Below are 72,089 nucleotides of genomic sequence, written 5' to 3'. Positions count from 1 at the left end.
CACCGGTAGTTGTGTGGTTAGGTATAATGTGTGATCGACAGGGGTCGAAAATACTTTCCATACGTACCATGGTCTTAATTCCACCACTCAAGCGTATAAGCTTCCTGCCTCTCCTCAGTTTCGCGATGTTCTGTAACGTTTCCGAAGCCAAGTATTTGACTTTGTAATTGTTTTTGAACAATAAAATGGCAATCAAAGGTTTCACCGCGTCTAATGTACACAACGAGCATTGAATTCCGTAATGTTGGGACATTTCATGTACAATGATCAAAGCATTTTCCTAAAATATTGTCGTTGCATTGAGATAAAAAGAATATATAGTGAAACGTATACCTAGGTATACTATAGATATAATAATTCAATGGTTTTCTGTATACCATACATTCATCGTTGTTACATTCAAGTATGTTAATCAACACTTTGAAACCATTTAAAGCAATAAACATGTTTTGATAAGGTCCCTCCAATATTTTTTCAGCTTTAAGTTTGGTCAACGCGGCCAAGGTTTTTGTCGGGTCAGTATTCTAAAGTTTCAAAGAATTTCAAAAATATAAGTAAATAAAAAATAAACAAATATTTCGATGTTACCAGTTAAAAGTTAAAACCAGAAATCAGCCCAAACAAGTTTTAACTAGACAAAACTAGTTATCACAAACCTATTTCGTTAAACCTGATTTTTACTACCTATCAGTCCCGTAACCAGACCAATTCTTCAGGTTATCAAATTTTAGGGGGGGAGGCCAATAAAATGCATACTTAAAATAATATAATAATACTTAACGATAACATACTACCTAGATACATACATTTAAAATTTGGGGGGGGGGGGCAACGATTAGGTCCAGAGCAATGTCTCCCCCTTGCTTCCCCGTGGTTACAAGTCTACTACCTAGTTAACCTCAATTTTAAATGTAGACCACACTAGCTTAAGAAGCTTAAGAAAAGAATCATTATATTATTATAATGACATTGCAAAAGACTAAAGATGCGTACGATTCTGTTCTGAAGAGCCGAGGACTAAAAATAGTATGAATATAATAAAATCTCGTCACTGCTTGTACATCTACTACCAACTGGCTACTTATATATAGTTATGTCCAGTTCAATGATATAAAAAAAACTTCTGAAAACCAATTTTCTTTACTATCTAGGTTTCACTTTTGACCAATATAATATTTTAGACACAAGAAGTTCTAATTAAAAAAAGAAAGCTAAAACTAGTTTTACAGTTAAGGGTTCTGTTTGATTCTATAGTTTTAACTAGGTACCTTGTAATAATCAGCTTTGACGAAAGAAGTTTGTGAATGCTAAAACTAGTATTGATAGATTTCTGTATTTCTTAACATCGCATTGTACAGCATGGATTATTGGATTACACTATACACTACCAACTACCGATTACTTATATAATATAATTTAACATAATCTACGTTATATACCTAATAATAAGATAAGTACGTGTGAAACTGTTTAACCTATAGTAGCCTGTAGGTACATTGCAACGCACTCTCGGAATCTTAGAACCTAAAAGAAATAATATGTTTATTTCACAATAAATCCCTAGTACGTAAGCAACCAAAGGTTTTAAGAAAAACAACAGCATTTTATTGTACATTATAATCCAATCACCATTATATTAATTATTAAAGATTTTATTAACAAGTTGTTTAAGTATTATAGAAATATCATAATGGCTTTTACAATTCTGGGATGACCCGCCCAAAGTGCCTCTCACATTTTGATGAATGGCATATTATCTATTCACGAAGACGTAAAAAACATTAATTTAGGAAAAACAACTAGAAGGACATTGGATATATTATAGGACTTCTGCTCCAGGAAACGAGGAACCTCATTTATAAGAAGTTCGTTGTGCATAACTGTAAAATGTAGTTAGTATAGCCCCTGAGTCCTGAGGACCTTACACCACATGACTTGTACTTTCACATTTTTAACTTTTGTTATATTTCAATACACATCTATTTTATTTAAACTGCTCGAAATTGCTTAATCAATTAAATCACTCTACAATAATCTTCATTCCTGGCAGAGCCGTATATAACGCAATATTCACAAGTCAAAATTATTATATAAATATTATATTTATAACACAATTTTCTCCAAAATATATTGGCTTTCTTACTTCTTAGTTCTTACAATATATTTGTACATAGATAATCAATAATCATTAAACTTAACGATGAAATAAGATAACAACGAATTGTGGTAAGATCACAACAAATTTAATTTCGTCCAGTTATATGGTTAAGCGCATAAGAGAGGGGACCTTTCTGTTTTTGATCGGTTTATAATATATCAATATATATTATGTACTGATAAGAATACAATATATAATATTAATATTAAAATATATTTTTCTCACTATTATTATTATTATCATCATACCATTATATTAACCACGAATGAAAATCAGAGAATTTTCACACCAGTTTTGACGATTTTGTGTATTACGAAGTTATAAGCAAACCTATCAATCTATTCATGAGTAATTATTACAGGCACAAGTTTACAACATCTACATGCAATATTCAATCACATCGGTTGTATACCAGTTAATAATAATAGTTAATAGTTTGTTTTTAATAGTTCCACACAGTGTTTATATAGGTAGATAATGCTAGTAATAACAAGTTACCTATAGAACGTGTGTATAATTTATAAATTAGATATTTGCAAAGCTTAACACAAATGTATGTAAAACAAATAAAAATAATATACAACCATTTAGGCAATATATATTAAATAGGTATTATATTATATAGTAGGTTTATGATATTATGTTGTATTAGTTTATATTTTATAATTAGTGCATATATAAAATATATAATAATGTATAATAAAATAATATATAGGTAATATTTATTATCTATCTACTAACGGTTTTTGAACGTGGCTGTATAATAACAATATCTTAAAAATACTTCTTATCTAATACTTTGCTGTTACAATCCGGTCACACAAACTTGATACAAAATGAAATAAGTAAGTATTAATTCTGTAAAATATATTTGTACATATACCTACCGAATATTCCGTTATCTAGATTACTTATCTCCTAATTTAAATTTGTTCACCTTAATTTCTGCTAATAGCCTTCTTAAACCTTCGAAATCAGATTTTTCTAGTCCTGTGTTCAATGCTGGATTATACCATCGTTGTTCTTCGATTTCAGTTTGAGTTAAACTATCAGTAGAACTGTTGTCCAAATCTTCTGGTGGTGTTACATCGATAACAAGTGGTGCAACAACAGTCTTGAAATCAAGTTATTATTTTTTTACCTTACAACTATTTTTAATCAAATACATAATATTTTAATATATTTTAGTAGCTCTCATACATTTATAACAATATATTATTATATTCAATAGATATTCATAATAATTGCATACACTATAGTCTATAATTTATATTACTCAGTGGATCTTTCACCCAATTATTACTCCCAAATAATAATCCTATCCTTGTTTTTACCAGCCTGCAGGTACCACCCAAATAACATTAAGTACTTAACGTATTACTCTCATTACCATAAATTTAGTTTTGTCTTCTTCATCAAGTGTAAACACTGATTCGTTTTCATCGCCTTTTGTATCACCTTGTTCTTGCCGTTTAGTTCCAATTTCTAGATTTTCAGGAGCAGAGACTCCCAGTAAAACAAAAACATCTTTTGACGCTAACTCAACTTGCTCATCTGCCATAATGATTTATTTTTCTCAATATTATTGCACCAATCTTAGATACATAATAAGTATTAAAAAAAATAATAGTATTTATTAAAGTTATATGAAATAAACAACATACGCGTTACCTACCTAACTGAAATAATAAATAATTTGCACAGAATTTTCAGACATTTAAAATGCTTTGTATAATATATATATACAAGGTCTCCCGAATTTCGTATGACGAAAATGGTTGAGAGAACTACCCAATATAAACTCTGAAAGAATATAAATGTTTACACAATTGTAAAACCCAAAATATCTTTATTTGTAAATAAATTATTAATTATATTTATTTGGTACCAATTTTTTAGTATTGGCTAGTCTTAATATCAACAATCGTAACTATGTATCTAGTATTTACCACTGGTAGCCGGTAGGTAAATATCACGGGATATTTTTCTATCCGATTATTTTTTACCGCTGGATATGATTTACCGGCATAATGACGTATCACAATCTTAAAACACCTTATATCCCCGAGATTTTTTTTACTTTAATATGTTAATGGACTGGGTAACACTTTGATTATCACCATAGAAACGAATAAAATGTAAAAATTACCTAATTCGCACTAGGTATACAATTAATAGAAGATTCCTTAAAAAAGTGACTTTTAGACCAATAAGCTAGACAAAACTGGAGGAATTTCGATCGACGGATTTTAATTTTGAAAACGGACTATGATTTACAAATATTTACATTAGTTACGTCAAGCCAAGTTTAGATTTTAGATTAAATAAAAAATAATAATACAAAATGATAAATAAACAATATTTTTAAATTGTCATTCAATACAATAATATGACTATTATAAAATTATATTTATTGGTTGCCGGGCAACGAAGTACACGGGATGATTTGGTACAGACATAGGTTAGATATTATCTTTATATTTATCATATTTTATCTTATCTATCTTTCCGTGGGTTTCAAAGCTATTATAATAATACTTATTGGTTGCCATTGTTTTAAAATTGTTGGTATAGCAACCGTTATAAATCGTGACGGATTTTTGTTTAATAGCTCGTGTGTCGCAGCCTTGAAAATTTACTCCCATCGCGCGTATAGAAGTTTCACTTCAAAAATCTAAGAAATATAATATTATAAACAATATTATATTTTTATAGACTTTCAAATTTGGACGAAATTATATATTTAAATTTTAAACAATTAATAACTACTCAGTGTTGGGGAAGTAACTTATTTTTGGTAATTAAATTACATTACTAATTCCTTTTAAAATTGTAACTAGATTATTTTTAAGATACTTTTTTTTATTAGGTTAAGTTACATTACTTTTGAGTTACCCGATTACAATAGAAGTTACTTTTTTCTTCAAAATTAGGTATCACTGGAGCTTAATAATCATGTTGTCAATACAACAATACATAAACTAAATAGGTATCTAATGTCAATCAACAAAATTAAATTATTAACAAATACTCATTATGCTACGCTATTATTAATATTATTTATTTATTTTTATTGAACTTAAACCCGGCAACTATGGCCATTAGCTCTTGTAGGGGGTTATTAAGTGTGGTTAGTAAAGTTGGTATGGTAAGGTGTTGTTACGGTAGGTATGCAAACATGTGCATGTGTAGGAAGGTTTTTACTACTACGGATCTGGGTGGTCACTCATCCGGGAACTAGTAGCAGCGGACGTAACTTACTCTCAGTCGTATTGCGCGACTGGTAGCAGCCAAGCCACACTTTTATTATTATTATTGTCCACGAAAATACAACGCAGAGTAAATAATAAGAATTCCATTCTAAAAGTAACACTTTATAATCAAATAGTCAATAGCTATAACAAAAATATTACAGTTCAGACAACTTTACCTATAAATTATAATATTTATAAGTTATATGCTATATTTTAATATTTACACACAATATTATCAATACGTTCTAAAAATGTATTTAACCAAAATATGTAACGAGTAATTTGGTAATAATAACTACACAAAAGTAACTTAAATTACATATAAATTACTTACAATAAAATGTAATTAAAATACCATCAAATTACTTGAAAAGTAATTTCGTTCATTAACTTGTAACTTAAATTAAATTACTCCCCAACACTAGATATACTGCAGTAGAGATCGGTTAGAACGAGTTTATAGACCAAACCAAATTGTTCTTGTTCTAACCAGTAGCTCGTTGTATATGGTTTAAAGAGCGTTCGTTGTAACCAGTCAATTATCACAGTAACCAGTGCCGGAGGGATTGCCAAACCTTACCGATCCAATCAGAACACAATTCAGTATTAACTGCTGATGGCCCCCCTGAGATTTCGTTAAAACCTATGTCGGAACATAAAATTAAACATAAAATGTATACAGGTAATCAATAAAAAATACATCGATCAGATTGGCTCAAATATGTATATAATTATTTTGTGAATAATTTTGTTAGCCAATTTATCATTTTGAATGTATAACCTGAGGAGAGTTTGATTCTGTAGTTAATCCAAATCGCCTAATACTAAATCATTTCTTGTACCTAGTATATAATATAGTTTATTGCTTTACTAGTAAATTGTATACACAATAAATCCAAATATAGCCAATAGCATTATAAAATATGGTCATGGTCGTGACACAGTCATGACCAAAATATCAAATACTAATAAGTAATAATACCTAAAATTAATACATACCTAAACAGTATGTCCCAAAAATCCCATTTCATCCTTAGGATCTCCGTGAAAAATCAATATATTTAAATGCAGTTTTTTTACAGTAAAATGAATGGATATTCTGATTGAATTGCATAAGATTCGATTTTTTTCCCAAAAATTCCAAAATTATTAAACATTTTTTTATGCAATTATGTTTGTTAAATTTCCAAGATAGCCGTTTTGTTGATCATTATTTTTAAAATAGTTTAATAGAAAAAAATATTTAAATTTAATGAAAATCGACCAATTTATAAGCTATAACTATAGAGCTAATATTATTATTTTGAATTTCTGAAAATAATAGTTACCTATGTGACCTATGTCCGTATGCATAGTCATGTTTATGTGCCACCTAAGACAAAGTTTAACACAGGGCCGGATTGGTTTGTCGAGCTACCAAGGAAGTCCAAAAAAAAATAAATATTTTGATACATGAAATCGAAAATCATTCAATATATTTTATTTATAAATGTCCAAGTGTCTTCCAATATTTGTAACACAGAGTTACATTTTCTAATGACTCAGGTAAAATATTTTGAATATTTTCTTCAATGCTAAGAACGGAGATCAGACTAAAACACGATGGATAACTATAAAATTTAGAAATTTAGAAAATTAAGAAAAAAAGTATTTGCAACATTATTGTAACACAATAAAAACGCAATTTTACCTGTTTCTAAAAATCAAGACATTAATATGTTGATAACATCGAACGATAGTTTCTTACGATCGGGATACCTACTAGATTCCATAGCTGTAAGCCACTTGCCTATTACTTCCGTTGTTTTGGTAGTAACATTTAACCATGTCGATGTCCTAATGTACTGAGAACGTATGAACTATGAGTCATTTTAAATGTTTAACAAAAAAGTTATAGCTAAAGACGACAGTTCGACTTTACGAACGACACTAATAGCTATAAAGAAAGACCACAAGTGAATAATTTTAATTATATAATTTACAAAATGGAGATATGTGTAAATATATTAATAATATAAATTACATTAATAACTGTAATATAAAATCATGGGCCAGGGCGCACAGCCATTTGTGCCATTTTGTAATTTTAGGTTCACTTTATAATGTAACTTATAAAGTTTACTTTATAAAGTTATTGTTATTTCTATTAAAATCAAAACTTTAATTTGTTGTGTATTAGTTTTATCAGATTGAAATAGATATTTTATTATTTAAATGAAAAAACAATTATTTTTTTTGGAATTATTATGAATTTTGACATACAAAATATCAGCTATAAAAAATTGAAATCTTATAACTTTCTTAAAGCTTTCACTAATAATTTTATATTAATAATTGATTGCCAAAAAAAAAAAATTAGCGTTCCAGTTTTTAATAATCATTAAAGCATGCAAATCGTATTTTGCTAACGCCGTATGCATAGGCAACATAAATATTTTTTTAGAAATTCAAAATAATAGTTATCTCTAACTGGGTCGATTTTTATTAAATTTTACGAATTTTTGAAAAAAAAATCGTAACTTTTGCTATTCAATCAGAATTTTTAAACTAATTATTGCAAAAAGAACCGAATTTAAATATATTGATTTCCCATGTAGATACTAAGGGTGAATTGAGATTTTTAGGACATACTGTATTATTTACCAACCATCTTCCCAAGTAGTATAATTATAATTTAGTAACGAATATCGTAGGTGTTATTATTACTTTTAGCTATTTTCCTTATTTTTTTGTAGAAAATCCACATGCTCCGCTTTCCGAACCTCGGCTGTGGATTGGCGACCTTACAACTAAGTTTTCGTCAACGTACGCTCCACGCCGAATCTGGGTAAGCAACCGTGTGAGACGTTATACAGTTAAAATAATACAAATGACAATTACATGAAATTTAATGATTAGAAACAGTCAAGGTTCATTCAAGGTATGTGAAAGTTAATTTAACTCAACTGCTTTATTACCTTATAGTCAGTTGGTTCAAATTTTGAATTAGGATTTTATAAGTGGGGTTCTGAGAAATAAATTCTCAGACAATTTCTCAAAGTGTGTGTGTCGGTTAGTTCCTAGAATTATTCGGTATAATATCTAAATCAACGTCCCTACTAGCTTTGTTATTTGAGAATAATATTGAGGTTCTGAGATTAATTTTACAAAATAGGTGTATTGTCAATCTGCCTATGTCCTCAATTTCGATTTTGGAGGTTATGTACAAGTGATGTTACCTGTTTACTGTTGGGTATAATAAATAGTTTTAATTTTCTTTGAATTATATGGTTATTTCAGAGATTCGGAGAATATCATTTAAAGATTCTGTATTTACTTCCAACGGAAAAATCACTTCCAAACAGCACGCCTACTATAATTTCAAGAAATTTTTTAGCATGAGATACTAGTAAGAATTTTACTGTCTAAATCAGTGTTCAATATTGATTCTGTGTTTCATAAGCGTACTATGCTATTTCAAATAGTAATGCTTGTCCTGATATGTTCAGAATGTCAATTTGTTAAGATTCAAAATAGTAGTTATTGTTTGTGTTTGTAGGTACTGAAGATTTTGTTCTAATGTTTGTTGTGGAAGTTGTATTTGTTGTGTATTGTGATTCGCTTCTGCTTGTAAGATTCTGATCTTTTCTGGGATATTGCTTTTGTTATGTACTTTGCTTTTGTTAAGTTCTAATATTTGAATGAAAATTAATTCAACATTGATTTTTGAGTACACACCATACAGACGTTGGCCTTCCGTCTGAATGTGGGTCGCAAAAGGTGGACTCTATTTTCATCATTACCAATTGCTAACATCAGATTTCTGTGATTATCTTCAATCTCGTTTAAATATGGCAACGTCGCTCTGGTAAATTGTTGTATAAACACTTTTAACAGTGAGAAAATCTCTTCGATTTCCACATTACCAAAATTGTTCTTCATCTTTTTTCAAATGGTCTTGGTGGCTTAATAATGAGCAATGCTGATATCATATTTTGAGATAAGTAATTGCACGTCTAAAGAGATCACTAATTCCCAACTAAAATATGACAACCTGGCTCCTCCTCTTGATCCTCAATAGATCCCTTGTTGGTTCTTGAATTACGTTAGATTGAATATAGATGCAAAGACTTTGTGATAATTTGCAGAGTGTAATCTATTGGTTGAAGGTTCTGTGGTCCCTATTGAAATCAAGCTAAATAAGAAACATATTTAAGTCCTTTCATGAAATTGTTTTATATGATTTCGATATACTTGTACAGGTTTGTTTTTCTTAGGTATCATGACGTTAGGAGAGTCTGATTGAATGTCTATTATAGAGTAGAAGCCTAACCATTTTGGAGCTAGTTTTCCTTTACTGGCTTTTTAACGTATAAGGAATCCATCCCCTTCAAAAAGTTTTAGAGATGCTATTGTTTTATCATACTGCTCTTTAGATTTGTATTTGCCATTCAATAGTTCTGCCCTCACCAATTTAGGGGTTTCCTGCATTTGGTTTTTCATCTCAAAATTATAGTCTTCATTGTTGTACTACTGTTTTAGATCTCGAGTGAATGAATGAGGGACTGCTATCTTCTTGTCGTAAACTAACTGATATGGTGTGTACTGTAGAATTATGTTCGCAAATGAAACATAAGTGTCCCATTTTCGAGGTTATGGAGTGTTTGAGGTTTGTCTGATCTTAAGGAGTTGGCGTACTTCCTTAATATGTGGCTTCGGAATTCAGTACCACAGTCTGTACCAGAGTTTGAGGTAGTCCAAATAGGCACACAAATCTGGTTACGAAATGGTATGCAACAGTGTTTGCTTCGTGATTTAACATTAGTACTGCCCACGGAAATTTGGACAGGTAATTTTGAATAGATCTGAACATATTTCCTTTATGAGATGTAGGAAATGATCCTCCAATATCCAAGGAGATTTTCTCAAAGATTCTGGTGAAGTTGTAATATATACCCATTGGTTCATTGGTCGATTTGGTATTTTATTACGTTGGAATGTAGCACAGGAAAGAATACACATCTTGATCATAATATGTATCATTAATTTTCAGTTTGGCTACTGTGAGATTCTTTGATGTGTGCCATTTACTCCTTGATGTCCTCCCAATGAAGTCTCATAAAATGTTTGAATGATCCGTAACTGGTCATCTTCTGATAATTCCTCTTGTGTTATGATTGTTATGAGCTATTGTTATTTTTCTGAGTCTCAAAATCCATAGTACGGCATGGTACAGAAGGTTTTCCACTTAAGTTCGTCCCGACCACCCGCTAAACGTGGTCAGTTATGATGTTGAACTGATGACCAAAATGTACGGAAAACTTTGACTTCCCATACTATGCTGGCTAATTCTTTTTCGGTTGTATTTTAGTTTACCTGTGCTTTATTTAGTATTCTGGATGCATAGACAATTAGCAGGTCCTTCCCTTTGGGCCCTTGAGAAAGAACGCAACCAATTTTTCATAGTGGCTTGCATCAAATGTAAGGTTGAAGGGTCTGGTGAAGTATGCATACTAAAGGATCGCATAGTTTATTATTAAGGGTGATATCGATTGCAAACGGGTGTATCAATAAATTCAAATGATATTCATGCGCGGGCGTGTATAATTCGTACGCGGGTACGATCCACGTGAATTTGTAGTGCGTGGCGAGTCGTTCCGTGCACACCGTCATTTTCACAGCCGCGGCCGTAACATATTTACGCCTCACGTCACCATTCGATATTTGGGTACGGAATATTAATAGGGGAGTGCCATCGGTGGCATATTATCGCGAGTGCGAACGGGCAGACAAGCGTTTTGCAAGGTTATGATCGTATGGATAGTCGAGCGATCGGTGGCAACCAGTAACGCGGTATCATAATATTGTGTGGTCGTTAACTATTACATCTTAACGCAATGATGATAGTTTAATTAAGTTTAGATCGCTGCCTGAGTCAGTTAAGAATTTTGTGTCTGTCGGAATGATTTGAGGATTTTGACACTGTAAGTGATCCTTCTCTATGGTTGGGGAGTTGTATTATTTAAAATATTCCATCGAATAAAACACGACTGTTTTGAGACTTTCTGCTGGGCAGCCACTGTTGGCTCCCGACTGTGAAGAGTTTTTCAATATTTGAGTTGATAAATTGTTAGTCATCAGATCGTTTTGAATTTACGCCTCTTAATCTTTTGCATGGCCTAGTTTTTAACAGTATCTGCAAGTAATTGTGCTCATAGATGTCCCAGACACATTGCTTAATGATATTCCGAATGATGACTTGGTTGTATTGGTTTGAGACAGTCTCGGGCCCAATGTCCCATTTTACTACAGTGAAAACATGGCATGCTAGATTTGTTTGTACTCTTTTTACCATTTCCTTCATAGAATCGTTTTGACTCTGCTAGTGAACTTAATACTCTCTGTTCTTCTTGTGCAGCTTGAAGTGCCTTTTCCAACGTCAAAGGGTTACGAGCTTTTATAAAATCTTACAATTTTAGATGACCTTAAATGAAAACCTGTATAGTCTGTGCGTTAAAGCTGTTTTCTTATGATATCGCCACCTCAGCTGCTTTTCCAGTAGTTTCTTGCTCCAAGATAAGGGTTTGCAAGGACTTAATACGTGTAGAATACGCCAAGATGTCCAACTCTGATTTCTGTTTGCTTGAATATAGTTCCAAATAGAAGTGGGTGGTTGTACGTTGAGATTCCAATGAAGTTTTTCAAGTTTCTAATTCTCTCCATGACTGAATCGAACAAAATTGTACTGCGGCCCGGGCTTTCCTTGTAAGCGGAATAATAATGCCTTGGGTTAGCCGCTACTTGGCTTTCTCGTTGGCGCACATAATTGCAAATTCGCATTGTTCTTAAAACAACTCAATGTCCTCTTGATTTGCCCCACTGAATGTCACGGCTTATCACTTTAAGGCTGCTTCCAGCCAGATTGTGTCTACTATTTTCCCTGATGTAATAAAAGTTCTTGTGGATAGTTCTACGATGAGGTCTTTGTCAATGGATTTTATATAGTTGGGAGTTTCTCATTTTAAGATTTCTTGGTTTTAGTATGGTTCCGTTATTGTTTATTGCAATGGACTGTTCTAAAATATTTGTATTTTTATGGTTCGTATGAACAAGCACTATATATACGGCATTCAATTTTTGGTTAACATTTTGTAACAATGTCTCGTTGCAGTCAATGACCTGAAGAGTCTGATTAATAAACAGGTTATCAATCAAAATTTCTACAACGAGTCATTCGGGATCGGGAATCTGTGAATTTGCAATTTAACTGGAAGACTAACACGTGGAGTAGGGACAGCGTTCTCAAGAGTTTTCCGACTATCTTCCAAATCAGGAGTGAGGGTCCTAATACTAAATGGAAATTCCCATCACTGTTAGGCCCAGTTGGTAAAGTCCAAACCTAGCCCGCATGTTGAGTTTGGGAAAAACCCGTAGTGGTTCAACTTGGTTGTTTTCGCTTGAGTCATTTTGGAAAAACCCCGAGGATGATATTTGGGTTTTTCCCAGCCCGTATGTCTGTGGCTCGGTCCAGTCTGCTTATTATAAACTAAATCATCTGGTGTGGTTGGTTTTCCCGTTTCGCTGGTATAGTCCATGTTGTTTCGCGAGATGTTGGTTTTCTTTCACTCCTAGTCAGTGTTGGGAATCATCTAGATAAATGTAATGGTTATCTGTGGTAATTTATCAAGATATATTATAATTTAATAATAAGAATATTTTTAAATACTGAAATAGCCAATAATTTACGAGAACCTAGTAGTGATTCCAAATTCCAATATTATTATAGTTAAAAAAAAAGATATGTTTACTGAAATATTGTCAGTTTTATTTTGTTATTTTATTTTTATTCAAGTTGTATTAAAAATTTAAATTGTATATTATTTTAGTTGAGAAATGACATTGAGGATTTAATAATTAATAAATATTATCTAATTAGTAATTACTAATAAACTACATTATTTATAATACAATTTTAAAAAAAATTATCTATTTTTTTATATAGATAAATGTATGTATATTTTTATCTTTATCTAGATAAAAAAAAATGATGTTCCATTTTATCTTATCCATATGATTTTTTGGTTATCTTTTCCCAACACTGGTCCTTGTTCTGCTGAAACTCTGTTCACCGTTGTACGTCACTCGGGTGGATCGTGGTAGAGTTACTTTTATCTTGACAGGGAGTCACGTCCGTTTTTTTCGTTGTGAGACCCTTTTGGGATATATACTTTGTGTGTGTACCACCACCGGCGCGTGCGAACCTTAGGGTTTCTTCCAGCGTTGCCGTACTTTACCACTTAAGGGTCCGTCTACTACTTTCACTCGTGTCTCAGTCTTTTTATTGTCCTTCGAATCCATGGTGTTGATTTCCTTCGCTTCATGACTTGATTTAAATTCCCTACTCCGACTGGGTTTTTGGTCGTGTGACGTAATTGTCATTTTTATCAGTTTCAACGACTCCAACGTCAGCAACACTTGGTGTTTGTCTACTACCCTATTTACTATAGCATTGGAGTGACATTGACACCTGTGGAGACACCTTTATGGACCTCCGTTCACTAGCGTGGTGAAGTTACCTCTAGATTCTTTCGGGCGTTGTGTTAGGCATGCGTCTCGTTACTTTGACTTCGCGACGCATCCTTTTGGTATTGACTGTGAGTTGTAGTATTTTGGTCCTATCCGTTGTCAGCATTTGAGATTGTTGTTTGTTAATGGGCTTACCCGCATTGTTTCACCGTTGATTTCTGTCATCCACTATTCGGGAGGGGTTTTCGTTGGTGTGCCGATTGTTGTTGGTCTATTCCCCGGTTCTTAGGTTTTGCCCGTGTGTTTCCTCGACTGTGTTTTCCCGACATCGTTATCAGGAATTTGTTGCAGTTGTCGACCGACCCGTTCCCGCCGATGCAAAACCTGTTTGTCACGATGAGCAACATGGGTGTTCCCAGCGTTCATAAAAAGTGACCTACGTGTTTCCCAATCAGCCCATGGGTCTTTCCCAGTTCCGTTTCTCCCATGGTTTTAGGACTACCTGAGATTACCGAAATGTGTTGTACCTTGTTTTGTCGGGGCTACCCAATGGTGGTTGTTGCCCTTTAGTGTCCGCCGGTGCATTTTTACCTGTTTAGTATTCAAAATCCACACAACGTTTGGGCACTCTATATCCCAAAAAGATACCAAGTTTGGGCATTAAAATGTAAAATGTATATACCTTTATGTATATCAAAATAATATGGGTAACAAGTTTTATAAAGTGTAAGTTACTATTTATTTTTGTAAAATAATCAAAATAATATAAGTACAACTAAAATAAATAATAATGTAGGTATAAAGTGTTATAAAATACGTAAGTTATTTATACTCTTGTTAAAAAAAAATAGTAATATTATATTAATCAAAATAATGAAGGTATCAAGTTTTATATAAAAAAAAAATAAATAATATATTGTGTAAATTATAATATTTATATTTTATTTTCTTGATAATGAATTCCCATAATTTTTAAGTATTCAATTAGTGTTATGTATCCTTTGTCACAAGCATTCCAATTATCAATCAAAAATTTCCTTTTAAGTTCAGCTTCTTTTCTAGTGTAATTGAATTGATTTTTTTTTTATACTATTTATTTTTAATGCAGTTTCTGACTGAATGTTAGTTAGAACGTCTACTACATGGTGTATTTTTGGATGCGGATGGTAACATTGTGCATTGAAATGTTGTTTATGGAAAGCTTCGGGTCCGCTGGTTGTCCTAGTATTATTTATGGGAGTTTCTGTCCAAATATTTGGTGGAAATTGAGACTCTTTGTTAATATAATTTTCTAAAATATAATCAGTAAACGTATGGTTATCTGTAGGAGCTATAGAAATGAGCTCATCAAAACCATCATCATCTTGTTTAGGTGGTAAAAATGCTAGACCAAAAAATATTTTAGCCATAACCCTATTTCCGTATTATTTTTATAGTGATTAAGTAAATAATTATTTGATTGGATTTTACGATACCAGCTTTGACCCAAATGAAATTGGCACGCAATAATGTGTACAGTTGGAAACGATTCTTTAATCAATATGTGCACTTTTTTCAAAATTCAAATGTATTTTGTTAATTTGTATTTCTTTGTTAATTATTTTTTTACAAAGTTCTTTAATTAATGTCCACATTTCCTTATATTTATTAGTTGATTTCGAATTTAAAAAACAATAAATCAAAGGCAGATAATAATTGTTTTGTAATTTGTGGATTGTATAAAGTTGATAAGAATATGACGGACAATATGTAAAAGTACCATAAGCAAAAATTTCACGTACTTCACACAACATAACTAAATTTGTATAAGAAGTGAATATTGGTATGCTTTCATTATTTTACATAAAACATAATTGTTCGCTTTTATTAACAATGATATCGTTTTTATTTGAAAACAGTTGATGCTTAGCCTCGTCTATTGATGTAGGAATAGTTAATATTAGTTTTCGCTTAGCTTCATACATAGATTTCCTAAATAAACGCACATCTGAATGACTTCTATTAACAGTAGTTTGATCTTTAAGTACTTTTCTGATTATTTTATTTGGTTTAGTAAACACATCATCAATGGCCTTTCGTTTAAGTGTAGACATTATTTTTTGTCGATTTAAAATATTTTCAGAAGTGGCCGGATGATTGTGATCATTTTTTTGTAAAATTATTAAATCAAGTTGCTCACCAATGATTGCTGTTACGTTACATTTTTATTTGTACATCTGAAGTTAAAAGTTCATTCCTTCAATTGTTTATTTTTACTTAGCTTATATCCCTGTATCAGAACACATCGTTTTCCTCGTTTTGTCACAAATATGAAATATATCATCTATGGAGTTCATGGTAAGAATATTTACTTTAGCACTACACACTCGACAAGCGACTACGGACTGATTGTCTGATATGGACTTATGGTGAAATAAATATGGATAGGTACCTATTGCATTTTGTTACACTATTAATACAACTTTGGAAATTACAGATAAATAGATCTTCGATATTTTCGATAACGTCTGTGATTACGCATTTTATCGCTTTCTACTAATATTTATTATCGTAGGAAGTCCCGAATGTGGTTATTATATTACCGTGCTCGTGTAATGCACTACGGTAGTGACCGCTCCGCTTTTATTTTTACTTAGCTTCGCGTTACTACCGTCGCGCTGGATTAAAGGTATATACAGATATACAGTATATACTTACCTATATATGTTACCTATATTATTTTGATATATATGTATATTTGTATATATATATATATTACCTATACATGTATGTACATATTTTATATACATTTTACATTTTAGTGCCCAAACATGGTATCTTTTTAGGGATAAATAGTGCCCAAACGTTGTGTGGATTTTGAATACTAAACAGGTAAAAATTGCGCAAACGTGCTGCACCGAAGGACACTAAAGAGCAAAAACCACCATTGGGTAGCCCCGACAAAACAAGGTACAACACATTTCCATATACTGCCTAAACGTTTCGCAATTTGGGATAAGATGCCAGTGGCGGTTTTGGGGGTGAGGCAAGTGAGGCGCCGCTTCACTTGTAATTTTCAGGAAAATAAAAAATATATGTTTCTTTATATTAGTATTTTGTACTATTTTGAATTTTAAAATTTTAATCGTATACTTTAATTTTTAATTTTAATTTATATAGGTACTCGTATAATGCTTTAGAATATAAGTTTAATAAACAACAATATTGAATATTATTTTTTTGTACAAAACTTGTACAGTTGTACCTACGAACGCGAGAACGGCTGCGCGTCGCTGTAACGTAACTTACGCGCCCGGTGCCGCCCCCGCTAAAGCGCTGAGATCGACAGAGGCGGTAGCCGCCGTCGCCTAAGTTTGTGCATGCGAGGTGCGTCTACGCACGCACATGTAAGCTCGTAAAGTCCATTATATCTTAGCCCATGCTTAGCACAGAACACAGAGTAAGTTACTCTATGGCACAGAGCCACAGAATAGTTTTTATCATAACTGGCTAATCTTCCCGCTCCATGTTGATAACTCAATACCATTTAAACATTTTTGTTCCTGTGGGCTGTGTTAGAGTAATAATGTATTTACCATTTAATATTTTTCCGCCTCATGTAAAATTAAATGTGAAAACCACCACTGTAAGATGCTCAAACGTGTTGTAGCCTGTCCTTATGTTGGTGGTCAAACTATCCTGCCCAACCCCTAGAGTACCATGCCCTCCCACGTGGTCCATAGATAATACTTGCTACTGCACGTGGGGTACACGTGGGATCAGCCCGTGGTAAGTATTATGGTTAATGTAATATTGACTTACCTGTTAAATAATTGTTAAAAACCCATGGATTATATAATGATGCCTAAGAATCCTGTTTTTTAAGATGTTCAATTATCAGTCCAGCTGGTGTCTCCGGCACCAATAAATATTATATTTGATTGCAAAATGTACAAACAAAATACTTGTAGAAATAAAAGCAATACATTTATTAATACGAACAAAAATATAATATTAGTTCATATTTATTGATAACTGTATTTTAAATAATTGAATCCAAAATTGATTTTGTATTATTTATTAGTTTATTAGCAAAAAAAAAATGTTTAAATTATAAGCCACAATGTTAAACTCATTACAAATATTATGTATCCATACTTTATTTGAAAATTGTTTTGAAGACCTATAAAATAACTATTTTATGTCATAATGGAATTCTTTTGTCTGGTTATATTTTCTAAAAAAAAAAAAAAGTTGAATTAAAATAAATAATATTTAGTATAATAATTTCAAATAATAATACTTTTGGTTATTGGCATAACTGGTATTGGATAATTTGTAGCTTGCACCGGATTCATTGCTTGTCCATCCAATTTTTCTAATTCAAGATTTTCTAATTCCTGTTGTAATTCTTCCTATAATATAAATAATAGTTCAATTTATTTATTAAATAGTCATCTATAACTACATTTTTAAATACTTTAAATGCAGTTTGTATTGTACTAATAATAACCGAATAGAGATAAAGTTGGATGTATTAAATTACAATATTACATAAGTAAAATACAATTTAATATTAACATGGTAATCAGATAAATTATATTTAGTGCTTATTTATTTATTTATATGAAACAGGACAAGCCCAATACAAATTTAGATATGAATCTTAAAGTTAAGTAAGTAAGACAGTATAAATTATAACAACAATATAATGAAAAACTTTACAAAAATAGGAACTGGTTTAGTCCTCCAATAGAAACGACGGATCTTCGATCGCTAATCCCACAATTTGTGATATAAGACTGTTTCGAAAATAATTCACAGAACAAAAGCGGATAAGAAAGGAGAAGACACTTAAAGAATTAAAAACTGGGATTCTAAAATTAAGCATGTTTAATAGAACAGGTAAGTCGATTTGACCAACAATGAGATTTGACAAAAATGATAGGTTTGTTTGAACTTGCCTGTCAGCCAGCGTGGTCAGGCCCAGGTGGCAAAGTACTGGATCATAGTTATGAGGTGGTCAATCTCAATGACAAATGTTATTGTACTGAGATGAAACAGCTTTTTATTTTTTTTATTTTTTTATATTAACTATATTGCATTATTATATGTTTTACAAGGCAACATTTTTATGTTTGTCTGTTACATTCTTTTTATTAATAACAGGCTATGAATTAAAATATGTAAGACCCAGGTAGTCCATGAATTTTTGACCAAAAGATTTTGTTAAATATATCACTTTAACATTGTATGCTAAATGTTTCTTTTTTGTTTTTTCATTATTTATAGTTCTCCAATTATTTATATTTTTACTTACCCATAAAATGTCAGTTTTTTAAACAGTAAATCTACAGGTAATACATTAAATTATTTTAAGTTTTGACTTGTTTAACCTTCAAGAGTAGGGTTCTGTAGACATATTCCAACAATTTGTCTTTGTTGTATTAGTAAAGGTTTTAGAGCATTGGCAGAAAGGCCTCCCCTAATAAGTAAACTGTATTGCAATAATGCTTGATATGTTAAGTTAAAAATGTATGTCAATAGAATCTAACTTATATAAAAAATACTGTATAAAGTATAAGCACTATAGTCTGTAATTTAATTTTGAGTTGGAAAAAAATTAAATACGCAAGCATTGTATAAACAAATCAACTTTTTTTTAACTTAATTAAAGTTAACAAAAAGTGTATATTAACTTTTAACTTAACTGAGTTAACCTATAGTTAAATTAACTTTTAACTTTAAACTTTTTGTTGTTGGTGCATATTAACTTAACTAATCTGAGTTAAAAAAAAATTATTAACTTGCTCACTACTCAGCCTTGATGTTTTATAATAATAGCATTCCTTAATTTTTTTTTTTTTTTTACCGACGCTATATTAGTACCTTTTGTAGAATTTTCAATTTTGACCTCTCAATAGCATCAACTAGATTCACTTTCCCATCAGAAAATATACTGAAATTGAAAACCTAATCATAATTTCGACTAGTTATCGTGTATACATAATACATGACAATAATAAAACACACATCATTGTAAAACCAATACAATAAACGCCTAGCTCAGAATATAAAATGTACAATAAGTACAATATCGTGTGCTTGCTAATGAAAACATAATTTATAGCTAAAATTAGCTCGTAATTCCTGTAAGATAATTTATTATAACATTCTTCTTTTTAATGTAAAAGTTCTAAAATATACTATAAATGTTATAAAAAGTACTATTAATATTTTTATTATTATTATTATTTATTTAGCAAAAAATATTTAAGTATCTATTCAAAATATTATTATATGATCTTTAAGCAAAAATAACTCTTCTTACCACATCTTCATCAGTTTCCAATCTAGTTGGATTACAAATGGCTTCTGTAATATCTTGAGTTAAATCATTTGACGTTGCTATATCATCAATCATATTATGAATATCATCTATGTTGCTGTAAGAAGAAATAAAATTTATTTTTCTTTTAAGCGAATTAAATATTTTTAATATAATGTAGAACAACCATTTATTTAATAACTATGCACTAAGCGTTAGTGACTAAGGACTAATAAATTTATAAAATATACAGTTGTATTAAATTAATGTTATTAGTCAATATTATTAAAGTAATATAAGTCCTAACTTTAAAGTATGTAAACACATACTACCAAGGCTTGATATTAACTCGTTAAAAAGTTTTTTTTCTAAACTAAGTTATTTTTTTAATAAGTAATTTGCTACTTAATGAGTTTAATTTTTGTCTATGCAATTACTAGGTAATAAGCTAAATTATTTTATAGTCAAGTTAAGTTTATTTATTTTTACAAATGAACCTTTAAATTTAAAATAAATTTTGTTTTGTAAAAAGTATTTATGAATAATCAGAAATATTATTTATAAATTATTGTAATTTTATATGTATTGTAAATACAAAATGGTTGGCCGTTGAAGTGTTTGATGCTTGTGTAAATTTCCATAGAAAATTACAATCACACACATAAACATTAATATTAAATCTCTCAACAAAACACTATTAGATCACTCAGTTAGACATTTGAAGAGACGTTGATGCCTTGCTCTCTCAAATAATTAACTTATTAACAACTTCTGTTGATAGGATTCTATATTTGGTTGATATCTTTTTCTGTTATTTTTTTTATAATTAGGTACCTATTACATGTAATTTTTTTTCTATACATTTTTGTTTTCATATTATTACATTTATAAAATGTGCTCTTTTTACTTAGTCATAGATTGTAAATATTGAGTAATAAAATTGGTGACTGAATATTAACTTACTAGTTGAACGTTACTTTTTTTATTGAACATTTAACTTCTAAAAGTAAAAAAATAAATAACTTAAATTTATCCATATTAACTTAACTTGGCAAGTTAAAAATATTAATTAACTTTCCTAGTTTTCCATGTTACTTATAATATAACATATAACTATTCTGAAATTAAATTGGTTATAATGGTAAATAGTAATTTTTGACATATCTATGAGCGCGCCTAGGTAGCATCTATTAAGTCAGACCTTGTGTTATTCATGTTATATTCAAATTTAAATATTAAATACCTAATCAAATTTTTATTTGATTTTTAATTTTTTATACTAGCTAATCTTAATTTTGAATTCGCCACTCAACCATCTCAGCATAAACTTTAAATTTGTTTTATTGTGTTTTTTTCTAGTTACAGAGTTTTCACTAATGAGTAATATTTTAAACTTTTTTCTAAGAATTATTATACTTGTACAGACTGAAAAATTAATAACTAATATACGAGTATACATAACTGTATTAAATATATTATAAACTGTTTAAAAAAATGTTGTAAGTCATTTAAATGAGCTGAAAATTATGGTGAGCATGGGCTAGGTGGCCGGCAAAATGATTTTTCCTCTAGGCGATAAAATTATAAATGTGGTATTGCCAGTGATTTTAATAAAAGTATATACTGTTTGAACTTAGGATTACAAATCTATTGTAAATAACCACATTCTATAACTGATTAGTGATTATTAATGCATTTATACCTAGAACATATTTTTTTTTAACTTTTTCAAGTACTTTGATTATGTTCCAATAATATGAAGGTCATAATATTTAATGCATATTTGAAATTAAAATAAGAAAGTATTTGTTATTATAGTTTACATACAAAATCAAACAATAAATACTGGATCAAAATCCAATCAGAAAAAAAATCTAAAATTAATAACACTTACACATTTTGATTCGCCATTTTAACAGCGTATGAAGACGAACTCATTAAATCAAGCGCAATGTTGTTTGTGTTTGCATTTTCCAAAGCCAACTGTTGTTTAATGACACTTAATAACATACTGTCATTCCGGGATAACTGTTGCTCGTAACGCTTCTTACGATTTAACGCATTCAACGCAACTGCAATAAAAAAAATTAAAAATGTTAAATTAATTAGTGAAATAATTATTACATATGTATTTCAAGTAAGCTATAATATTTACCTTGTTTATTTTTTATAACATTCTCTTTTACTGTAGATTGCTCTGTTTCAATATTTATTTTCAAGGCTTCACTTTTATCCCTCAACAACTGTTCAGTTGATCGTAATTTTTCCATCGCATCGACTTCGGTCGACTGTGGCGGTTCTTTTATTTCTTTTTTCTTGCGTCCGAATAGCTTGCGGAAGAAACTCATTTTCAGTGTTAATCGTTGTTGAGGTGGAGTACAAGACAACAGGATATACCACTATAGACCATATACTAATGAATGTACCTAAGGATGCAGTATTGTAGTTCCAGCGGTCAGTCGTAGCACCCAACCATCGGAGTCTGGAAGTTACGTCTAGTAGTTTAAGGTTAGGATCATGACATAATCACGAGGTATTTCAACAACAATAAACGGTATAGGTAACCTAACCCATGGATAACAGGTGAAGTAAGCAGTGTGGGTCATGATACTCAGGGGTCACTTATAATATTATCATAGACCTTGATAATAGACCAATAGACCGGCCCACTTCATGTTTCCACCTAGTCAAGATAGATGGCGCGTTTCAGCTATCGAGTTCGTCTGATATAGTATAAAATATATCTATTTATTCATTATACATTATTCATACTATATTTAATGAATTATTTAAATGGTTTTGCTACCCTACAGTACGCATCACGAAAACGTGCGGATGACCGCAGCGCGCCGTGTGTCGGTTTTTCAGTAAACCAGTGGGCCTCAATATTTGATCCATCACAGGTGCGCGCCACTGGCGCGACGGGTACTATACGTTTTGAAAAAAACAACTAACCTGAACCTTTAAAAATGTCCCTGTCTTTTGTTGACTCTTGGCGCGTTCGGTACTGTAATCTATTGTGAATTTAGCTGTGCATACCTACAATTTACAAAGACCACCTTTGACGATATATTTTTTTTTATTATAAAATATATTGTACATTTTTTATACATTAATAGTATTATTATTATTATTATTATTATTATTATAACTATTTTTATTCTTTTTAATTAATTCACGTTTTTATTGTGTACTGTAAATTGTGTTTTTTTTTAATATCATTAAATACATACACATAATTTATTAATATAAAAATACGAGTTTTAAATTTTATATTTGGCGCGAAACAGTTTGGCCACCACCAACGAGAAATTGCCACTGGGCGCGCGGCGGTCATCCGCACGTTTTCGTGATGCGTACTGTATAAGGATAAATCTATACTCAATGAAACTGAAGTAAAAAAAACATTTTTGGCCAAAACTTGTCAAGTTATAGATAATTATTATTATTCAGACAGTGGTTCGCAAAATGTACTCAATTGAATAAATTTAATTAAAAAATCATTCAAGCATTAGGTTTTCATCATAATTAAAAAAGTTATTTCTACTTTTGGCCAGAAAAATAATAATAAACAATCAACCGTAATATACGCCTGATAACAAACAAGTGATAAAAATATTACCATTTTGGGAATCACTGATTTTTTCCAAACATGGTTATGTTAATAAAAAACTTCTAGTGAACAAGTTCTAGTGATAGACTTTTGATTTTTCTTTTTAAACTTAATTACCTTTAAAATTATATCACAAGTTGTAGAGTAGTTTTTTTATACTTAAAGTTTTTTTACAAGGAGTATGTTGGAGTGTTTTTATTGGAATGTATTTTAGTACAAAATGTCTCAAGATCGATCCACGGTTTTGGTGGATCAATTTTTTGCATTTTTTTTATATTTCTTCTTTATCTATACATTCGAATGTTTGGTTTTTTTTTATTTGTCAGATTTTATTAGGGTTAGATTGGGTTAAGATTTTGTAAAAGTTGATTGTATTAATCCATTGTAGGTTTAATTGAGTAAAAATGACAAACTTGGTATAACTTTAATACTATAGAGTTAAATTATACACTTACATACAAACCACATGGAGTCCGTGATCTATCTCCAGTAGATTGCTGACCTGATAATACACACTGCCGTCTTGCCAGCACCACCCATTCACAAATTAAAAATTTCTTTTTACAGGAAATTAGCATGTTATTAGCATGAATTTGCACGATTATCATCAACATTTGCATGACAAAATTTACACCTCCATGACAAAAAATTATGTGTGGTGCTGGGGAAACATCTTGCCAGCACCACCCAACATGAAAAATTAATAATAATAACACACTTAATATGCCAAAATGTAGCACATGACTCGCATAAATTTGCCCAACAGACACCAAAATTCGCACGTGTCTGGTTCGTGAGCAAAACCCCTTCGACTATTTTGTGCGTCTCACCAGCACCACCTAAATGGAAATTTTGCGAAAGTAAAAAAACTGTTTGTGCCAATATTTAGCACGTGATTAGCATGGATTTGTACGACTGACTCCGAAATCTATATTTGATAAAAAAAAATCAGTATTTAATAAAAAAAAGTTGTAGGTAAAAATATTGATTATTTTTGCTTGATTTATTATTTTTTTTTTTTTTTGCTGTTTTTAGGTCGTTATATTCTGTACGATTATTATTTACTTTTTGTGTATTATCTACTCGTAGTTCAATATCATCAATAATATCTTTCTTTGAACTTTCATATTTTTTAAATCTTTTTTTATTTGATGCATCCATTGATTTGTGTTGAAAATATGTCGTAGTTCAACCTTTAAGTGCGTATAAAATATCAAGACTTAATTTCTGTCTTGTCTTTCTGGGTCAAAAAAATCATAATATCTCACTATATAAATGTGAAATCAAAATCTCTGTACAGGCTAAACTCTGGAACTACTTATCAGATCTTTTTGATTTTTTTTAAGCAAAAGAGTATTTCATGGAGAAAGTTTTTATGAAAGAAAATTTTAGAAAAATCTACTGGATAATTAGAAAGTCTGGGTGTCAAAAATACAACAGTGGTGCCATCTGTCCAGAAAAAAATAAAATAAAAATGTAGTTTATTGTTGCAGATTAAAATAATAATCTATACTAATATTATAAAGAGGAAAGATTTGATTGTTTGTTAGGGATAAACTCCGAAACTACTGAACCGATTTCGAAAATTCTTTCACTAATACAAAGCCACATTCTTTGTGAGTGTCATAGGCTAATTTAAAAAGGGAAGTGATAACCCCCGGTAGGTGCTCAAACAGGAATTTTGAGATTTACGATAGACATTTTTGTTTTTTAATGGTTGCTATGGGTTATATATATAGATAAAAATAATTGTATAGACGTTGTTGTTGTTTTTGGCCATGTCACCAGGTGTGCACTTAAGAGGCTATAACTCCGGAACCACTTATTCCACAGCGTACAAACTTCACAGAAACCATCTCCATATTAATTTTAATATGCACTGAAATTTTTATCGAAATCGGTTTGGTGCATCTTGAGTTATAAAATTTATTCAAAATGTACACTTATTTTTATATATATAGATTATAATATCAATAGTATTATACTATTATTTAGTATAATTATTACTATTAATTAATAAATAAACATATTCAATGATAATCTATTTATACAAAAATGGAGCTTGAAAAATGTACGTTACCTCATCAATCGAGAACGGCTGGTCCGATTTGGCTCAAATTTTTTTTAAAATTATTCTTCTATAAACCAATAGCGACCTTTATATAAACAAACACTTCCACCGTAAATCTCAATATTCCTGTTTGAGCACTTCCCCAGGCTTCTATAAATTTGTAGTAGCGTGGTGTTATGATATAGCCTATAGCCTTCCTCGATGAATGGACAACAAGAAAATAATTTTTCATTTCAAATAGTAGTTCCTGAGATTAGCACGTTCAAACAAACAAACTCTACAGCTTTATATATTAAAGTATAGATATATAAATTAATGTTTTTGTGTAGATTAGACCTCTGGGAAGAAGACAGGCTAATTCAAAAATGGTTAAATTTGGTTTTCTTTTATTCATCTGATATTAGTACGGTTAGGTTAGGTTAGGATTTTGTATTAATTGATTATATTAATCCACCATAGGTGGAATACGACAAACTTGGTATAACTTTTATACTTTAGAGTTGAATCATACACTTACGTACAAACAGCACGGGGTCCACGATCTACCGCAGATAGATTGCCTACCTGATAATATACTGCTGCGAATCAGAATTTTTATTCCGGGTAACGGAGAATTTAAGATGAATTTTGAACACCATACACCGAATATAAAATAACGAATTGAACAAAGTTTGAGTCATATAGAGCTGGTACATTTAACGGGCAATGAAGTGCACGGGATCAGCTAGAAGTGTATAATTATGTATAATTATATATTGGTTGCTATTGGTTAATCGGTCATGTTTATTAATTTTGATTATTATAAAATGAATGTTCGTGGGTAGATTAGACCTCTAGGAAGAAAATAGGCTAAATTAAAAAGGGTTAAATTTGGTTTTTTTTATTCGTCGGAGTTAAGTACATATCAGCTAACCATTTTTTACGTCGTTGTAAATTTGGTCGTGATTGTTGTTTATTACTGGTGTATTCTCTCATATTTTTCGCTATTCACCATACACCAGGCGCAAGCACGCCCACCGCTTAACAGTATAACCACCACATTTTGTAGTATAACTGTTCATGTTGGTATTACACTATAGCCGGTAAAACGTAACAACAGTTGTCGAAGGCTGAGTTATGTTGTGAGTGTGTTTTAAAATTAGCATATCTTGATCAAAGTTTGATAATTAGGCTGGAGGAATATTTACGAGAGACCGGTCTAGAACCCGCTAACGTGCGTTTCTAAAGTGTAGCAAAATTTTGATTTTGAATATGGGGCGGGCTGGGGTGACATTTCGCCAGCCCATCCATTCTATTTGTGTTATAACTCGATTTCAAGTGGCATACAAATGACGGAGATGGTCATACAAATACTAAAATATCAAACTAAGGGCCGTCTACGATTAAACTTCGATTAAGCTTAATCAGCTGATAACAGATATTTAACAGGGCAAATTCGACCAATTAAACTCCGGTTAACTTTAATCAGAGATGGTACTCCTGGACCTAAAGGTTACTTACCATATTTGGATATGTAGTGGGCTGGTGTGACGTACGTCGTTTCTTACCCACGCAAATTTCTGAAAACACGAATACGCCACTGTCCGGGTATAACATTGCTAGCTTCATTGGTATGCAAACGTCCACTGTCCATGGACTGTCGCCGGTACACAGCAGTCCAAGCTCCAGTTGACCACAAATCAGGGCGAGACCACGCGTGCAGAGAACGATAAGCTTTTCAAAGCCGCCACGAATCAAACAAATATTTTGACCAATCGACCGAAACGAAAACTTTGAATCACGACTCACATTTGCTAGCGCTGGAACTAGCATGGCGCAGTTCTTCAAGGAACAGCGTACAGCTACCACTCAGCACCCACAAAATTATGAGATATTGCGACTTATCAACCACCCATCACCCGTACACGTAACCACTCGCACACACGATGGTTACCAGTTGGAAGGTCGTCCGAGTACAATCTAGACAGCGCCCAGCGGGCGTCAGTCTCTTTTCTACCGTAAATGAACGGGCGAAACATTTTTCACGCACAATACATTCAATAACCACATAAACCACATTTAGAAATTTTGCTCCGTGGGGTAAAAAAAATTGACGCCCCTTAAGGAGTCTAACTATGGGAAAAATGGGTGTTATGGGAACCTTTTAGATTATGAGTAAAGAAAAGATTTGTTTTACAATAATATGTGCTTTTTTAAATATTGGCGTTGAATATTGTTTAATAATATCATGAACTCTCCTCGTCCTCCCCCTCACTAAAGATAAAATTGGGTGTATGATATATATAGATATTTAGGTACCTACTTCATGGATCATATAATATGTTATTAATATGAACAAAATAAAAAATAAATTTAATAAAACTAAATAGGGTTTACCGTGAATTAATATTATATTTTTTTAAACATGTTTTGAATTTATCTGCAATGGTTAATAACTAATAAGTAATAAGTAATAACATTAAGTATTTATTTTGTCTTTTAACAAAGTTTGTTTACGATTTTGATATCCACTATTAACTCTTTTTTGGCAGTCATAATTAAAATAATACAAAACAATTATATAATAAATAATCAACAGCGCCGAGTAATGAAAGAAAAATTATTAATCAGTAGGTAATTACAAGTTTAACAACTACTGTGGATTGTGGTTTTTGTAGACTAATAATTTATTGTGCTTTTTAGAAGGCAAGTCGTACGCGTTAGCGAAATACACCGTATTATTACAAATAACTTATGTCTATTGAATATTGGAACCACAACAAATTTGGGAAAAGTATTATGGAATTATCATCAGGTATATTAATTTTTAATAATTTTCAAACGCTGATTACTATATTGCTATAAAGTATAAATGCATTAGCTGTTTTAATTTCAAACAGCATAATACATTAATATTAGATTGTTATTAAAATAATGCCTAACCTGCTTAGGTTAGTGGACTGTATTGTGACTACATATTTACTACTTCGATTACTCTTGCGGTACTCCATTTGAGTGGAGGAGTTGGTTCTTTGATGATGACTAGATCATCGAGCTGCAGGCTCTTGTCGGGACAATTCCACTTGGGTCTCTCCTGTAAAGAATGCAAATACTCATTTTTCCACCTGGTCCAGAAATGATACTGAATCTGTTGGGTCAGTGACCATCGTTTGTGGGAGCTCATCGTAACAAGACCTGGGACATCCTTGGGACTAGGAATCCTTACAAGTGGTTCCAGGGTCAAGAAGTGAACCACCATAAGGGTCCTGTAGTCGTTTGGATCCGATGACATGGCACTTAAGGATTGAATTTAGCGAGGCTTCTACTTGGTGGAGTACTGTGTTAAGTTCTTCGTATGTGAGAACGGTGTTCTGGATTACACAATGTAAAAGTGACTTTATTGATTTTACGGCGGACTCCTATATCCCTCCCATGTGTGGCGCCGAGGGTGAGTTAAAATTCCATCGAATTTGATGTTCAAGAACGTTGTTGGAAAAATCAGCCCTCTGGATTATAGTCTCTATCTCCTTTAAGTACCGATGTGTTCCCATGAAATTTGTGTCACAGTCACTATAGATATCCGTGCATCGGCCTCTATGGCTGATGAAGCGGTTCAGACCAGCGATGAAAAGAGGGGTCGATAAATCGGAAACGAGTTTGATATGAACAGTGGTAGTGACCAGGCAGATGAATGTACATATATAGGTTTTGGTTATTTTGATCTTACGTATCATGGCTGCTTTCACGTCAAAAAGGCCCGCAAAGTCCACGCCGACCTTGCTAAATGGCTTTACTTAATTTAGACGGAACTGAGGTAGATTACCCATAAATGGCTGTGCTGGACGAGGCTTCGCACGAAAACATGGTACGCATCTGTGTACTCTCTTTTTAATAACACTACGCGACGAAAGTATTCAGTAGTTCTGGCGCAACAGATTTTGCATCGTTTGTGGTCTGGGGTGACCTTTTGTACGGTGGATGTAGTCGATTAATAACTCGGACAGTCGAGCAGTTTTTGACAAGAGAAGAGGATGTTTTTCAGTGTATGGTATAAATTCATGCTCTAAGCGACAGCCCACCCTGAGAAGATCCTCGTTGTCCAAGAAGAAGGTGAGCCTTCGCAAATGAACAGGGCCACGCCACTTTTACCGGCACTGAGTGCTTTCTTACCGTCTGCAAAGAAAGCCTGTTGTGTCCAACATATCAGGAACCGTAGCGCTCTGTCGGTCTCCTCTGTCGTCAGTGGTGACGTCTAATGTGGAATGGTTTTTTTTCTTAGCTGGTCAATTATCCTCAGCAGTAAGTCTTAGCACTTTGGACAAGTTATCTGATTGCCGCAGTATACGGCATTCATCGTCGATAACTTGGGTGAGTAGTGTGATCCGCTTCTGCTCAACGTCTTCCTCTGGACAACTAGCGGGACGCCTTGTACCTTCCACAGGCCACGTGTTCTCAGGTTGACGTAGGAATGTTAGACCTTTCCAACATAACTCGTGTAGCTAGATCGTTGGGCCCAAGTCCTCGGAACGCACAGTCGGCGAGGTTGTCACGGGTTGGAATATGGCGCCAGATTTTCGTGTCGGTTAGCTGTTGTATTTTTGCTACACGTTTTTCTACAAACGTCTTTAGTCTTACCGTTGGTGTCCGAATCAAAGATAATACTACCGTAGAATCCGTCCAAGCAGTAACGTTCAATATCTTTAACACTTCGAGATGTTGCTGAACGTAATTGATGAGACAGGCATGAAGCCACGCGCCGCAAAACTCCAACCGTGGGACAGAAACCTTTGAAGCTGGAGCTATCTTTGACTTTCCCATTAGAAGGTGACAATTGGTTTGGCTTTCTGAAGTTTCACGTATGTATACGACCGCTGCGTACGCTGCCTCTGAGCTATCGCTAAATCCGTGCAACTCATACGACGCACAAGTATGTGTGACAAGATGAGGAATTTTTAACGTCGCCAATACGGGCAATTCCTGATGATATTCGTTCCACACGGTCGCCACTTCTTCAGGGATGGGTTCATCCCAACCGACTGCTACCAACCAGAGATATTTCATGAGTCTCTTGAGGTCTGTGGTAACTGGTGATAAAAGCCCAAGAGGATCGTAAATACGAGCTATTTCCGAAAGTATAGCACGTTTACTATACTTCACAGGATTCGGTTGGTATTTATAACTAAGTACATCAGCTTTTGGGTCCCAGTTTAAACCAAGTACCTTGGTTTGCTCAGACTCTTGCTTGATGAGGGTGACTGGTTGTGTGTACCTATAGTCAATGGAAATAGAAGCCAATAATTTTTCTGAGTTACTTGACCATTTTCTAAATTTGAATTGGCCTTATGCGAAAACTTCCACGAGGTTTTTTTGAAGTTTCATAGCCAGTTCTTCGGTTTCTGCTCCTGTCGCCACATCATCCACATACAAATCATGCTGTATGACCGCTGTCACGGTGGGCATATTAGCGGCTTCATCCTTTACCATTTTATGTAGGGTCCAAATGGCTAGGAACGGCGAGGATTTCGGACCAAACATCACCCTATTCATTTCGTACTTTTGAATCGGTTCATTTTGCGTGAAACGGTATAGTAGACGTTGGTACGACCTCCAGTCATTTTTTTTTTACGGAACATTTGCTTTACGTCAGCAGTAAATACAACGGAATGTAGTCTGAAACGTAAGATTATGCTGGGTAATTCCTGTTGTAGTTTTGCTCCACACCAAAGGTTATCGTTTAAAGATTGTCCTGAAGAAGACTTTGCCGAAGCGTCAAAAACATCACATATTCTTGTAGTTGTACTCTCCGGACGCAGCATTGCCTGGTGGGGAATATAATACGCGCCCGTCTGTTCATCGACTGATTTCAGTTTTATTTGAGACATATGACCTAAGTCCAGATAGTCTTTCATTGCGTTGTGGTACTCGTCACGGAACTGAGGAAACCGTTTGAACCGATTTTCCAATAATTGGTCAGTTATTGTTCTGTTCGATCACTGAGTAAAGCGGTGGTTTTTGACAACTTGTTTCCTCTGCTCGTTGCAGGTGTTTATCGTTGGCTTGGCATACAGTGGCTTATTTACAATACTTGGTGAGGTACGTGACAAACTCTAATACCGTTGGACCTTCTGTAGTGTCTACTAAAAATTCCCACTGTGTCCTGAGATTTTGGTCCGATTTCTTTGAAACAAATATAACAGAATTGGATCCCATTGAGCTACGGAGTATGATAAGTTTTGTAATGCTCCGGTGGACTCAACGATGGTGTTCAATGGTGTTTTTATTGAACCACCATCATCGTAGAATGCATTAGGTGCATTAGACAACTCGTCAAGATGATACGACGGTTTGAATGCCATACATTTAGCTGTAATAAGGCTAGCTCATAATTACAGGCCGTCAGCATCAGATTTCCGATTAGTTTTAAGGGTCTCCTTTCAATCTGGATTTCATATATCCAAATTTAAGCACCGGTGACATATTAGTTTCGTGTACCAGTGTATCGAGCATGTTTCGAAAACTCTTGTACTCTATTGTACTTCCCCTAAATATTGGAACAAACAATTTTTCTACTGGAAAATAGGTATTTGCAGAATTAAGTGGTTTTTGTTCGAAAAAAGTTCTATTTAACGCTGACTCAGCCGCAACCTCGGGCAGATACTCATCTGCAAGAATTTTACAGCCGATATACAAATCTTCAAATTTAGCTTGCCATTTTTCAGTTTCCCCTTTGTCTTCCTGCTCCACTGCTCCTTTGCACTGATATCGAATAATTATCGACAGCTACGTTTCAAAATCTTCAGATAACTTTTCTAGAGTTGCGTACATTATCTTAAATTTAATTTTTGCCTTTGTATCGTTCGAATCTCCTTTGATTGCCTCACCTGCCTCATACACACGTCGAGTTCTATTTTCAACTTTGATATGTGAGCTTTTGCCTTTTCATAAACGCCCATTGTTGAATATTGTATGTGTATAAGAAGTTGCAACAATAAATTGTTCGTGTATAAATACGTGACCTAGTTTTTTTTTTTAATTATAACATACCAAACGTATTGTGCAATGTTTATAACTACATACGGGTAGTGTGGATCCACGTTGCTCTTGCGGTACGGTGTGTACTGATATTCTGATATTCGCGCAAACCGCTTGGCGCCTAGCGATAGCGGTAGTATCCGAATTAAAGCGTAATGAGCACAAAGTCCAAGTCGATTCTTCTAATTTTCATATTATAATTATAACGTAATGGCCTAATTCATTGATCATACAACTAACGATTAAATGTCTAAAATCCAACAATGATTCAAATCACTTAAAATATTAAATTGTAAATGTTGTATATCCAGCCCGAAGGACCAAATGTTAGCTCTGCTTAGGTTAGTGGACTGTATTGGTGGGTTAATTAATGGTAACAACTGTATTTTCTAATGTTGCCGGGAACGGCAGACTACTATTTTTAAAAATTCGAAAAAAAAAAAACTAAATATAATTAACCGTAAAGAGATGCACTGGGACTGGCCAATCTGGGGGATTCGTCGGGGGTGACGAATAAAATAACACAAAATAACTTATAAATTATAATATATAAAGACGTACGTAGACAACGCCAGTGAAAGTGCGTTGACTTCGGTGACGGTGGTTTTAACGGTGAATAAGAGGACGAATAAGACGGTTAATAAGACGGTGACTTCGACGGTGATGGAATTGACAGTGACACAACGCACAATAAAAACACCGAAAAAAAAGAATACAAACGACAATAGTCGCGTCCCAGTGATCAGTCTAACTCTCTAAACCTGGTTTAAAATAATAATTAAACACAGGGAATTTAAATAATAACCCAGTGTTATATAATATTGATATATCTGGTTAGTATTTGTAACAATCCATTAAATTATATCATTATCGATGGGTTTAGTATAATTTCACCGTCAAAGCTGTTACAGTCCAAACTCTAAACTGCGTGAGTTAATGTATCATTATAATCCGAACAATACTAAAATCATTGCACGGCACTAAGATTGTTTGATTTATTAAATGTTCAATTACTTAATTGACGCTATACCCCTCGAGTACGTATCATAATATTTTCACCTCATTATCTATCAAATATCATATATATATATGCATATATGTTCACCTGATCAATTAATATATAAATTATAATACTCGGCAATTAATCTTAATCAACTGAAAGGACCGTAGGCATACACGTTTCTAAAATAAAAATGAAAATAAAAAACCCTTATCTAGACTAAGCAGTCTAATTAGATGCAAAGCGCCGACAAACGCGATACTCGCCCCCCGGAACGCTACGACCCATCCCGGCCATATGATATCAATCTGCCCGCCTCCGATTTTGATATAGGTTGGAAAATCGACGCTACCGCAGGTCAATATGATCCAAGTTCTGGACGATCAGGACTACTTCCAACGGATGTTTGACCAAGTCCAGACTCAAAATGAAGTGATCCTAAATCAAAGCGAAGAGTCAAACAGGAAATTTAATTTAATCCACAATTCCATCGAACGAACATGTAGTGCACTCAACTAACGACAAACTTGAACAGAACTGGATCGATTTAAGTACGGACTTTAGAACCAGTCTCGCTGAGATCAATAAGATCGAGGGAAATCGTATAGAAATTAATGATAGGTTCGACCGCCACCAAAGCATATTAATAAGTTCGACTCAAACTTCACAAGAATATTGAGGAATTACGTGCAGATCTAGGTTCCACCAGTGGACAATGTCAATCCGAACAACAGAAAGTTCGAACTAAGTGTAAGCAATATGCTGATCATTACATAGCGAATTATAAACGTGAAACGAAGGAAGAACTGTCAAGCCTAACGTCTTGCTGCGGTGGAAAATGTAATCAAAACAATTCAAATACACGGGACTACTTCGAGTGTTTTGGAACACCCAGTACGATGACGTCACAAGAATGCTCCAGGATACTTCCACCCTGTAATTTTAACCAAAGTTTCACTAGTTGCACAGAAAAAATAAAAGATATCATCCCGGAATTTAACGGTAATATTGATCCGATACACCCCGAAGAATTTCTTGAAAAGCTTAACAATTATTTTCAAAACCAAGAGTTCACCGACACAACAAAAATTAACGCCGCATACAGTAGACTCAGTAGTAGGGCTAAAAAATGGTCTTACACTCTAGGTCCCATAGTCCTGTTTAACCAATTTGTTGAACGTTTTCGACGACATTTTTGGTGCCTGATTAAACAAGTAAAGTACGAAATGAATTCTATCGCCCACATTGTCATCAAGATACATCGAGTCTACAAGAACACACCATTGATTGGATCAACAAAGTTCAGTAATTCCAGAGATGGAGAAGATTAAAAGACTACTATCGCACTATCCCCGATTGATTTCCATCACAATTCGTAACCTTCGATTACAAACCGTGGATGAGTTAACTAATGAAATCAGTTATTATGAGTATACTCCCAAGCCGACGAATAACAATCAAAATAATCAAATCACTATCAATAATGCCACAAATCATGACGGTAATGAGGTCAGTAATGCTAACAATTCATCTCAAGATAACGGTAACACAAATGATAATTCTCGATATCATGGTCGAAATTTTAATTCGAATTATCAATCCAACAGCCGTAATAATAATAATAGGAACTACAATTATCGTTATAACTATCAAAACTCAAATCGCCCCGAGAACAGTAACGGTGCTGCCCCATCAACGACAAATATGAACCATGGAACGACAGATGACCAGGTAAACGGACCCGACCAGGGAAACGCGAGTGGACTGGCTTCGTAAGGACCGAGGTCACGTCCCCTCTCATTGTCAACAATCCTCATACCATAAATATACTATCACACCCATTAACAGAAAATCTACCTCAACCCGAAAAACCGCCGTTTATTCCGGAAATGTACATTAAAATTTTTAATCACAAATACTCTGCCATATTGGATACCAGTCCATCAGTTTCGGCCATGTCTGAAATTTTCTTTAAATTTCTACAAAAAAATTCCCAAAACAGAATTTACCTATGTTACCAACTACCGTTATCACTGTTTCAACTTCCCTACTAGGTAAGAATAAGAAATCCATACTCAGACGTTTTTGGAAATTTACATGCACAATGTTAAATCAAATGCTATATTTCTAATTGTTCCTAGTCTATCAACGCAACTTATTCTGTGGAAATGATTGGTTAACCGATAACAAACTTATAATTAATTAAAATGATAAAATTATTTCCTCTCCGTTCTGGAATGGTAGTCAAGCCGTAATTATTACGTCCGATAACATTAATCCCCGTATCGACACCATATTAAATCATATGTCGCTTAACGATGAATATAACCACGTTGATAACGAAACCAGTATATCATACCCATTAGAGTACAAAGGTGACACCGGCATATTATCGATAAACCATCAAAATGCCATTAGTAGTAATCAAATAACTGGTAGCATGTTAGACAACGATGAACAACAACAATTAGACCAATTACTGGCTGATTATCAAGAAATAATTCAAAACCGTCCCGGGTGGCATAATTACTCCTCGTATCAATTTAAGGTCATTGACCACAAGCCATTCCGATTAAATCTCTATCCCGTTCCATTTTCACGGCGTCCCACGATACAACGTGAACTAAATCGAATGTTGTACCGGGGGGTGATTGAGCGATCTGGGTAAGCGTATAACAACCCAATTTTGAGTGTTCAAAAAACCGATGGGTCAATACGGCTGTGTCTCGATGCGCGTAAATTGAACACGGTGTTTGAACCTACGCGTAGATGATATTTTCGCAAAGTTCCACGACAAAAAGTACTTCACTACTCTTGATTTTATTTTGGGATAATGGCAGATACCGTTGGACCCAGATTTCCGCAAATATACCAGCTTCTCGTATGACGGTCGCTCTTACCAGTTCTGCGTGGTGCCATTTGGGTTGAATGTTTCAAACGCAGCGTTTGGTAAAGGACTCGAGATGGCACTATCTCCGATGGCCCCTGAATATATTAGTTCGGTCCTACCCAAAGATATACACATATATGTAGATGACATATTGATTGCGTCACAAACTTTCAGTGAACATATCCGAAACATTCAATGGATGTTCAACAAAATATTGAATGCAAATTTAACGCTCAAATATAACAAGTGTCATTTCGCTAAACAGAAAAAAAATTCTTAGGTCACTATATCTCGGAATGGGGGTTCTCTATGGATCTCGAAAAGACTCAAGCAATCAGAGAATTTCCAGAGCCCCGAAACTGGAAAGACTTGCAGTCATTTATAGGATTTTGTAATTTTTATAGGAAATTCTCACAACATCATTCAACATTATAAGTACCAATAGCTCGTTTATTGAAAAAATAGTTTGGGAATTTGGACAATCCGAAAGAACGACCTTTCAAGAGATCAAAAATGTATTCAGTAAACAGGTATCCCTAACGCATCCCGATTTCAATTAAACGTTTTGGGTCCAGACCAACGCTTCTATCTTAGGGTTCGGTGCCGAACTTTTTCAAGTCAATCATAATAATGTACAACACACAATTTTGTTCACGAGCCGAACCCTCATTGCAGGATATATATATTAGGGTACCCGATAGAGTTATACACCGATTATCAAGCTTTGATATTTCTCCTTACGTGCAAGCTATGAAATGCACGGTTATCCAGGTGGACACTTTTGTTACAATAATACAACTTAAAAATTCGTCATTGCCCAGGTAAAGAAAACCCTGTAGATACACTGCCTCGACACCCAGTTGGACGTGATGACGTCAACGACAATAGACAACCAGTAATTTTATCTATGATGATACCTCCCACGTTACCCAGCTCTTTAACCCAAATTCTATACAGAATGTCCAACGAGCAGAAACGACACAATAAATTATTAAAAATTCGTGATAATCTCAACGGTAATAATTGTTTGAGTAAACAAATGTCGAAATACTACGTAGTACATAATCATATCTTGTTTATACGAAAGTCCGATCTTAGTGCTTCGCCGTGGTCTATTTACACACCAAAACATTTAGAGCGAACTTTAATTATTGCGTTTCACGACTATTATGGGCATCCTCGGTCGGTAAAAACAGCACATGCACTTTGTAAACACATTTATTTTGGACGTTTTTTCAGAACGGTCCGCGAAGTAGTACGTGCCTGCGACATATGTCAACGTAGTAAAGTAATTAACTATAATCCCGAGGTCGAGATGGTGTCAGTGTTAGTTGGTCCATTACCGACGGGACAATATCTATATGCCTATATCCTAGTAGTACTCGAAAACTTAACTCGATTTGTTAAACTTTTCCCGTTATGCAAAGCCACAGCGAAAGTATGTATGAAGAGAATATTAACCGACTATATACCCACGTACGTAAAACCAAAAACTATCATTTCTGACCATGGTAAACAATTTACAAATAAAATCTGGCAACAATCCTTATGTAAACTTGGTGTCCAGCCGTATAAGATCAGTGTGTATCACCCACAGTCAAATCCCGCGGAGAGGGTCATGCGTGAAATAGGGCGGTTATTCGGAACCTATTGCTACAATAGACATCAGAGTTGGCCTAAATACGTAGGATATGTTTAATGGGTGTTAAATAACGTGAGACACGAATCAACACACTCTACACCGGCCGAATTATTTTTAAATATCACGGGGAAAGGTCCACTTGTTGATATCGTAGATTTTCCCCCAAGTTCAGTCATAAGTAACATCGACCGAATAACTATAGCGCGAGAAGTACAATGTACAAACGCTGAGAAGCGTCGAGAGGCACACAGGCGACGCGACGAATCAATCCTATTATCTATAGGATCGGTGACAGCGTGTTAGTTAAGACACACAAACTCAGTAGTGCGATTGACAAACACATATCGAAGTTTTTTTATTATATAAGGGCCGTTTTGAGATATCGGAAATACGTAACCGTAATGCATATATACTTATACATCCCGAGTCGAGATTGACTCGTGAGACGTTTAACTGCATTCATCTAAAAAAGTATTATCCACCCCAAGACGAATGAATATGGTAATCAACTCAGAGATGATACAATTATAATTTCTGCATGTTTAAAAAATTAAAAATTAAAATGAAAAAAAATGAAAAAAAAAATAAAAAAGTATTACTAAGGTTTATACCACTGTATAAATTTAAAAAAAGGGGGGAACTGCTTAAATCTAAATTCTCCACAGGTATAATTTCACATTATTTTTGGGACAGATTATGCGCATGATACTCATACAAATCTGTCCGGCGGGTTCTGTAACGTGACTAAATTATCCCCTGTGGTACTAACTGAAACTGGTATACATTTATGTGTCGTATATATTATATACATATATTTATATATGCCACAATATAAAGTCCGGCGAGATAAGGCGTACCCAGACCCAACCGCACACACATACAGCAAAAGATAAGCAAATGTCATATCGTATTTCGCATTATATCGATATACACCTAAAAGGCCACCACCACGGTATTGCGTTGCTGCCGATCTATCAGTCGCCGTTTCGCTCCTGATTGTGGTCATCAGCGCGACGCAATTTTTAAATCAAGTGCGCTATGTCCCCAGCCATGGAGTAGAACAATTGAATCGGCCAGGACCGTCACCCGATAGTCCGAGGGTGAACGAACAACACATTACAACAACAACAAAAACAACAGCGGCTGCGACCAAGCAAATGTGGTGGTGACCCTACAGGTGTCGGGTAATCGATGATGTACATAGTATATAAATACTCATGCTCATAATTCAGGTGTTACCAGTATAATTATCCTATCAAAAATATCAAATAAAAGTATAATTTGCATGTAATTTACAACGTGTATCTTACTATTTAAACCGCTTATTGTAAAGTTGTTAAAAACAGCATAAATACAGGTGAACTTATTTAATCATAACTTAATACACATATATGCTATATACTACATATGCTAATTTCAAAATAAATATGTCAACATACTATTTGGCAATAATAAAAATAATACTAATTGGTAATTACGTACGTAACGGAATAATTATATTAGAAAAAAATCAAAATTAAATGAATTCTTTTATCATACATTGTACATTTTAATACAGTGAAACTTCCATATAACAAAATTTTTTGAGAACTAAACCAAATTAGAACCAAGTTAATTCAATTCTATTTAACTAAATTCTCCATGATACGTATTTTTTGTATGCCCCGTAAGACTTCTTAATATGGAAGTTTAACGGTATAGGTATATTATTATATTGTATACAAATATATAATTATTACAAAATGAAATGTCATGTTTAATATATTATTATAATCGTTTGAATTACTATATCAATAATTAAAATATTATGATATCGGAATAATTATGTGTGACGTCCAACACAAATAACGCACACGAAAGTGCATTAATTATAATAATATATAATATATTACAGGTACACTATCATGAGCGCCGCGTGCGATAAGGCAATGTATGCCGCGGACCTCAGGTCTCCCCCGATCAATGACCGCACCACCTGTGCATCAGTCGCACACACGCTCCCCTCCTTATACCTGTGGTTTAGGTATAACTGTATAATATATAAGGTCTCCTCACACCGGCGATCACTATACCTTGACCGAAGCAACCAGAGTATCGGTCACTCATTGTTATCAATTATCTGCGTGCATGTGACCCCCCTCTGTCGCCTGTCGCCTGTTCGTGCCAACCACAATAGCCTGGTATCGGCCGACAGAGCAAAATACCGGTACTCCATTTTTCCCCGTCCTAGCAATATGAGCCACGAGTAGGCACCGTTTTTGCTGGTGCGAGGTGGGCGGCACACGAAAACACATCAGGCGTATAATAGTAATGCGTTCTAATTGTTAACGCAACAACTCATTATATATATATATATATATATATACTAGCTGAATAACCCGGCGTTGCCCGTGAAAAAATTTTGATTAATTAACTCTTTTAAGTATAATTCTCTGTGCATATGGAAGCAAAATCAAATAGCCATAAGCGTGGCGTTCCCGTGAGAATCGCTTATGATTATGTGAACCTGTAAGCTTAAATTCTTGTCATCCGCTCCCTACAAAAAGTACTAAACGCCACTGGTGTGTATATTCAGTAGGTCTGAGAGAGTGAAGTAAACTATTTTTCATACCCCTAGGTACAACCCGGGGAGGTGCTCAAACGGAAATTTCAAGATTTACGGTGGAAATTTTTGTTTATAAATGGTTGCTATGGGTTTTAAAGCTATAATAATAATAATAAAATTATTGGTTGCCATTGGTTAATCGTGAGTTAAATTATTATTATTATTAATAATTATTATATAATGACGTATTAGTATTAGTATTTTATTTGTATATTGGTTAATCAAGCATGCATAAAAATCTATTAAATAAATGAAAAAATTTAATTTAAAAATAATAATTCTTATAAGAGATGTGGGTGTGATAATGGATGTGAGAGTATAATTTAAATTATGAATTGTAAAATGTATAATATAGACAATAGTAAACATTTAAATAGTGTATGTTTAATTTACAGTACTTAATAAAAATATATTAAATTATTAAAAATAAATTAAAATGTAAGGTACAAATAAAAAAAAAATGAATAGTGGGCACTGCTCTGCTGCACAGTATTTGTCGAGTATATTATTGTAATAGATGTTTTGTATACATACATTAATTTAATTCAATTATATACCATTCCAAACGAAAAACGATTATTTTGTCATCCTAAAAGCTGTGTGGGCCACAGGACCCCCGGCAGAAGCTATACTTCCGAGAAAGAACCTTTTTTCGACTATACATAATGTATTAATGTGTACTTATTTCTAATAAAATATTATAACATTTTGATGTAGGGGAGAAGGGCAGATTTATAGAAGGACAGAAAATAACATATTTTTTTTAAACATTTTTTTTTTTTTAGTTAATTTGAACTGTTACATTTTTCATATTATTTTACACCATACTGTAATTGTTTAAACACTATATTATCAAATAATAATTTTATAAAAAAGTTTTATACACAAGCAACTATTCATTCGTATGTAGGTACCCTGAAGTAGGAGTACTTTTGAATACATGTAAGGAATATTTGAATGAGTCTTTATTTTTAAAAAAATTAACACACATATAAGTATACCTTAATATAAAAGGTACCTTAGGTACTTAGGTATTATTTTAATAAATTCACTCAGTATATAATAAGCTTTTAACATAATAATATATAAATCATGTTCTAATAAAAAATAAAATTATATCATCTTAGTCTAGTAAAAATTAAATATAAAACATTATATTATATTGTATTTCTAGTAAAATTAGGTAATTACTTACCCACCTACTTGTAAATAATACAAATAACAAATTAAATTAATAAGGTTTTAACTTTTAAATTAGTATTCAAATTAAATAATCAGTCTTTTTAATGTAATTATGTAACCCCACTATGGAATATTCAATTGGACCCACAGTACAGGTTTAATATATTTATTAATAACTGTAGGTACAGTGAAGTACAACATAACATTCAATAGTATCTCATTTGAAATTTGAACGAGTATAATATTTTAATTTAGTATGTGCTGGTGTGCTGCTAAATACTTACTGAATGTTTTTATTTTTTTCAAATCTCTTAATCGTAAGCGATGATTGGGGAGTTTAGTCTAGTATTCCTTAGTTAGCTCTGTCTCAGTCTAATTTTTTTTTGTTAACCACCAGTGGCCCAGCGCCCGGTCGTAAAAAGCATACCTTCAAAAATTAAGAAAAATCTGAGATTTTTATGCAAAACCAGTTTTCGAAAAAATAGAAATTTGTTTTTAATTGTAACTCTAAATAAAAATAACCTTTGATACATAACATTTTCCCAAAATGTTTATATTATCGATTTCTATGCTCCATAAAATTTTCGAAATATTGCGATTTTTTTTGAGCTATTTATAATAAAAAAATTTTTGCTCGATCAAAAAACTTTAAAATGTAATACAATATTGTCCTCATAAGTTTTTGTTAGTGGAAATTCAAAAAAAAAGTTAAGGGTACCTAAATCTAAAGTAATTTTTTATGAGCCCCCATCTGAAGTTAAATTTTTGACAAAATTCATCAAAATCACAAGAATTGGAAAATTATTTCGTGTTCGAAATTCGTAAAAAATATTTCATGTACCTATATTTAAAATTTAAAATTTTCATACAAAATTCCATTTAAGTTTTCCTAAATTTAACAAAAAAAAAATTTAAACTAAAATTCAAATTAATTTGTTTCGAGCGTTTGAAGTTATATACTTATATATTGAATATTCACCGGAAATTAACAAATTCTCATACACCTATTTTCTTATTTTGTTGTTATTCAAAAACTATTAATCGTAGGTACCTACTTGAGATTTACACCAAACGTTTATTTTATCATTTTCTACACATTATAAAATGTTTGAAATATATTGAATCGTTTTGAGATATTTATTGACATTTGAAATTTTAAATTATTTTACTTTTCTATTCTATAAATGTCAATAAAATTGTATTCGTTGGGTCAAAAAGCTTGAAAATTTAATAAAAGTTTCCTCATATATTAGTTATCTATTAGTAGTTATATTAGCAGCTGAGGAATAACAAAGAACTATAGGTATGATCACAACGATCATAAGTACTAAATAGGTATTTAAAGTTCAATTTTGATAAAAGGTAAATAGGTAATTATTTTATAGTTAAACATTTATACTTTTATAGGTAAGGATTGAAAATTTAAAATAACGATTCTCATAAATAGTTTATACTGTATTACTGTAACCAACAAATCTAAAAATATATAAACAGTTTTTTTTTACAGACATTATAAGTTCAAATTTGGACGAAATTACATATTAGAACCAAGAATAACGATTTTAATTATTTTGTCATAATTTAAAAATATTATTTGTGGGTACCTATATGTACCTGTATGTATCTATATGTGGGTATATTATTATATTTTATACATACAATGACATTTTCAAATGAATTTTTTTTTTAGCAAAAATGAATTTAACCTACTGTTGCAGTAATAATGCGACTAATAGTAAAATTAATTACTTTAATCACAATAATAATATCATTAAATATACTTAGTAATATTATAGGGGGACCGTCTTTGCTCAGAATCGTTTTTCGTATACAATGAATTTATATCAAATGAAATTTGATATAAAATTGAATTCAAATTTAACACCATCCATTAGAGTGATACACTTGTAACCTAGATACTGTAACGCAGATCAACATCCACTTACCCAGTTTTTTTTAAAAATTATTGTTGATAAAATATTTCATGTTAAGTAAAAAAACTTGAAAATAAAATACAACGTAGTTCATTGAAATTCATTAAAATCACGGAAATTGGCAAATTTTGAATTAGAAATTCATAAAAAATTGTCTATTTATACATAAACTTTGAAAATGTAGGTAATACAAGATTCCCTTTGTTTTTATACATTTAACATACAAAAAAAACTTTACTTGAAAGTCAAATTTAAATATAAATTGTTAAGAACGTTTGAAGTTGGAGATTGGATGTTCTTATGTTCACCCGTAAATTAACAAATTCTAACACAAAGATAAGTTATTTTAAATTCAAATTAGGATGAAATTACATATTAAATTACCAAGAATAACGGTTTTAGTAATTTTGTTGTAATTTAATAATATTATTCATGGGTTCTTAAAATTTCTCAAGTACTTATATTATTATATACACATTTAAAAATATGATAATATGCAAATAATATTAATTCAACTTACTGGCTACTGTATTAATATAAACAATATAAATATTATATAAAATAATATTCTATGCTGATAAACCGTTTTAATTGTATACAATGATATTATATCATTGAATTCAAATTTAATACCATCCATTACAGTGGGTCACTTGTAACCTACTGTACAGCAGAGTTTTTTTTTTTTTCCTAACTTTGATAATAAAATAAAATTTCAATTATTATATTACATTTGTCATTAAATTAATAATGTATACAATTAAATTACTTACATTACTAATATTAATTGAAGTAATAACCAAAATAATATTCAATTATATATTTATATATTATTATATAATATAAAATATAATATATACATTCTGCCCATTGTCAGCCATGCCTATGATAATATGAGTATTATTTAAAAACAACGTTGTACATAAAAAAAAATGCAAGATTTATCCACCGCTAGATGTTACCTGTAATATCCACTGTGGTTGGTTATGTAACTACTAATGTTATAACAAATTAAAAACTTAAAAATAAAAAAAATTGGTATGTTTTAATATAGCAATTCATTTTTAAATGTACATACACAATATGTAATACCTACTCAAAGATGTGAGTTTGTATTATACAGTGGTAATAAAGAATATTATACACTTAGTATAAAATAATTTTATACAGGCGATATAAAAGAAAAAAAATATTAATTGTTTTGTACAAAGAATATATAGTAACTGTGCCTAATCATTTATTTTTAATATACCATTTTTAAATATATAAGCAACACTAGATATGTATTAAAAATAACAACACCACCTATATCAGAATTCAGAGATGAGCAACTGGCGACCCACGTACCATTTTTCACTGGCCTGTGATACATTTTAATTTAGTTTATAAAAATATAAAATGTTTTTATAAGATTTTTCTGTATTTTATTTTATTATATTTATAAAATTATTAAAATCAATAAAATGTTTATCGTAGATAACGTAGATATAAATTCTTATTTAGTAATGAACTATTAAATATAAATAATATTATATTATTTATAAGGGTATAGTTAACATAAGGTTTTTTTTTTAGCTTTCTATGTTCTCTGGCCCGCTAGATTCTTGCACATTCAAAATTGGCCCTCTAGTAGCATTGAGTGCCCATCCCTGGCCTGTATGATTCAAAATGTTTGTAATTTTCGTCATTTAATACCCAGCATAGTGATGTTCAAATTTTCCGTGACAAATTACCGTGGATTTACCCATTCTTAATCTCCATTAAAGACTTTTGAACACAGTCATGTCACATCAGTGACTCAACACAAGTCTAAATTTATATTCAATCATAATAACTATTTTATTTTTTGTAACCAATAGCAACCCCATAATAAACAAAAATATATTATTATTATTTCTATAACAACATTTTCTAATTTGCAGTAAAAAAAATTAAGGGCCACTTATTGAGATAAAATATAGCTTATAGATCCTTGGAATAGTGTAACTTTCTGATGGCAGAAAAAAATTTTTAAATCAGTTAAGTAATTGCAGAGATTACCCTGAACAAACAATTTTTCTTCTTTATGTATTTGTATAGACATAGATATATAATTAGGGACAGTTATGGTATGTCAGAGAGTTAAATTATAATCTTGGATTTTTAGCATGGAAATAACTAAAAATACCAATTTTTATGTGCATACATTATAATTATGTTATTAATAAACTAATTGCTAACAAGTAATAATGTATCATATAATTTTAGTATTTACTCCACTATTAATGTTTTACTTGTCTATAATGGATTTCCAATAAATTATAGTATTACCTAATAGGTATAGCCATGGTAAAGTTAGCCCTCCTATATAAACATTTTTTTCTGGAAAATCCAAAGGCATGTAATTTCTAAAAATTATATAGTGAATTCTAGTATATAAATATCATATGTTCTGTGAATGTTTGAAGTGTTTGTGTTAAAGCCCCACTTTAATATATATATATATATATATATATATATATATACTTTATCCCCAGGAGGGATTCATTTGACTGTAACAAACTTTTTATCAGATAAAAAAAACATCATCTAAAAATATTAAGAATATGCATTTAATAATAATAAAAAAATACAATACATTTATGAATAAAACTGAAAAAAAATTATTTATCAATATATTATTTGATTACAAAATTCCCTAATAATAATACAAAATAAAACAGCAATAATCATTTTAAAATAAAAAAATTCCCATCCATATTATATAATATTTTATTGATAACTGTATTAATAACAATTCCTATAAGTGAAAAAAAAATTAACATTTTTTACAGGTAGCTGGAGGTTAGCTTGATGAAAGGCACATTTATATTTTAAAGCAGTTATAAATTATTGAATTCTTAATAGATTTTGAGAGGAGCTTGGGTTACTCACAAAGAAGTTGTTTAAGTTTATTATAAGAAATTATCCACAATGTTCGACAAATCACTATTATCATTTAAGTCCATTTCATGCTTTCATGACATCGTGGAATTTCTCCGTTCAGATGTTTCTAAAAAAAATGTTATTAAAATAAATAATACTTAATATATTACTTTCAAATAACAATAAATAATAATAATAGTACTTTTCATTTGTGCAAGAGGTTCAAATGTTGGCATAACTGGCAATGGATAATTTACAGCTAGAATCCGATCCATGTTCATTACTTGTTCATCCAATTCTTCTAATTCAAGATTTTTGAATTCTTTTCGTAATTCCTTCTATACAAATAATTATTTTATTTTAATTGTTGAACGGTCACCAAGGAATACATTTTCAAATACTTTGAACTCAGTCTCTCTTATAAAAACTGGATAGAGCTAATGTTGCATGTATTCAATTACAACACACTAATTACATATTATACATCTGCATATGAATGTACTACTACCAGTAAACAAATAATTCTACAAAATCATCAAATCACATATTTCTACTGGAAAATAAGAGGACGTTGTACCCGCTGTGTTGTCACCGTCTTACTAACGCATAATTTATCAAAATGTACGTTCAGAAATTCCAATTTTGAGATGTTGGTTTAAATTTTAGAGTGAATTGATTTATTATTAAACTTAAATGTATGTTTAAGTCTAGTTGGTTTTTTACGATATTTTTATTTTTAAGTGAACTATATGAATTTTCAAATATTAATATTTTATATACTCATAATTCACTTATCAATAAAAATATCGTAAACACCAAAGAGAGAAAAATAGTCTTACAGTTGTGTTAGGAAGGCGGAGACAACACATGTTGGTACAACGTTGTCTTAACAAAAACAATCTCACTTTTAAAATCAAACCTGTATATAAAACTAGACATCATATAATATAAATTACCAACCGTGCATAGAAACCATACAAAATGCATTTGCAACACAATCCACACACCCAAAAATAGATCTAAAAATATATAATTTATTACACACTAAACATGGTAACTGTTTTAAGACTAATTGAAAAAAATTACAAATTGGCTACATCAAAAACCAAATATAGATGTGTTGTGTATAAGAATTTTCAATGACCATTAATTTGTACTAGTTATAGATAAACATTATAATATTTATTAATAATTTTGGTGTACTACCATATTATTGTATTTTCTAACCAATTTTATAATTTATAGATGTTTTTATAACTTTATTAAACTCATAAGTTACACTCAAAGTTTAAATATTATAAAAAAATTTCAAATTCAAATTTCAAACAAAAAACAAAGAATAACAATTTTAGTTATTTTGTTTTAATTCAAAAACATTATTCGCGGTGTCTTGAAATATTCACTTATATTATTATATTTATATACATTGTCATATTTTCAAAACATTTAGATTAATTTTAAGCTATTGCCTATTTTTACCACCTTCCCATATAAACAATTAAAACAGAACCATTAGGGGTTACGCCCTCAATACCTTTCTAAAATACATAAAATAATACTTAATTTATTATAAACTTTTCAAATTCGGAGGGTTAGTCTGCTGTTTAGTAGATTTTGAGTCTTGTGTAGATCACTAGTACGTGTTACATTTGAATTTGTTGACTAATCAATGATCATTGCATATAAAAGTTGATTTTGAGTGGTGAATGGTAAATTTAAATCAACTATTCTGTTTTAATTTAAACCAATTATCTATAATGTTATACAGCCTGTCTGCCTGATTAAAATAATAACTTATGTTCGCCAAAAATATTGCTTATAATTAGGGCCTGGAATTTGATGATCTAAAAATAAAATATAAAAAAATCATGAAAAAAATGCATAAAATAACATAAAAATTTTAAAAAATGACATGGAAAAATAATATTAAGAATTTATATTTTACTATAAATAATTAATAATAATAATTTTTAATAAATAATAACATAATTTTGTAATTTTTGTAGAGGTATATTCGCAAATATTTAAGCATGACATAAATCGTAGTTAAAATATGACTTTTTAGATGAATAAAGTGTAACTTTCAACAAGAAAAATGGATATCCATATAAAAAAAAGTTCAAAAATGAATAAAATGTACCAAAAATACTAACATGAAATTCCATAAAAATGCAAAATAAAAATTATACCATTAGATTTTATAATCCATGAATCAAGTTTCTGCAGAGGCGAGCAACACATTTAAGTAAAAGAAAAAAAGATGCAAATGTATCAAGTTCCGGGCCTTACTTATAATATTAGCTATATAATATTATACTATCAACTATCATACATTATTGTTTTTTGTTATTAACTAAGCCAAAACTGATGTACTGTAGAACTGTGTGAATAATCTCCTGGTATAAAATATAGAAGCTTGTAATTAGTCTAAATATTTTGAAAATGTAATTGTGAATAGAAAATATTTAAAAAATAATATACATAATTTAGTTAAGTTTCAATTTTTGAGTCCCCTCTATTAATACTTTTTATAATTAGAAAGTGCAACAAAGTAACAAACATCGTTAAAGGAAGAATAATTTTTTCTTAGTATATATCCAATATCATCATAATTTGAATTTTTGTATTTTTGAAAAAAATGTTAGCATAATATTATATGTTTTCAATATTTCAAAATATTAATAAGAATCCAAATATACAGTATTGAGTTATAAATTATAATTTATATATTTTGATTTTAGTAGATAACCATATTATTATTATGTTGCAAACTTCAATTGTATTACTATAGGTACTACAAGTGCAATAAATTATAGGTAGATTAGGTACTTACATATTAATTTATGCCAACTACATCCAAATGTAAATATTTCACCAAAGCAGAGTGTACCTACATTTAGCAATCAATCCTCACTCAATGCACAACTTCACATTTACTGCCAACCTCACTTAGACTTACTGCCAACCCACCATAATACTGATCCATAATATTTAGATTCGGTGCCACTAACACTGACATTAGCTTTATAATATAGTATCTTAAGTCACTATCACCCACAAATTGGTGATGTATACAATTAAAATTAGTATTATGCCAACCTATTTTAATACAATTTAATAATATTAGCTGTCACAATAACAATGTGACCGAACCTATACAAATGAAACACCTCATCAATATTTATTACTTGTTTGTCCAACTCTTCTAGTTCAAAATTTTCTAATTCCTTTTGTAATTCTTCCTATATAAATAATAATTCAATTTATTTATTAAACAGTCACCAATTTCATCATCTATCCTATATTTCTTATTCCTCCATGTTCATATAATTGTCAGGATAAATGGTTTATATTTAACACAATAATATGCTAAATATGAGAATATATAAAAAAATTAAAATTAAGTACAATTATGTGTTACCTAACCAATAAAAAAAGGCATTTATAATTTAAGTTAGCACCTATAACTTTATATTTATAAAGTAATTTATTTTGTAATTTTTCTTTTTGATGTAAAAATTTTAAGTAATGGTTAACTAAATAATCAAACAATAAAATGTTATAAAAATAATAAATAACTGAGAAATCAGTATATATTAATTATTTAAAAAAAATTGAATTAAATCCATCAGAGAATATATCTCAACAAATGGACAAAAAATAATAACTCTGTTACTGGATACCTATCTATTTAAAACTATCATTTCACTTTTAAGCAAACATAATGTTTCTTACCTCATCTTCATCTGTTTCCAAACTGGTTGAATTACAAAAGGCTGCTGATATTTCTTGAGTTAAACCATGTGACTTTGTAATATCATCAATCATATTATGAATATCATCTATATTTCTGTAAGAAAAAATAATATATTATTTTCTTTTTTTTTACTTTAAAGCCAATGATAAATTATTTTATTTTGTAGTACAGCCATTAATTTAATATTATACTAAGAAACACTAAGGACTGATAAATTGATAAAATACACAGTTGTGTTAAAATAATTTGTTTATTCAATAGTATTAAATTAATATGACTTCTAACAATAAAGTCTGTAAACACATTCTGGCAAAGCTAGATAAACTAGATAACAAGTTAAAAAGTTTAAGTTGAATTACATAACAAGTTAAATTCATTTTAAAATAACTTCTAGCTTAAAGACTAACTTCTAATATGGTTTTGATTAATTCATTCAAAATGTCCACGTTGTGAATCATATAACATAATATTATGAATATTATTTATATTGCTGCAATAAGAAATATTTTTTGTTATGTTTTTACTTTCCATTAATTTATAATCATGAAATGTATTAAACTAAGATAAATTAGCTGCTCATTAATTATTAAATAAATAGTTATATCAAATATATTTGATTAGTCAATATTATAAAATGTATTGCATGGTATTATATTAAATGCACTTGATTTATAAGCACTTAAAATTAATAAAGCAATTCAAATATATTGAATTTCTAAATAAACCATGTGAAAAAACTATCTAAAATAATTGATAAATTGATCGTGTTTCTATCAATTAATTATTTTGTGTAAAAAATTAAATGTACAACTATATCAAAAAAATATACAGTTCGGAATCAAAATATTCCTATGGATCGAAAATGATATTTTAACATGCACCAAAGTTATTGGTGGATATAATATCATACATGTATAATGTTTCAGATAATCGGGTTACTATAGTTTCCAAATTATCATCATACCTTCACTCTAATAGATTTGTACAGCAAAAAATATGTGCACAATTATTGTAATGATTGATAATTTAACACACAACATAAGAAAAGAGAAAAAAAGCATTTATACTGAAAAAAAAAGTAAAAATTTTGTTTATCCTATAACTTAAAAAATAAATGAAACACAATTGTGTATAATAATTATTTGTATTGGTAGAGAGTAATAACCTATTGGATGTACATAATGAAATAGTTTTTTGTTGTAAAAAAATTGTTACATTCCTAGTGAATACAATTTACTGGGTAATTGGCTTAAGAATTAAGATCATAATACTAATTTAGTATTATGAAACACTATTAATATGAAATTGGATAAATATGATAGAAAAACTGGACGTGTATCAGTATACCAATTGTACCGTAAGTTAAACTAATACGCAACCAAAACATTACAATAATATATTTGTTTTTTAGATAAATGGACTAATTAAAACAAGAAAAGACAAATTATTTTTTAAAAAGGGGGGCTAAGGTTAAGCTTGACTTTATGTTATTTTTGTTGGATTCAAAAATTTAGAGAATAAGTAGCTAATCATTATTATTATTTATATAAATATCTAATATAAGTTTAATACATATTAGTATATTACAGTTAATTACATATTTTAAATGTTTATAAGAAAGTAATCATTAATATAGACGTATTATACCCAGTTGACGTTATTTAGTATTAATTTAAAACAGAAAACCAATCTGAATTTTAGATACCTTATCTATTTAACTACAAATGAATAACTATTCTAGCTCGCATTCTGATGATACTTACATATTTTCATTGGACATTTTGACGGTGCTTAAACTCGATTTCATCACATTAACCAAAATTGTGTTTGTGTTAGCACTTTCTAAGGCTAAACGTTGTTTTATGACTATCAATAAAATACCTTCGATCTGGGATGAATGTTTATCGTAACAGATTTTCCGTTTTAACGCGTTCAGCGCAACTGCAACAAAAATGGAAAGTACATTAAAGAAATAATTATCAAGTATGTCAAGTTATAAGCACTCTATTTAATATCCACCTCGTTTGTTACTGATAATATTTTGTTTTATTGTAGCCAACTCCTTTTTTATATTAATATCCAATATTTCACGTCTTGCCATCAACAATTGTTCAACGGATCGCAATTTTACCAATACATCAACTTCAGTCAATGATCTGGTCGATGGTTTCTGATCTGGTTCCTTTGTTTCTTTTTTCTTGCATCCAAAAACCTTACGGAAGAAATTCATTTTATTGCCGGACGTTCCTGTAAGGTGTTAAATTAGTGTCGGTGTACTCTACTTTACGTGTATAATTACTTACAGGTAAATAAACGATTCGCAAATAATTTAAGTTTAAATAACTTTATACATTAATTTATGAAATTTGTATCATCAACAACGATTTTAAATAACGTTCTTTTTACTTTAAAGCATTAATAAATAAGAAATAACGGCGAGTTGCGAGTTCCCAATGTTCGAATAGGACAACTAGTATATTATATTATAATATGACAATTGACAATATTATGAGACATGAGTTTCAGAAAATTAGTAAGCGTCGTAATAACAGTCAGACGTACCAACCTCTTATTAAAAAATGACGCCTGAAATGGGGTACGTCGTACGTAACACTCAAGGTGTATTGACAAAAGTACAAAACATATTATTAACACTGGGAACGCTGTCGACGACTATCGTACTAATGGTTAGGCGCGTACCTCCCCTACGTAGAGTCGGGAGATTGTATTTATTTTCCCGACATTTCGTATACATTTTGTCCTAAGTGAAGTGTATTTGATAATATTAGAATAAATTGTACTTACCAGCGTATACAGTTCATAGCACGGCTATAGATAGACTATCTTTTCGTGGTTCATAGATAATATAAGAATGGACAGGACATGCCTATACCAGTTTCATATGGGGCCGTGTGCTTTTTTGAGAAAGAGAGAGCGTAAAGAGAGAAAGACAATGTGGGGATTTATTAAGGTTATGTCCAAAAACTGTTTACAATATTAATTGTCAATTTCAAATTTGTATTTTGATTGTTGTGCCTGAAAATGAAAATTGGAATACTCAAATTATTCTATACTTTGCGTACATAATTAATTGTAATTAAAATATCGAAAAATATAGATCGTTAATTATCACTAATTAATCATTAATGTTATTTATTATCATTTTTCAATTATCATATCAATATTTGCCCATCGAGATAAAGACTAATGTGTATTTATTTACGAATGGATCATCGCAGAAAAAAACTCCGGATCCATGACGTCATTAGTTAGTGTTATCAATATTGTTCTAATCAAATGTTATGGTGATTAAATGCGCGGGGATTAATTTTTGGCATTTGTTAAGTATTCGAATTTCAAATACTTACAAAATACTCGTTATTTGTACTTTTATTCTAAAATACTAAATACTAATTTATTACTAAATACAGCATACTGAACGCTGAAACCCCCATATCGGGCCATATTACAAAACACTGACCACCACTGGTTGGATTGGCATTTATCTTCAATCTTTAAATAGACTTTTTTCTTATTTTAATTTAATACATTTTTTCAATGAACACAATAGATGGAGGGATACATAAAAGGGTTTGGTTGCCTTGATGAAAGAAACTATTAAATAATAGTACTTCATGGCGTGGGTAGTAGTGGTTAGTCGGCTAGTCTTTGAATTGATTGAATTATTGATTATTAATTTATTGAATTTTAAAAAAAGTATTTATGTAAGTATTTTGAATACTTTTAAAAGGTATTTGTATTTATATTTAAATAATTTTAAAAGAGAGTATTGGAATACGTATTTTAAATACAAATGACACCATCTTTATTTAACAATTTTCACATTATTTATGTTACATATATATTAGTTGATTATTTATTATACACTTGAAACGTACCGTCAATCGAAGTGACTTGAAACGATTTTGACATACTTCTTAGTATTATGAGCTTAAAAAAAAATCGCACTGGGCTACAAAAATTATATTTACTTCCGCATACGCTAATGAATTGAATAAAACCTTCAATTAAGTTTTTTGATAAAAACTCGCTTAAAAAAAAAAATAAAAATACGTGTCACAAGTCACATCAAATTTTGAGTGACTTGTAACAACTATGAAAATTCAACGTAAAATTAAATTCAAGAACATTAGAGTTGACTTGTAACAAAATATTTATTACATATCTCTTTAATTCTTGTTTAAATGATGGCTCATTTCCATCGTCTTGGAAATCCACCTATATTAATCCAATTATCAAAAAAGGTAACAAATCATTTATCTCAAACTACCGTCCCAAATAATTTCTATTCTCCCAAAAATATTTTCTAAGATAATAAATGATGAGCTTACACCCATATTTAAAAATATTTTAGCACCACAACAACATGGATTTCGCAATAATAAATCATGTCTTACTAATTGAATAACTATTAAACATCATATAATACAATCATTCTCTAATAATCAACAAACAGATGTTCTTTATACTGATTTTGAAAAAGCCTTTGATAGAGTAAACCACGATTTATTAATTAATAAACTACAGGAAATCGGCTTTGCAAATCCCCTATTATCATGGTTTAACTCTTTCCTAAGTCAAAGAATCCAATTTGTCAAATATAAAAATTTTATATCAACACCTATAAACGTAATTTCTGGAGTACCTCAAGGCGATCACCTTTCCCCTCTCCTATTTAATTTATTTATAAATGATGTTGTATCCTCCATTACACACTCCAACATTTTATTATTTGCCGACGATGCAAAAATTTACAAAGACATTTCTTCCCCCGATGATATTAATCTTCTTCAAAGTGATTTAGCTTCATTTAACGAATGGTGCATTTCAAATAGTCTTTCATTAAATATTGATAAATGCCAAATTGTTACTTACTCCAAAAAGCACAATCCCTTGCATTTTAATTACCATATATGTGACATTAACTTACATCGTTCGTCATTGTTTAAAGATTTAGGGATTTTATTTGATTCCAAGCTATTATTCAATGCTCATGTATCAGCGATTAAAAATAAAGCTTTAGCTGTATTTGGTATGATAAAAAGAAACTGTTCCGATTTTCGTGATCCAGTTACTTTAAAATGTCTATATACCTCACTAGTCCGCTCTTTATTAGAATACGCTCCATTAATTTGGGACCACAACAATGTAGGACATAATGATCAACTTGAAAAAGTTCAAAATAAAGCTCTCATATTTATAGGTCATAAATGTAATATTCAAAGAACTCCTCACTCTGGTTACGAAAATATTTTAAAATTATTAAACTTAGAACCTTTAAATGTACGTAGACACTTATCATACAACACCTTTCTCACCAAATTGCTAAATAACAAGATTGATGATTCATTTTTATTAAGTCAGTTAAATTTCAAAGTCAAAAACCACTACACTCGCAACAATCATTTATTTTATATTCCTCATTCATCTAAAAAGTATACGTCATACGACCCCATAAATATTTTAATGTCTTCGGAAAATAGTAAATTATTTTAATAAACATTGAATGTATTTTATTATTGTTATTATTATTATAATCATTATTATTATTATTTTTTTTATTATTATAATCATTATTATTATTATTATTATTCCTATTATTCTATATATTAATAGTTTCATCAATTATTATGTTATATTTTATTATTTTAAATTATATTGTATTATTGTTATGTATACAAATATATTGTGAATTGGACTTTTGTCCGTATTAATGAATAAATAAATAAATAAATAAATAAATAAATGTTTACATGCTTAACATTTTAGTGAAATCAGAATTTACCTATCTTACTTACTTTTAATGTTAATAAAAAAATAAGCAATTGAAGTTTTTTTACCATAATTTTCCAAATGAAGGAAGAGAGACTTTTTTTTGAAAATACCATCAAATTAAGCATGCAAAAACACACATTTAGAAAAAAAAAATTCTTAAAATCGCTTAGAAGCTAAACTGCATTTTATCACTAACTAATGACGTCGTGGATCCGGAGTTTTTTCCTGCGAAGATCCATTCGTATTTATTTATCTCGATGTATTTGCCCCATATAACGTATCACTAAATTTTCTAGTGATAAGTTCTTATGTCCTATCCACGATTTAGAGAAGATAAGGTGACACCATTTGTACATGCAAATTTTCTCGGCAGTTTGGTAGTACAAATGTCTCGTCCGGGTAGCGCTACCATTCACTCGAAGGCCGGTTTTTATATTGTGAATACAATGTTTTAAATGTAAGAAATATATACATTTTTGTCATTTTTGATATAAGAATTATTTTTAAGTAATTATTCTATTCAATTGGGTACAATTAATAATAGTTTTATTATAAAAGTATTATATTTTAACAACTTTATGTTACACACTTAATAATATGGCTCGTATTATAATAGTGGATTACTATGCATTACAATGATTGATCAACAAGTTTACTAGGGAATAATCAAGGCAATTTTGAATTTTTTTTTTTCAGCTGTGATATCCAAGAATAAAATTATTGAAAAAATATGATATTTTTGTATTTATATTATTCATTATGACACTAACAATAATTGGAATATTCAAAATCACCTCGATCATTCCCTAGTAAATTTGTTGATCAATCATAATCCGTTTTCAAAATTAAAATCTGTCAAACCAAATTATTCCAGTTTTGTTTAGCTTATTAGTCTAAAAGTCACTTTTTTCATTGACTGTAGCCCCCTCCAGCACCCTTAAGGTTCATTTTATGATACGGAGTTTAAATATATTGAAAAACATTATAACAAACAAAATTAATGTTTAGATTGGTCAAATCTACATTAGTTTTGACTTTTAACAAAACCAGCTGCAACCCACTGATTTTACCGGCCGAATTCCGCGGTTTGACCTGTGATCAACTATTGCTCATCTAATATTAAAAATAATAAATTTTTTTGTATTTTAGTTTTTGCAATAATTGAGCAAATGGCATCTTCGAGCTAACACAAATAATTATTATATTAATAATTAATAAGTATTATTATTACGTATATATTATTATTTGAACTGATAATATATTCTAATCTCTATTGTAGATATTATATTTTCTCTACATCATGCTTAATATTTAATTTTTATTATATATTATATAGGTATCTATAATCTATATAAATATAATATTACGATTTTTATTTGGGTATTTGGGTGTGCTCGGGTCAGTAGGTATAGTAGGTAGTATATTTGAGCTTTTATTAATAGTTTAAACTCGTACCTTATACCTAATGTATATTTGTATGTAGATATTCCTAATTCCATTTTTGTACATATATGTGTCAAATATCAATTAATAAATGATCATATTATTATACAATAAATATACATTTTATTTAAATCAATAAATTTGTACGATATGGCTAATAATATATTATTACAATTTATTTTTACATAATAATTGGTATATGATTCCAAAACATTGGTTTATTTTAATAATCTATACAATATAACATAAAATATATTATGTTGGCATGTAATCTACATTGACATTTGAACAACAATTAATACACTTAAATTAAATTTAAATGTAAATCTCCATTACGACTCGTATAAAAGTCGACCTTCGAGCGACGGGTGGCGTACTCTAGTGTTAAGTTCTGAACTACCAAACTGTCGTGATTTTTTGCGTCAATATTGTACATTTGTACCATTGAAAGATACGGGAGTGGTGTCACCAGCAGTGCCGCAACTACCGGGGGGACTGGGGGTGCGTAGCACCCCCAAATAGGTCTCCTTTCCACTTAAGTGGGGCCCCCAAAAACGGCAAAAACACAAAATGTTTGTTTGATAATTATATTTATGTGTGGAAATTAAATCAACAATCAATCCATAGAGTAGGTAATAAAACTACAAGAATAAAATATTATAATATTATGTAATAATAATATTAGTGTATCAATTATCATTGGGAATACCGATAACCGAGTATACTGGGGGTCACTGGATATTGTATATTTGTACGTTATAATAATATAATAAAATTAATAGATTACTATGCACACTGACACTATATAATATATAATATATATTATATATAATTGCTCAGTTGGTTGTGCCTTATCATTAGTGGAATTTTCCCGTACGTTGTTTTATTTATAGATGCGCCTGCCGCCTGGTTCGACTGCAAAATTGATACATGCACGATGCACATATTATTATAGCTTATGAGTTATGACTATTGACTAATATTTTTGATTAATATCAGTTATCACATGACTCATGAGAAATTGTTCGTATCAAAATCGTGACAAACTGATCTCTCCTTTATATATTGCACTCTTGCAGTTTGCTGTCTTCAGTCTTGAAGATTTTTGTTTTATTTTATTTGAAGTTTTTATTTCTTTTTCCGTAAAGCTTATTATTTGTATATTTTGTTATGTCTTCAAAAAGAACTTACGATAGTGGCTGTAAAAAACGTAAAGCAAAAGAACTAAAGATTGAAAATCTGAATCTCATTAGAGGTTCTATGAAAAAATTTCTACGAAAAACAAATATTTCTGGTAATTATTACTTGCCATGTGCCCTTGGCCATTTTTTCTTGTTACGAATTACCGTAATGATTTATTATTTTAGAAAATGAAGCATTGACAGACCAGAGTTCAGAAACAGCGATTTTAGATTTGTTGAGTGAAAATGTTTTGGAAAATAATTTACATATGCAAAAAGATAATGTTAATGAAAATAACATTGAAATGAATAGTGGTAAGTTTTTTTTTCTGAAATTATTAAAAAAGGAAATGTGATTTAATTAATGTAGAAAATTCCAAATTGAGTAAATTTTATCATAATATACCAATTATAAATTAATTATTGTAGTATCTATAGTGCAATTTTACTCAATATTTAACTTTTAAAAGCTGTGTTTTAATAATAATAATAAAGCTGTTTTAATGAGTATATTAAAAAATTAAAATTAAAATAATTTATTTTTTAATATACCTTTAACATAATAAGTTACACATGTAGATTTACACCTACTTAACTTACCAACTTAAAATTTACTTAATTTTGTGGGTTTGAAAATTAAATTAAATTTTTATCAATAGCTTATTTAATTGTTGATCATTTTTAGGTAGTGAATTATCTTCAACTTTTAAAATTATAAACTCATTGAAAGAAAATACTGTTGAGGCATCTAATATGGAATCAAATTTTGGTAAGTTTAGAATTTATTTTCAAAGTTTTTATTTATTTAATTATTGAAAATTGAAGTGTTACTCTTACAAAACTTGTAATTTAGGTAGGTTCTCAAATAATAAAAAAAAAATTAAGTTATTATGTATAGATACCTACCTAACTTAATTGTTTGTATAATATTTCATTTATCACAAAAATATGTATTAAAAAATTGTTTGTAACTAAGAATTTTAAAGTTATTTGATATAACTATTTCTATTCATTCTTTTAGAAAACAGCAAAATCCAATCACACAGTTCTATTGAAAGTAATGAGGACTTTAATAACTTAGGTATGTTTTTAGTTTTATTTATAACATAATATTTGATTTCGTATCTTGCTAATTGTTAATTAAACTAACTGTAATCTGTTTTATATTTTTAATGCCTAAAGGTACTACCTATTTTGCCCACCACTATTTATATTTATAAATTAAGAACTATTTTTATTAAATTTTAAGTTGATCAAATGCTAATACTAAGAACATTTAATCGTACTCCTTAGTCTGATCAATTTCAGTATCTACTGATTTATATCAAGAATTAATTTTATATTATTTTTTAAATGTTGAAAATTACGATGTCAAATAGATTTTTCTCAATTAATTTAAAATTTATGATTAGGCAACAATAATATTTTAGTCTTTAAATTTAATTTACCATTATAGGTATTTCTGATGATTTTTCTTTGGATTTGAATTGTGAATTTCCGACTGATCGTGGAAAGTTTCCTGATATTATTAAAAATTCCAATTTAAAAAGACAAATAATTTCGTTCGGTCCTTGCAAACCAAATATCAAATTTCCGCTTAGTACCACGTATTTTGAAGACAGTAAAGACAGCAAAAGCAGAAAATTTTCCGTTGAATATTATTTTACTACAAATTTGTCTGGCCAAAAAATACCCCGAGGCTGGCTCTGTTATTCTATTATACTTGACAAAGTATATTGTGAATCATGTTGGTTGTTTGCAGATAGAAAACATTCTTATTTCAAATCAAATTGGATAAACGGAATAGACGACTGGCAACATTTAACACTGAAAATTAATAAACACGAATCATCTGTGCAGCATATTGAAGCTGTTAAATTACGTACAATTTGGACAAAAAATTTAACAATTGATCAATCAATAGAAATATTAATATCTAAAGAAGCTCAGAAATGGAGGGACATTTTAACTCGTTTAATAAAAATAATTTTATTTTTAACAGCTGGAAACACTGCCCTTCGAGGCAATGAAAGAAAATTGTCTGAAACTAATCCATCTGAAGAAAATTTTATTCGGGCTGTTAGACTTCTTGCTGAGTTTGATCCTGTGTTAAATAGCTTACTACTCACTGAACAATCACGAGTTAAATATTTGAGTTGGAAAATTCAAAACGAATTAATTGAAATATTAGCTACTAACTTGCAACAGTTGATATGTGAAGAAATCAGATCAGCTCAATGTTTCTCTATCATAATTGATTCTACGCAAGATATAACCAAGATTGACCAAGTTAGTTTTATTTTTCGGTACACAATTGTTGATTATAAAGAATCTAAGTTAGAAATCAAAGAATCATTTTTAGGATTTTATCCCTTAGATAAACATGATGCTGAAGGACATGTTAATTTAATTAAAGCAGTTTTAAATACTCACAACTTGGATATTAGTAAATGCAGGGGCCAAGGTTATGATGGTGCCTCTGTAATGAGCGGTTGTTTCTCAGGTGTTCAAAAAAGAATTACAGATATAATTCCTAATGCATCATTTGTACATTGTGCTGCTCACAATTTGAATCTTGTGTTATCAGATATGGCAAAAAGTACACCAAAAATGTTAAATTTTTTTAACATTGTTCAAGATTTGTTTTTATTTTTTAGCAGTAGTGCTCCTAGATGGGCAACTTTGGCCTTAGGAGATGATGTTGCTAAAATAGCTTAAAAAAAGTGTGTACCACCCGATGGGAGTCGAGACATAATGCGGTTTTTGCCCTGAAGTTTCGATATAAAGATGTATTAAAATCATTAACAAGTATAATTTTAACTAGTGATAAAAAAGAAGAAAATAATAGAGCTACAGGTTTGAAAAGAAAGCTTGAATCTTTTGAATTTGTATTAATTCTTTTTATATGGGAACAAATTTTAAGACCGTTTTATTTAGTTTCCAAGAAAATGCAATCAATTGAAACAAATCTTCATGTTGCATGTGAATATTTACAATCGGCTGTTACATCCATTGAAAATCTAAGAGATAATTACGAGTGTCTTGTTAATTCAGCCACAGACTTGTGTAATAGTTGGGGCATACCAGTCAATAACATTACAAAACGAAAAATATTTTCTAAAACGTTTTTCGGTGATTTAGATGGAGATAAACGACACGATATAGCACAAGAAAATCTTAAAGTTAAAGTATTTTTGCCTGTAATTGATACAGCTTTAGTACAACTTAAATATCGTTTTATAGGTTTACAAGAGGTTGTTAATAAGTTTAATTTTTTACAACCACAAAATATGTTACAATTCAATGAAGAAAAACTTGTTAAGGCAACATATGACTTTATTTTATGAAAAAGATATAAGTTCAGATTTCACAAGACAAGTATTATAAATAAAAGAAATATTAACTGATTCACTCTCAAAAATCAAAACTATTAAAGAACTAGCAAAATGCATTTTAGAAAATGATTTAGGATCTCTGTACAAAGATGTTTTAACTGCTTGTGTAATTTTTACATCATTACCCGTCACAGTAGCATCAGCAGAGCGTTCTTTTTCCAAGCTCAAAATTATAAAAAATTATTTGAGGAACTCTGTGGCACAAGAAAGACTTACAAATATCAGTATACTAAATATTGAACATAACAAAACTAAAGATTTGAATATAAATCAAGTAATTGACAATTTTGCCAACAAAAAAGCTCGAAAAAAGAACTTTTTAAAATAATAATAATTTATTTATTTGTAATTTAAAATGAATAATATTTTCAAGTAAATTTTGGTTTTTTGTGTATTATATTGTTTTATACTTTTATGTTTACTAATATGTGTACCTTCCTTTTCTACTGATATTATATCATTTACATTGTACATTTTATCCGATAAGTATAATATATTACGAACTTTTAAGTAAGTTGTACTTATAACTCACTACTTATTTATTTATTTATTGTTAATTAAACGGGCTAGAGCTCAATATTGTATAATATGTGTAATAATCATTGAGATTAAAAATAATTATAATGAGTACATGTATAAATCAAAAGAAGAAACAATTAAGAAATAATTATATTACAATAATTTGAGAAATAGAAACAAAAATGTGAATACTGATAATATCTAGTAATATAATTACAGAAATACTCAATAGTGTGAAAGTTTAAAAAAATTAATCTGGATATCATTAGCTAATTTAGTGGATCTATTTAAAGGTGCATTTTTTATATAGTTCTGATTAAGTGATTGTGAATGATATAATAGTATTCCTGATTTGTCATTGAGTGACATAAAAATATATAAAACTAAGCATTTTTACATAATTTATGTAGTCATTTTACCAATCTATAAATATGTTTTTCTGTAAGCAAGGTTGTTCATATTTAGTATTTAATATTTAGCTTATATTGTGATTGTGTGTATTTAGACACATCTTCTAAGACGTTTTATAATATTTTATTTAGGTACATACTTAATATTTTTATGATAACAATTTATGACATTCATTAGTCATTACAGTGTAAATGCTTAAAAATTAAGTTGAAATTACAACAGTAAGTAATTTATTGCATACTCTTTTATAATGAAGGTTTAATGTTTAAAAAACAATAAGAACAAGAATATTTAGAAAACAAAAAAAATTGACTAGGTACTCTATAAAGAATTTTCTCTAATCAAAGTAAAAATATTTTTTAGAAAAATTATAAATATAATTTATTACAGTAATAAAATTAAGTTATGACAAAATCCCATTAAAAGGGCCCCACAATAAAATTTGCACTAGGGCCCCACAAAGCCTAGTTGCGGCACTGGTCACCAGCGGCGTATTTAGGAATTGCTAATTTTTTTGCCTTTTTTTGGGGGGGGGGGCGTTGTTCCAACGTTAAAATCCAATTCATACAATTATTATAGTAAGTAATAACTAATAGACCATATTGATGAAGGTACCTAAGACTTTGGTAGTATCTTCAGTACAAGAACTAGAGATGTAAGCTCGGTAAATTTTTACCTTGTAAATTTACCGGTGAATTAACCAATTATTTTTTTACAGGTAAATATTTCTTTTACCGAAAAAAATAATAGCATGTGGCACCTCAAATTAAACGTCTTCACGGACTCACGGTGCCAATATTCATCAGTCATAACATATTAATATAATGGAATACTTTATATTATACAATGTACAGGGCCGGCCCAAGGTATTTTGACGCCCCGGGCAATTTTTTGATAGGCGCCCTTAATTTTTGCTCTATAATACATTTTATACTTTTTATATTTACCTACATATTTTGTTTAAAATTCTTATATTGATGGATAGGTTAAGGATTGCAAAACTTATACGGATACAATTTATTTTTATTTTTATAATTAATATGTATTTAGATTATTTCTTTAACCGTATACAATATAATAATTTTTTTTAAATATACATTTTTTTCTAGATTTTAAATCAGCAAAATTTTGTATTGCTTCGTTTAGATCTAATTTAGAAACTATATCATTTTCTATACTGATTAATGCCAAATTGTTGAGACGTTCTTCTGTCATTGTTGATCGAGATGTACGATTGTACGTTTTTATTAACTTCAATTTGCTGAAATTTCTATCGCAGCTTGCAGTAGTTACAGGAATTGTCATCATAATTCTTAAAGCGACCCATAAGTTTGGTAAGGTATCTTGTAATTTGTGTAACGTGCCCCAGTCAATAGGATTGAAGGATGGTGGAAAAAATGTAGATCTTAATAATAAAAATAGTTATTAGTAATTTGATTAAAAATGGTAATATAATAGTTTTAATACAATTTCAATATAATAATTTAATTCATGTTAGTATACATATATATATTTGATTACAATAAAATAATAATTAGTATTAAAAATCTCCAATGGTATATATGGGACCAGTATATATTTTAATTTGTTTATATTAGATTATATTATATTATTAATTTATCTTTCGTAAAACAGTAAATCTTTTGCACTTGGTACAATATTAATATATCTGGCCAAAACCAAACAAATTGGATTTGCCAAATCTCTTTCTACAACCATATCTGTCATAAAACACATTTAGTTTAGTTTTACACATTTAGTTATTTCTAGAATTTCCCCATTTTCTGTCATATCATATAAAAATTGTGCTATATTATTAGTATATTCTTTTAATTTGGATCTCGAGAATGGTTCAGTTAAATTATAATTTGCTGTGCTTATATGTTTTATTAAACATTTGGGTAATTCATCTGGGCGTAATATGTATTGGTGGGTTTCACTTCCGAAGCCCGTTCTAATTCCAACAGGAAATTCTTCTGCTTTTCCCTAAAATTAAAATATTTTTTTCTTATCACCTACGTTATTTACTCAATAACTTATTACTAGGTATATCTAGCTTAGTTATCTTACTATCTTATTATTTCCTTAGCTGGGATTTTCATGATATTTTTTTTTTTTACATCATTTCTATGTACCGTGTACGTATTAAAATTCGGATTTTGATTATACTGTGATCTATTAAAATTCGGATTTTGATTATATTGTGGCCTATTAAATGTACTAGTACTCGGTCTATTATTATTATTATTTGGTGAGTTATAATTATTATTGTGGTTACGATTATCATTGTTAAAATAATTATTCTGCCTATTGAAATTATTGTTATTAGAATTATTTGCTTGTCTACGGGGGTTATCACCTCCGTAGTACTGGTATGCCTCCGATTCAGATTTGAGCTCGATCTCTTCATCCTTAGCAACCTGTATAGCTAATTCTAAGGTGGGTGGCTTCTGAGGTTTTACTATATTCTTTAAATTAGGTGTTAATCCCTTAATAAATACTACTAATGTATGTTCTTTTAACTGATCGCGAATGGTAGTTGCCTGCTCTGTACTCTTATTTTTGGTACTAGCTATGCATAAATTGTAAAATAGTTGTTCTACGCGTCGTGCATATGCACCTACGTCTTCGTTGTTCCTCATTCGGACGGAATTCAATGCTACTTGCAATGATGATGTCAACTGTTGCGGTTCGAATGCGTCTAATAAAATTAATTTTATTCCTTCCCAATCACTAGTGTCCCTATATCGACACGCAGTTAACGCCTGGTCAAACAATTTAGTGTTAATATATTTCATTAATATGGGCAGATCTTCCTTTTCTACGGCGGAACATGCTAAGTCACCTGCCTTAATGAACTGGTATACATCCCTTTCACCAGTACAGGTGGGGATCATACAGGGTGGCTTTGCCTAATGGAATTTTACTAGTCATTTTGGTTTTCCTAACTCGTTTAGTTTCTTCTAACTGAGTATGTACTATCCCTTTCTGAGTCCGGGTACCTATCTTTCGTAATTCCGTTTCGTTGACTAATATCGGTCTTATACTTGTATTCAACAAATTCCTTTCTCTGATAGCGGTTAAATATTTTTCCCTATCGAAATCTACAGAATATTGATACCCTTCGTCTGTACTTAAGTCGATTAATAAATCCTTATTATCGCTACTTGTTGTATCTTTTTATTTGTCAGTTCCCTTATTTAATTCACTATCACTTGTTACTTCAGTGCTTACGGAAACTTTAACCTGATCTATTAATTGAACACTTTCGGTTTCGCTTTCAGTTTGGTTAACATTAATTTCTTTTTGACTCATTAAATAATAGTCATAATAATTTAATTAAATAAATATAGAATTCTAGTTAAAATAGATTAATTTCAAACTTAATTAAAATGTAAATGACACACTAGCGTAAAATAAATTAAATCGTTTATAAATAATTAATTATACAATTAATAGCAACGGTGAATAATAACTAAAATAAATAATTAAACACGTATATCTAACGAATGGACAATTAAACAATAACTCCGTTAATATATTTCCCTATTAAAACCATTTTTTTTTTTTTTTCAATTTTTTTTTTTTACTTACTTAATTAATCAATCATAGGACATCTATACTTAAATAGTGACTCCTACCAACTGTATTAACTAAATTAATTCAATTTTATATTTAACTCAACACTTAAGGACTTATTCCTGCCTTATATAAAATAAATCTCAAACATAAACTCACTGTCTTCAAATAAATTCACAAAATATCAGGACTTACAACTTGGCCTATAAAATTCAATAACTCGACTTCAATTGTCGTAATAATAACTCAAAATTCAATAAAACTCGACTTCAACTGTCGTAAAAATTCAAAATTCAATATAACTCGACTTCAATTGTCGTAAAAATTCATATAAACGGAAGGACTTACTACACGGCCTATAAAATAATTTCAACGAAGACTTCAATGTCTTAAATAAATTCAACAATATAAGGACTTACTTCTCGGCCTTCAAATAAACTCTCAAATAAATTCACAAAACGTAAGGACTTACTACACGGCCTTAATAAATTCCCCCAATATGGACAACAAATGTCCCTAAATAATTCACAAAACGTAAGGACTTACTTCTCGGCCTTAATAAAATATTCAAAATAATTCTAATAAATTTTTCGTAATATATTGTGGAATATATTCAACACTAAGGACTTAACTGCCTTTCAATAATTAAAATATTAAATAATAATTCTCAAAATTATTATAAATAATAAACACGGTTTAATTCAATTAATTGTTACGTAAATCTGGATTGTTGTTCAACCTAAATAATTTAACTATTTATTATTAATCGTAAAAGTTTTATTTAAATATCTAAAATAATTAATTCAATTTTTGTTTTATTTCAATAACTTATTTTTAATTTCAAAATAATTATTTATTTACGCGATGTATTTTTTTATTAAAAAAAAATTATCATTTATTTAAGTTATATTAGTTTAAGTTCTGAATAATTATTTATTAATTTTATTTAAAACAATTATTAATTTATTTATTTAAAATGATTGAATTTAAAAATAATTTATTATTTTATTTTATTTAAATGACTGAAAATTTATTTTAGTTTAATTTAAAATTATTTAATAAGTAAGTATTTAATAAGTATTAAACGTATTTAATAATTATAATAATAATATTTTATTTTATTTAAATGATTGAAAAATTATTTTAGTTTATTTTAAAATTATTTAATTATATTAATAATATTATAATAAATATATTTTATTTTATTTAAATGACTGAAAATTATAAAAAATAAAAATAAAAGTATTATTTTAATTTTATTCAATTGTTCGAAGTTTTATTTTAATATTAAATTTATTAATTAATTTATTCAAATGATTGTAAATTTTATTTTATTTAATTATTATTAAATTATTAAATTATTAAATTACTATTTGTTTTAAAATATTCGAACTACTATTTAATTTAATTCAATTTGATCCTAAATTATTATTTTATTTAAGTTAAAAGGTTGAACAATTTTATAATATGTTTTTAATTAAATCGAAAATTCAAGTTCCACAATTCTTTTTTTTTTTAAACGCGACTATAATATTTTTATTTCCCTATTAATATACTATGGTCATACGCTATACCATAGGAGACGAACAATGACAAATAAAGATAAAGAAAGAGGGATTGCTCGGTAAATATTGGCGTGCGAATTCCGTGCGTAGGCGTGCCAATTCATGCTAATCGCGTGCTAATTATTGGTTATAAAAAATTCGGGAAAATCTTTTTTTTTCAAGGATGGGGGGGGCTGGCGAAACGGTCAAAATAAAGAAAGAAGGATCGCTCGGTAAATATTGGCGTGCGAATTCCGTGCGTAGGCGTGCCAATTCATGCTAATCGCGTGCTAATAATTGATTAAAAAAAATTCGTGAAATTTTTTTTTTTCAAGGATGGGGGGGCTGGCGAAACGTTTCAACAGCCCCCCCAAAGTTTATTGATTATTTCTCATTACATATTGTCATGCAAATTATGATAATAGTCTTGCCAATTCATGCTAATTGCATGCTAATTTTTAGTGAAAAAAAAATCCGAGATTTCAATTTTGGGGGGGCTGGCGAAACAGACGTGTGAAATATTTCACACTACAAGCACTAATGTTTAAGCATAATAGGTATGCGACAGTGGCGCCCAATGTAGGGCTCGAACCCACGACCCCGAGATTAACATACAGGGAAATTTACATTGCTTTTTTAGTATAGAATTAAAGTAAGCATTGGTTTATTTATAAGTTGTTTATATATTTTTTATATTTATACTAGCTGGTCCCGTGCACTTCGTTGCCCGTTATGTACCAACTCTATATATGACTCAAACTTTGTTTAGTTGGTTATTTAATATTTGTTGTATGGTGTTCAAAATGTATCTTAACTTTTCTGTTGCCCGGAATAAAAATTCTGATTCACAGCAGTACATTATCAGGTAGGCAATTTACCTGTGGTAGATCGCGGACCCCGTGCTGTTTGTACGTAAGTGTATGATTTAACTCTAAAGTATCAAAGTTATACTTACCAAGTTTGTCGTTTTTACTTAATTCCACCTACGATCAAGGCTGGGCATTAACGAGTTAAAAAGTTAAAGTTAAGTTGAAAAGTTTATTTTATTTTAACTTTTTACCTTAAATAGTTACTTTTGGCTTTTCATTAACTTAACTGTTAATTTACTAAATATCTTTCCTAATTAACGTGAAATTAACGATGTAATGTTTCATTTTAAGAAGTAAGTTAAGTTATTTTATTTTGTTTTGAATTTTATTATATTTCACTATTTCAGTCTATTTCGTTTTCATGTCAAAAAATATATATCGTAAATTGTTTAAAGTTAAAAATTAATATCATTCCAATCTAACTTAAATGGAAATACTGTATGAAGTATAAACACTATATCCTATAATTTAGTTTTGGGTTAGAAAAAATTAAGTACACTAGCGTTGTATAAACAAATTAACTTTTCTTTAAATTAATAAAAAAGTTAACAAAAAGTGAGTATTAACTTTTAACTTAACTGAGTTAACCTATAGTTAAGTTAACTTTTAACTTTTTGTTATTGGTGCATATTAACTTAAATTAACTGAGTTAAAAAAAAATCATTAACTTGCCCAGCCTTGCCTACGGTGGATTAATATAATCAATTAATACAAAATCCTGTACTAACCTAACCGTACTAAAATCTAATACATAAAAAAAACAAATTTAACCCTTTTTAAATTAGCTTATCTTCTTCCCAGAGGTTTAATCTACCCACAAACATTAATTTATATATATATTGACAAAAGATAATAATACAAATTAACAAACATGCCCGATTATCCAATAGCAACCAACATATTGTACACTATTATTATTTTAATCTGCAACAATAAACTAAATTTTTATTTTATTTTTTTTTTCTGGACAGATTCACCACTGTTGTCTTTTTGACATCCAGATTGCCTACTTTTTCGGTGGATTTTCCTAAAATTTTCTTTCGTAAAAAACCATCTCTTGGCAATTACGAACATCTTAAAAAAAAAACTAGCGTAATCGGTTCAGCTGCTCTCGAGATTTGCCTTAGCAACACATTCAGCGATTCTTTTTTATATTATATAGATAATAATAATAATACCTAGGCAATTTTTATGTAGTATTTCAAGATTATTAACGGTTTATATATTACGGTAGTTGGAGTAAGAAATTACCTTTTTAAGCTTAGTTTTATATTCATTGCTTTTACTCTCTTCACTGAATAGAAAGTACCTACATCGTACATGATCTTCAAAATCATCGTTATTTACATAGACAAAATTAAGTGAAAGAACTTACACATCTAATAAAATATAATGTATATACGATGTAATAAGATGTACTAAACTATTTTCATTCAATATTTTAATTTAATTTAATAAAATGTTCTTATACTAAAAAAAAATAATCGAAGACCTATTTCCTATATAACCAAATAACCTAGAAAAGAGAATAATTGTATTAAAGTTAAAATTGGACTTATATAATATATTAGTAGGAACTTATATATTTTGTTCCGGTTATTAGTCAAAATGCACGAAAAAACGAGCATGGAAATAGTTTGATTAACCTATGGAAGGGGAATAAGCAGTGTACCTTGGATTGTTTAAGACCATTTACGTTTTTGGATAAGGGGCTTCATTTTATATACTACTTTAGGGCCTCCAAGTGTATAGTTGCGCCACTAGTTTCACCACATATTACCTAACCTATTATTATTATTATTTTCACAGTCTAGTTTATAGTTTACACCCCCACAATGATATAAGGTTAACAGGGGCCCATGCTACTGTTCCAAGATTTTTAGTTCAACTTCTCGTTTGAAGCATGTTTACGGTCGATTTTGTTATGTTGCCTGCCAAGATTGGGTCCCGTAACCAGGGGCGTATGGACTAGTTGCTACTCGACAGCGATAGTCTTTTGCCAGTTTCACTTCGTCGGCGACGGCCGCGGCACTAGGTGCCAGTCCCTTATCCATGGAGAATGACGACGACGGCGCGCGTTATTAGCTCACCGGACATCACGATCACAGCATAAGTTCCTATTACATTCCGATATGAAACCCAAAAACCAACCTAAAACAAAAAAAAACGCAGTCGCAGAGCTAAGTGAAAAAGAAGAGCTCATGACGACCATGACTAAATAAATTTATTTAGTAGCGTCGGACAATAAGGGTTAAAGTATTTAAAAAAATATTTAGGTAAATATATTTTATTTTACTGGCATTGTAATTTCAAATTTAGATGAAAGTCAATACTTGAACGGAGGTTACCAATTTTAGTTATTTTGTTATAGTTTAAAAAGTCGCATATACGCTGATAGACCTTTGTTCATAATCGTTTTTCGTACCTATGCAATGATAAAATATCAATGAATTCAAATTCAACACATCCATAATCCATTACAGAACCCACACGACATCTAATGTACAACGTATAGTTGT

At 30.2% G+C, this 72,089-nt stretch overlaps 5 protein-coding genes across 6 annotated transcripts in view; 1 reads left to right on the top strand and 4 right to left on the bottom strand.

Moving 5' to 3' along the window:
• Nucleotides 1-3,719, bottom strand: part of LOC132934037 (armadillo repeat-containing protein gudu-like) — an 8,429-nt gene extending 4,710 nt beyond the window's left edge. The window contains exons 1-4 of the mRNA XM_061000322.1: nt 3,549-3,719; nt 3,096-3,272; nt 378-524; nt 68-280 (exon numbers count right to left, since the gene is read on the bottom strand). Coding sequence (XP_060856305.1) covers nt 68-280; nt 378-524; nt 3,096-3,272; nt 3,549-3,719 — 708 coding nt within the window. The remainder of the gene's footprint in view (nt 1-67; nt 281-377; nt 525-3,095; nt 3,273-3,548) is intronic.
• Nucleotides 3,720-18,095: 14,376 nt separating this feature from the next.
• On the bottom strand, nt 18,096-22,572 carry LOC132933650 (charged multivesicular body protein 4c-like). The gene is made up of 5 exons (XM_060999915.1): nt 22,380-22,572; nt 22,119-22,296; nt 20,228-20,342; nt 18,200-18,311; nt 18,096-18,133 (listed from the first exon to the last, which is right to left on the bottom strand). Exons 1-5 carry the CDS (start codon nt 22,570-22,572, stop codon nt 18,096-18,098), a joined length of 636 nt encoding a protein of 211 aa, XP_060855898.1.
• A 7,767-nt stretch (nt 22,573-30,339) lies between these two features.
• LOC132940586 (uncharacterized) lies at nt 30,340-31,207 on the bottom strand. The gene is made up of 2 exons (XM_061008316.1): nt 31,200-31,207; nt 30,340-31,156 (listed from the first exon to the last, which is right to left on the bottom strand). The coding sequence occupies exons 1-2, from the start codon at nt 31,205-31,207 to the stop codon at nt 30,340-30,342; spliced, it is 825 nt and encodes a 274-aa protein (XP_060864299.1).
• Nucleotides 31,208-46,781: 15,574 nt separating this feature from the next.
• Nucleotides 46,782-53,726, bottom strand: LOC132936275 (charged multivesicular body protein 4c-like). Of its 2 annotated transcripts, none has more exons than XM_061002969.1 (6): nt 53,639-53,726; nt 52,853-53,080; nt 52,597-52,774; nt 50,812-50,926; nt 47,279-47,414; nt 46,782-47,203 (listed from the first exon to the last, which is right to left on the bottom strand). In XM_061002969.1, exons 2-6 carry the CDS (start codon nt 53,061-53,063, stop codon nt 47,169-47,171), a joined length of 675 nt encoding a protein of 224 aa, XP_060858952.1. In that variant the 5' UTR covers nt 53,064-53,080; nt 53,639-53,726; the 3' UTR covers nt 46,782-47,168. The 2 variants fall into 2 exon arrangements, with proteins under 2 accessions (XP_060858952.1, XP_060858951.1); XM_061002968.1 differs by lacking the exon at nt 53,639-53,726 and adding an exon at nt 53,137-53,271.
• Nucleotides 53,727-59,242: 5,516 nt separating this feature from the next.
• LOC132940577 (zinc finger MYM-type protein 1-like) lies at nt 59,243-61,971 on the top strand. Its single transcript, XM_061008308.1, has 6 exons — nt 59,243-59,366; nt 59,440-59,568; nt 59,939-60,022; nt 60,275-60,334; nt 60,710-61,865; nt 61,911-61,971. Exons 1-6 carry the CDS (start codon nt 59,243-59,245, stop codon nt 61,969-61,971), a joined length of 1,614 nt encoding a protein of 537 aa, XP_060864291.1.
• Nucleotides 61,972-72,089: the final 10,118 nt, after the last annotated feature.

Source organism: Metopolophium dirhodum, chromosome 1 (assembly GCF_019925205.1).
Source record: "Metopolophium dirhodum isolate CAU chromosome 1, ASM1992520v1, whole genome shotgun sequence".
Taxonomy (NCBI): Eukaryota; Metazoa; Arthropoda; class Insecta; order Hemiptera; family Aphididae; genus Metopolophium; species Metopolophium dirhodum.
Note: the sequence above shows the minus strand (reverse complement) of the source record. Positions and strands in the feature narration are given on the sequence as shown.

Coding starts and splice junctions, on each gene's coding strand:
- LOC132936275 (XM_061002969.1), bottom strand. CDS start 53,063: ATGAATTTCTTCCGTAAGGTTTTTGGATGCAAGAAAAAAGAAACAAAG. Junction 50,927..52,596: donor AAAATGTCCAATGAAAATAT/GTAAGTATCATC, acceptor TTTTTCTTACAG/AAATATAGATGATATTCATA. Junction 47,204..47,278: donor ACCTCTTGCACAAATGAAAA/GTACTATTATTA, acceptor CATTTTTTTTAG/AAACATCTGAACGGAGAAAT.
- LOC132933650 (XM_060999915.1), bottom strand. CDS start 22,572: ATGAGTTTCTTCCGCAAGCTATTCGGACGCAAGAAAAAAGAAATAAAA. Junction 22,297..22,379: donor TGTTATAAAAAATAAACAAG/GTAAATATTATA, acceptor TTTTTATTGCAG/TTGCGTTGAATGCGTTAAAT. Junction 18,312..20,227: donor TGGAAACTGATGAAGATGTG/GTAAGAAGAGTT, acceptor TTTATATTATAG/GAAGAATTACAACAGGAATT.
- LOC132940577 (XM_061008308.1), top strand. CDS start 59,243: ATGTCTTCAAAAAGAACTTACGATAGTGGCTGTAAAAAACGTAAAGCA. Junction 60,023..60,274: donor TAATATGGAATCAAATTTTG/GTAAGTTTAGAA, acceptor TCATTCTTTTAG/AAAACAGCAAAATCCAATCA. Junction 61,866..61,910: donor GCAAAAAGTACACCAAAAAT/GTTAAATTTTTT, acceptor TTTATTTTTTAG/CAGTAGTGCTCCTAGATGGG.